We start from the raw sequence: 72,089 nt of genomic DNA, 5'->3' as shown, positions 1-72,089 counted from the left end.
TCCAGAGACGGCATTGTTAACTTCTACCGACCCTGGGCTCAGTACCAAGCTGGGTTTGGAGACGCATCAGGCGAGTACTGGCTGAGACTGGAGAACATGCATCTCCTCACCAATTTCAGAATGTATACGAGCTGAGGGCGGACATGGAGGACTTTGAGGGGAAACACAGCGTTTGCCCCCTCTAAAATGAGAAGCTGCATCTCAAAGGGCTAAATGACCTCTCCGTACATTCTGACCACATTATGAACATAGATGATCTACCTGTACAAACTCACAATGAATCACAATGCAATATGATGAGCTGTCAACCCCGCTCTGTCAGTGTTACAGGAATTCAGGCTCTCTGTGTTCACATTCCAAAGACAGAAGCTAGTTTCCAGTAAGGTAGTTAATTCAATATGATAACCATTGCAACAGGGCTGCCAGGTATTAACACCTTTGCACGCCACATGCCACACTTGCAATTCCACTCATTTTCCCCTCTCACTTCTTCATAATTAGTGTGGTTGCCCTGAGGGCAACCATACTATTGCTTTAGTGCCCTGTTTATTTTGTCGCGTTATACCTCCCACAGTTTTTGTCGCACGCACTCGAGCCATATGTCAAAACGACGGGCTACATCGGGAATCGTGTGCTTGTATTTTGCTAAGACATTTGTTGGATAATTTAATTGATATGAATTAATTGGTTAATAATTAAATTTCCCCATAGACATGAATGGGAAAATGCAAAAGTATTTTTTCCTCTGAGACCGTAAGGGCTATACTTACAAGACTTGGAGGAGAGATTCATAATAATTACTAAAATTAATTACCTTAGAAGTATACCGGTCGGCCTCATGGTGGCGCTATAACAGCCAACTTTACATTTTTGGGTATAACTCTTGAACCGTAGGTCGTAAAATCAAAATATTTTTTTCCATGGATTCCTTGGGTCATGACGCATCTTCCCATATAGGCCACGCCCATTTCAGTCTAGAACGAATTTGTAGCAAATTAGCATTTTCTTCAAAACACACTTTTTGCTCCTCCTCCTACAGATTTTGTCCAAATCTCACAGAAATCGGTACACATGATCTCGGGATCTATCCGATGAAAACAGCACAGTCAGAATTTCGATATTCCATATCGTTCGTCCGTAATCAGCTTCCAAATTTAGTGGGAGGGGCCTATTTTACAAAAAAATTCACAAATCACGAACGGAAAGTCCAATCCTCCCCAAATTTGAATCACATGTTTAGGATGGCCTAATCAACACAGAGCCAAAAGCAATTCCATTTCCATCCAGAGGGGGCGCTACAATTGCAAAAACAATTACCCGTTTGTTGCAAAAACACGATTTTGGGGGGGAAATCCCCTTTGAATGACTTACGCATGATCACAAAGGGTGACTTGACATTGTAATTGGCTGGCAAAATTACTGGGAGGGGCCTATACCCCTTTGTTGCAAAAACATGATTTTGGGGGGGAAATCCTCTTTGAATGACTTATGCATGATCACAAAGGATGACTTGACATTGTAATTGGCTGGTATAATTACTGGGAGGGGCCTATATCAGCCAACCTATCCGATTTCAACAGCACAGTCAGAATTTAGATCTTCTGTATCGTTCGGTCGTAATCGTCTTCCCAAGTTAGTGGGAGGGGCCTATTTTACAAAAAACACCACAATTCACGCACGGAATGTCCGATCCATCCCAAATTTGAATCACATGTCGAGGGTGGTTTCATCAACGCAGAGACAAAAGTGACGGGTGCGATGTGGGCAACCACACTTTGCAATTTCCCAGAATTGCCTCTTTCTAGTTGACATTATACCTTGCTAATCGGGGCCTGCCCTACTTGCATCGAGGGCAGGCATGCTTTCAAATGCCCCTGCAAACTATAGTCAGAGGCCTGGAATCCTATATGCTATATGGAGCCTATAAATGTTAGAGGTGATTCATTTTAATGCCTTATCAATCAATCAATGAATGCCTCTTCATCGTCTTGGGTCATGCTTCTGCAGCTACTATTGGAATGCATCAAATGATGGCATCTCTCTCTCTCTCTCTTTCTCTCTCTCTGTCTCTCTCTCGGCACTTAAATCTAAAAAAAGTTTGATATAAAGTGTGTGCGCGCGTTCGTGCGCGTGCGGGCTTCCGTGTGTGCATGTGTGTGTGTGTGTGTTTGTAAAGGACCCTCTCTAAAATGAGAAACTGCATCTCAAAGGGCTAAATGACCTCTCTGTACATGCTGACCTCATTCTGAAAATAGATGATCTACCTGTACAAACTCACAAGTCACAATGCAACATGATGAGCTGTCAATCATGGTTCCTGTCAGTCACTGTTACAGGAATCCTCTGTCGGTTCAGATTCCAAACACAGCAGAGAGTTTCCAGTAAGGAAGTTTTTTTAATTTTAATTTTAATTTTATTATAGTAAACATGTTGTGTTTCCATGGAACTTAAGCCAGGCATTAAGACCTTAGGCAGATTCTACAAATGCCTTCTGAACCGGTGCTTATCAAACCATTTCATGCCAAGGACCCCCAACATTGTATTTATTTGGACGCAGATCCCCCATCTGAAAATGCCTTGTGCAAGGGACCCGAGAAGATCTGTGTCAAAAATGTCTAAAAACATGAGATTTTTCAAACATGTTAAGAAACAGAAGATGTACAAGCTCACGGCATGGCACAAAGTGACACGCTGTAAGCTTGTACATCTGTCATTTTCTAATGGCCCAAAATCCCCAAATGACAATGACTTTTATCCAGGGTTATTGAGTTTTTTTTCTTTTTTCAACCAAGCTCGTATTAAAAACATGAATTCACATCATGAATAATCGACGTGCATAGCTTTGCATCTGTCCTAGACAAGTTATTCAGAACATAATAATAATAATAATAATAACTAGAAACAAAATTTCAATAAATTTTACTTTTTTTTGCAGCTCGCCACGTCTGTGCAGCATTTGAGCCACGGACCACCATTTGATGACATTTAGCCTCTCAGACCCTGTAATAATAATAATAATAATAATAAAACTTTATTTGTATAGCACCTTTCATGACATCAAATGCAGCTCAAAGTGCTTTACAGAACAATGGAGAATAAAAGAAAAGCAAGGCAACGACATTAAAAAACAAGCAGTAATGCAATACAGTGAGGACATGAATAACAAAAAATATAAGATCACTTAAAGGCAATGTTGTAGAAGTGGGTCTTGAGCTCAGCTTTAAAAATGTCTACAGAGGCTGCCTGACGAAGGTACAGAGGGAGGCCCGTAGAAGCAAAAAGCTGCTTCCCCGTATTTTTTAGTTGCCATTTTTTTAGGCAAAGCGAGCAGGCCAGCAGTGGAAGACCTTAGCGGGCGGTTTGGGACATATTTAGGCAGGCAGTCATGTAGGTAGGAAGGTGCGAGACCATTGAGGGCTTAATAGACAAGTAAAATAATTTTAAAATCAATCCTAAAAACAACCGGAAGCCAGTGCAGTGATGCCAAAACTGGAGTAATATGTTCTCTCATCTTAGTTCTAGTTAAAACTCTGGCTGCTGCATTTTGGACAAGTTGTAATCTGTCAGTTGTTTTCTTAGGCAGTCCTGAAAAAAGTGCATTGCAGTAATCAAGCCGAGAAAAAACAAAGGCGTGGATTAGCGTTTTTTGCATCGTCCAAGGACACATAGGCTCTGATTCGTGCAATATTTCTAAGGTGAAAAAAGGCAATCTTGGTAACATGATTAATGTGTGAATTAAAATTCAATTCGGAATCAATAATAACCCCCAGGTTCTTTACTGTACTGTTACGGTCTACAGTCAGGTTGCCAAGTCTGCTTAATATTGATTATTTCTGCTCACTAGAGCCGATTATGAGAACTTCTGTCTTGTCCTCATTTAGCTTGAGAAAGTTCTCACTCATCCAACATTTGATGCTAGACAGACAGGTAAGCAGCGGGTCTAAAGCACAGGGATCATCTGGAGCCACAGATAGATATAATTGGGTATCATCAGCATAGAAATGAAAATTTCTAATGGTCCATTTGGTTACATGTGCGCCAGGTCTCCTCATTGACTTTCAATGGGTTATTTTGTCTAAGTTTATTGCACATGACGTTGTCACCAACATGCTAACATGCTAATACTAACATGCTAAGATGTCTGAGCTGTAAGGGGTGGGGCTTAAGCAATTAAACAATTACAGCGTGCTCCTATTGGTGGTCTAAGTCAATGGAGATAGTTTCAAGACTGTAGCATGCTGAAAACAAAAGATATGGACGAGATGGGAGAATGTGGTTGAGAGGAAAGTGACCTGGGCAGAGCTTTGGAAAGCTGAGCCTCACTGCATCAAATTTCCCATCCAGGCAGTGCATGACGTGCATCCAAGCCCGTCAAACCTGCACACATGGGGCATAGCAGAGACACCACCAAGCGAGGAACCCTGGAACACATCCTCAGTTGCTGTACAAGGGCACTTGGAGATGGACGGTACAGGTGGAGGCATGACCAAGTCCTTAAGACCATTGCTGAAGCCATCAGCACAGGACTGGAGTGGGCAAAGCAGGTCCGACCCTCTAAGAAAACCATTGCCTTTGTCAGAGCTGGGGACAAGCCAACTCCTGTCAGAAGAACAACATCTGCAGGCATCCTGATGTCTGCAAGAGACTGGCAGTTGTTGGTGGATCTAACATCAGCTGAAGTTCCCCAGCCATATTGTAGTCACCACCCTGCGACCAGACATTGTCCTTGTGTCTGAGTCTACCAAGCAAGCAGTGCTGCTGGAGCTGACAGTCCCGTGGGAAGATCGCCTGGAAGAAGCCTTTGAAAGGAAACTTTCCAAGTATGCAGGACTGGTCAGTGACTGCCAGCAGGCTGGTTGGAGAGCAAAGTGTTTCCCTGTGGAGGTTGGATGCAGAGGTTTTGCAGCCCGGTCCTTGGCCAGAGCCTTCAGTAGCTTAGGCATCGAGGGAGAGAGAAAGAGGAGAGCCATCCGCAGTACCACCGATGTGGCAGAGAGAGCCTCAAGATGGCTGTGGCTCAAAAAAGGGGAGCCTTGGAGTCATGGTAGCTAGCTAGCCGTCTGGACACAAGCTGGGGTCTGATCAACCCTGGCTGGGTCACCTGGAGGACCCGAAAGACCCGAAACGCCCTAAGATTCCAGGAACATCAGGAGGATGTGTCCAGACTAGGCATCAGTAGATGTATGTACTGTACACAGTGGTCTAAGTCCATTGAGCAAGTTTCAAGACTGTAGCATGCTGCAAGCAAAAGTTAGAGCTGTGTAAAGGCCAGCCAATAGGAAGACAGGGTGTGTGTGTGTGTGTGTGTGTGTCCATTTGGTTTCGCTCAGGGGGGCGGCCCGGTTCCGGCGAGCCGCCCTGCGTCTGAAACGGTTGAGAAATGACAGAGTTACATGTTTCCCCGATTTTCTCCATTGACTTTCAATGTGTGTGTGTGCGTGCACATGCGTGCATGTGCACGCGTGTGAGAAAGGTGGTCAACTTGACCTTGAATCATGAAAGTATAATTTTCACCTGGTAGTCTATGCAAATGCAAACACTATTGAAAGTTAAAAGCACACAGACTATCTCAATGAGAGAAGTCGAATGCGATTTTTGTTTTAGCCGTGAGTGACCCGAGACATTGAGGTACGCTGTGTGCGTTCGTGGTATTGGTACGATAAAAAACAATTCCTCACTCAAATACAATATCGTCTATATCCACACAGACATTTTTAATACACATACATGCACATCTCACACACACACACACACACACACAACTATAGATTGTGTCATGATCCAAGGAGTTTAGGGGGAAAATGTTTGACGATGAGGGAACACACAATAGATTACACAATACCAGCCAAATAGATAGTATAGACTATAGAGTATTCACTACTTTGGAGTCTTGACAATATGCAGTAAGACGCCTGAGGGCGAGAAGCGAGGTCACGTGCATGCATCCGCCTCATTGACGGCGAGGGCGGGACCCCCTGGGCGTGTCCCTGGGGGTCTGGATGTTCCGGAGACCCCCACATGGTAACTCTGTCATTTCTCAAAGATGTTTTCCAAATATAATCAAAGTACAGTACAGAGCACACTAGCACAGTACACGATAATACAGTACAGAGCACAGTACAGTACAGTAACTATAACAATAAATGTAGGCCTATAGTTGCACCGCTCAGTTCACACAGGTGTGATTTTAATAGTTTGTTTAGAGCATGACGTAAATCGTTTACAAGACAAGTCTATGGACTTTAATGTTTGTTTAGGGCACTAAATGACAACCTTATAGACGTCATGTGCATGGCCGATATTAATTATCTTGTAACTACTTTTGTTTCATACGTAGAAGCCAAATATGAAAATCACACTTGTGTGAAGCTTGTGTAATACCAACTTGTGCCAAACGGGGGCGAGTGACACTTCTGTGAGTAACCTGTAGCACCTATAAGGCACTATAGCTATAGGTTTGACTGCTGGAGCTATGGGGAGTGCTTAAATGAGACTCAGACACGAGGAGGTTAAATGTTAAATGATTGCCGGCAGTTATATTGGAAAAAACAATGAACAAACAATATGGAAAACAAATAAATTGGTACCAACTCTTAAATAGCAATTGCTTGGCCACTTTCAATTCTCACAGTTCACTGTGTCTTTCTAATTTGGGTGCGCCCACTGCACCCTTCTAACTTGAATCGTAAGCTACTACGGTCATAACAACGAATGATGCCCTCATCTCTTCTTCGAGACCAAATATCAAAATTGTCATGCCCACATGACCCGTAGGAGGCGGTCTTACCGTATAAGTTATGTCCGGTGCGGCCGGCTCCGCCTCCAGCCTCGAACGCCTCATAACGTTCCGAGCGACAGGAGATAGTGACATCGTTCGGTCTCATAGATCCATAGTTATAGACATAACTTACGATCTATATCGACCCTCACTCTGACCGTCACTACGGTCATAACAACGGATGACTTATACCAACCGGGTCGCGAGGAACGGGATACTCAGCCCCATCACCATCTCGCTGGGCAGCTGCAAGCAGGACGGTGGATTCCACGTTCAGTCTGTAAAACCTCGCAAATGTGCAAGGCACAGTCCATGAAGCCGCTGCACAAATGTCCTCCATGGACACTCCTCTTAGTGCAGCCCAAGAAGTGGCCACCCCCCTTGTGGAGTGGGCCACCACATTCTCCAGGACCGGCTGGCCTAGATCAACATAGGCCGCCGAGATTGTGTCCACAAGCCAATGCGACAACCGCTGCTTGGACAAGGGAAGTCCCAACCTCCTGCCCCCATAGCAGACAAACAGCTGCGTGCCTGTGCCTCGTATGGCCTGTGTGCGATCCACATAAGCACGAAGTGCTCGGACTGGACACAACGTAGAAAGGCCCTCCACAGTTTCCTGGGGGCCCAGAGCAGCACGCAATGCCGTAATTTCCAGCACTCTGTTCACCATCTGCAGCGTAATTACCTTGGGTAGAAATTCCGGGTTAGGCCACAGCGACACCCCTGTGCCATCGGGTTTCCACCTCATGCAGTCTTGGCTGACTGACAAGGCCTGCAGCTCACTGACGCGTTTGGCAGAGGAAAGCGCCAAAAGAAGTGCCGTCTTACGAGAGAGGGATTTCAGATCGGACTGATCCATCGGCTCATACGGGGCTCCCATCAAGGACCGCAGTACCAGAGGGAGATCCCAAGCAGGGGCCCTCAAGGCCCGTCCGGGGCGTAGCCGCTTGACACCAGCCGTGAACTGAGTGACAAAACTATGCCTACCAACTGGTAGCCCATCAACCTCCTCATGCCGGAGCGAAATAGCGGCGGAATACACCCTGATGGTGCTGGCTGCTCTGCCAGCATCCAAGAGGGACTGGAGAAAACGTAAAACTAGGGATACGTTGCAGGTGACCGGATTCGCCTGCTGGGCAGCACACCAGGCAGAGAAGCACTTCCACTTGTGGTCGTAACAGGCCCGGGTGGAAGGCGCCCTGGCATTACGCATTGTGTCCTCGGCTTGGGGTGCCAAATCTGACCCTCTGCCTGGGACAAGAGGTCTGCTCTGGACGGCAGCGGCCATGGAGACCCCTGAACCAGCTGAAGGAGGTCTGGAAACCAATGTCTCCCTGGCCATTGGGGTGCAATCAACAGAATTCTGTAGCAACACCGCTCAACAACCGCCTCACCCGATGCAATACCTGAGGAATCAGGGGGGGTGGAGGGAAAGCGTACAACAAGCCGTCCGACCACTCTCCTGACAGAGCATCCAGGCCCAAGGGGCCCCCCTGACCCGTCAGGGAGAACCATAGCTCGCAGTGAGCATTCTCTCTCGAACAGGTCTGCTCGGGCCCGGCCGAAGCGGGTCCATATCTGCGAGACCACCTGTGGGTGAAGTCTCCACTCGCCGGAGAGGGGGCCGGACCTGGACAGAAGGTCTGCTACAGTGTTCACCACTCCCGGCACATAGATTGCCCTGAGGGAGAAACCGCTGAACGCTCTCCCGTGTCTGAGCACAGCGTTCAGTTCTGTCCAGCGTGTCCTGGAAGTCTGGATTGAACACATGGCCAGGCACAACTGCTTTCTCCCGCAGCTCCTTCTTGATGTTCTCAGGGAGACACATCTGAGCCAGCCAGACCTGACGACGAGCCAACATGGCTGGTGGCGCCAATGTCCCGTGTGAGCTGAGAATGAGCTAACACAGCGGCATCTACCAGGGACCGGGAATCTGTGTCCTCCGCCCCTATTGTCCTACTTAGCGCAGCCAAGAGGAGGACCAATGCATTCCCCGAGCGCGCTGCACGGGTTGCTGAATTATATGTGCGACACACCAGACGATCAGTCTTCTCGCACTGCTTACTGGGGCAACGTGGGACAGTGGTAACTCGGTCAGGGCCAAGATCGGTCAATGCGGCCATGCCGTGCTCGACCGGTGGCATGTCTCCCAAACCGGACTCGGGAGGATAAGCCATCTTTGCCAGGCCCCTGCACCCAGCATTAAATAGGGAGTCACTATCAGGCTTCCCCCAGTTAGTCATTAGCATCCCCGAATACCCCTCTGCTTCCGGAACAGTGGGGAACAGTGGGGGACAAGCGAGCCTGGGACACCGCACTGAAGACACACGCTGAAGAGGCGGACTTCGGGGCTGTAAGTGTCATACCCAATAGTTTAGCCGCTGATAACACATGCGAGCGACACCAGTGTCTCACTAGCAGCGACGTCCGGAGCGGACTCTGTGTAGAGCGCAGATCCGGTGCTGCCTGAGACTGAAGCGTGGTCCGACCGTGGACCGCTAAAAGTAAGGGAGCCAGACGCATGGATGGAAAGCACATCTGGGTCATCCTCCGGGCCAGGCACCCCCCTGAAGGGAGATGCCTGCGAGGACACAGTCTCATGCGACACTACAGTTGAGGAGCAATCAGCTTCAAACCTCCCCATCCGCTCACTGAGGGACTGAATAGCAGCCAAAATCTCCCTCTGAGTGGCGCCCTGCGTCTCCCCAACCTCCTGGGCGTGAGCAGAACGCTTAGGGGCCCGAGAGGTGTGCTCACGAGACCTCCTATAATCATGGTCACCTGAGTGACGCCGATGGCGTTTTCTAGAATGCCTGTCACTATGGCCAGGCACCGGTTCCTGGGCAGGGGGAGCTGACTCCCCCCCCAGCGCTGCACGCCGAGCCCTCTCGGCATAAGGCAAGTCGATGGCAGCAACACAGGGGTCCTCAACGTCCCGCCGCACATGGGCTCTGCCCAAACAAACGGGACATTCCCGGTGGCCATCACGGGGGTCCATGGCTGCCTGACAACAGCAGCAGACGTAGGAAGCCATAGTAGCTCGATTACCGCCCCACTCACAGTACGCGAACGCACCGAGGGATATGCAGGAAACCCCACCTGCTGCGAACAGCAGTATCAGGGGCCGCAATATACGAGTACACAACCCTACTCACCGTACGCGCACGTACTTGAGGGAACAGACGCAAAACCCAACCCGCTGCGAACAGTGTGGTAACAGGGTAATAATATGCAAACTCAAAACACCTACTCACTATACATCACGTATGAGAGGGGGTTAGGATAACAAAAACCACCCTGCCAGCTGCGGACAGCGTAGCACCAGGGGTAGCGAATAGCAGTAATTATGCACAAATGTATAATAGTATTTGATCAAAACATCCACTCACTCACTATACGCGAACGTATGAGGGGGAATAATTAGCATAACAAAAAACAACCCTGCCAGCTGTGGGTAGCAAATAGCCGTATGCAAAACTTTATATAACAATATTAATAAAAAAACGTCAACTCACTATACGCGCACGTATGAGAGGAACTACTTGTAACAAAAACAAACCCTGCCAGCTGCGGACAGCGTAGCACCAGGGGTAGTAAATAGCAGTAGCCTATGCACAAATAATAGCAATGTTAAACAAAAGTATACTCACTATACGCGAACGTATGAGAGGGAATAATCAGCAAAACGAAAAACAACCCTGCGGCTGCGGACAGCGTAGCACCAGGTGTAGCAAATAGCAGTATGCAGCAATGTATAACAAATTAACTCAGCCAAAAACGTCTCCTCACCATACACGCACGTATGAGAGGGAATAGCAGAATAGAGTGTAACCAAAACAAATCGCGCCTGCTGCGCACAGCGGTCTGAGGGACTCAATGACTGAAGCAATTAACAGCTTCCTCTCCCCTACTCACAATACACTCAGTATGGAGGGAGAACAAGTTACAAGCTACTAGAATTATACTAGTGTGGGTAACTACCTCGCATGCGAACCCACGCGGAATTGACAGGAATGCCACCAACTTGGATGGGACCTGTCACTTACCCCTGTGGCTGCGAACAGCGCAGCAAAGGGTACAAACAATAACAAAAAAATAAAGTCGCCGTATCACGGCCGTTCCACAACAAACGGAACTCTTAAGGTAGCCTAACTGAAGGGCAAAACCCTGTAGGCAAAACAATACAAGCATACAACAACAACAACATGTTACAATTAGCTTTAGCAAACAACACAGTAGGCTATAAAGTTACACAACACTGCAACCCACAGGGACGCAAGGCGCCTGCACCGAAGTGTACGGGTTTCCAAAGCAGTGAGTGTGGAAAAAGACTACTAGCGAAACCAAGCAGTCAGCATTAACAGTATAGATCTCAAAGATACGATACCATCTTACCTACCGTAGGTCTCATGAGGCGAGAGAGGCAAAGAAGCCAAAAACAAACCAGCGCTCGCTACTCTTTGCTACAAAGCGACTGGAAGGACGAGGTTTACAGACATACCAATAGTAGTCAATCATAATGATTAGGCCAGTTGCTGTATAGTGTATAGCCTATCCGATCAGCGATCACCAGGGAGCAGCGACAACACACACACACACACACACACACACAATAGCCTTCTATAATGCTGCGCACATATATTATATATATTTAAAAAAAATACCCAGCATAATTTTTGGGAAGGCTAAGCCTTCCTTAGCCTTACGCACCCGCCGCCTATGAGATGAGGGCATCATTCGTTGTTATGACCGTAGTGACGGTCAGAGTGAGGTCGATATAGATCCTCAGTTATCTCCTTTAAACCTTCAACTCAAGTTTTGTTTCTTTCCAGTTCAATCAAACAATCAAAATAGGACAATACAATTTACAAATATCCACCCGTTCAATACGTAAGGAATTGACCACTCAGTCACTGTTCTCCCAATTATGAACAAGGTAAGGTAAGTATGCAAAATCAGTATATGTGTTATGGTTCAGAGTTCCAAGGATAAACCATCCAGGTATATCAGTGTATGGCCCTCATTTATCAACCGTGCGTACGGCAAAATATGGGCGCACGCCGAAATTACCGACATTTTCGGCATTTAACATTTCCGGCAAAGCTTGAAATTGAACGTGACAACGTTCAAAACCCACGTCTGCTCGGCAGCTGTCGTACGCTTTGTCCTCACCTGTGTTTGTCGTAGAACAGCGGAGCAGCATTGTTTGACCAGCTGAGAGGCTGTCACAGGCATTTAAACATATGTTTTCACTCCTAAAATGTTAATATAAAACGGTATGTGTATGTAAAAAACAAAGAGAGATTTACAACTTTACAAGTAATTAAAATCGCGCAATTAAAAACAATATAACATGTTTACAATGTATTAGTTTGTGCTTAATCTAACAGTGCTTTACTGGCCTTGTTATGCGAGCGCACTTGTGAGATGATTTTGGAGCGCATGCGGTGATGCGGCATAATGTGATTATATTATTTAAAAAAAGGCATAAATGGACTGCATGCCTTTATTTCCAAGTGACAATGACAAGCATACAGCTTGCCTATTTGTAGTAAGTAGCCTACTAGCAGGCTATAGGCGTAAGGGGCTTAATCATTCACCATTTAAATAAGTGCTTAGACAGGTTTTGACAGTTTTGACAGTTCAGATCTGAACTGTCAAAATGCGAGATCATTTTCGGGGGTCGGGGGAGGACGGGACCGCGGCGTGCGTCGCCAACACATACCAGCACACATGCAAGCTTTCATCCATATGTTTATGATTCGTTCATCAATGATCAAATCACTACATAAACGTTGAGTATGACTGCCTTGACGACATGATAGCCTATCTCTCATGCAGGCATCACTGACACTCACCCACAGGACTTTAATATCACAGCAGTGCGCAGTCTCACGCCTTCGCCGTGCACTGCGCACAAATGGGTAAAATGAATATAGGCCAGCCCAAACGTATTCCATTCATGGCGATGCGATGTCGATGTGTCATGTAGATGCGTGCGTGCAAGGCAAGCGAGGTGAGAGGGAAACAGACAGGGTAGGCCTACAACTTTATTTAATTCATGCAGGTGTTCGTTGTTTATTTATTTAACAACACACCAGTTAGTTGGGCTTGCAAGTTGCGTGTGCGTGCAGCGTGTGTGCGTCTGTGTGTGTGTGTATGAGAGAGGGGGGTGACTTGAGGCGGGCAGAAAGGCACGGTAACCATGGTTTCCAGATCGTATAGCAGTGGTTCAGGTCGCAAAAACGAGGGCGAGGTTTGAGTTCTTAGGGCGTGCCAGATCAAATTCAGCCGTGACATTTATTAACGTGAGAACGAAATTAAGGAAGGATCAGCTGTTTGCGATCACTTTATAAATGCCGTGGCGACGTGGGTGTACTACGAAACCTGCACTCAAATCTGTGGCAGATTTTACACTCGATTGATAAATGAGGGCCTATGGGTGCCATTAAGGACTTCAAATAATATTACTAATCATATTACAGTTTTATGAGCTGGGGGCGTGTGGTATGTCATATTGCAATTTTGGGCATGTTAAGAAGCGCTTTTGACACCCCGTGGAGTGCGCAAAACGGCCTTGAATTAGTCATGGGTGTGTTTAGGGCGTTTTCTCCTTCCAGCCAATTATGCCATTCCCTTTAAAAGTCAGCTGATCACCTGCGGTCTGTGCAATGCTATTATGATGGCGGACATAGAAGACGTCCCAAACCGGCGGAGGGCTCTTCGGTTCTCTGCCGAAGAAGTTTGAGTGCTCGTGCATGAGGTCAAACAACGTCAGCAGGCCATTTACGGGACTCCTTCCCTGCCTCCCCGCCTCGACCACATAAAGCAGGCGTGGGCTGAGGTGCAGGCGGCCGTCTGTGCGTCCTCCGGAGTCACCCGCAGTGTGGCACAAATAAAAAAAAGGTTTGCCGATCCCCGGAGGGCGAGCAAACAGAAGGTATGTTGAGTACTTGAGTTGAATATTGACATTGACCAGAATGGCTTGGGGATTAATAGAGGTGGCTCTCCATGGCCTATTGCCTTATATTGAAATTGACAATAGATTATTCAATCCAAAGGTCGCCGCAAACCGACGGCAGCAGTCGGCCACGGGAGGAGGAACAGCTACGTTGGAGGTTCTCACACCAGCCGAGGACCTCGCCGCCTCTACCCTCTGCACCGAAAGCATAGAGGGGTTCGGTGGGGTTGAGGTCGGCGGGGTATCTGGTAATTAAATTTCCTTCCAATTCCACTTATTTGGGGTGGAACCGTGGAGAGCATTCTCCCAAATTAGCACCACCTGGTTTATGATGGCCGAGTGTATAGGCGCATGCATGCCACGCAATAAAATAAAAAAAAACAATTGGTCAAGATAATAACCACATGGACTGCAATGTTTGTCAGCTTCAACAAACTTGCAGCCAACTACCTGTCTAAATTCACGTGTAGTAAATTCTACACGTATATATGGTGGAAATGGCTATAGATATATTTTGAAATTAAATAATATCAAACGGGTTATTGGCTATAAGTCCAAAAAGAGTGGAAGGCATCAGTTTCTTTCGGGGTTTTTTAACAATTGGATTTCAGAAGATTCATGTGTTTTTTTTCTTTTCTTCGTGTGGTTATCTTATCCCAATTCCTAATTTTTTCGTTGTTTTCGCTGCCTTCAGTTTTAATTTGCATGGCCTATACACCAATGTAATGTGGGAGAATACACATCTCGGTAACATAGCATGGCTAATAAATAGTATAATAATAGCCAATCTCACAATGAGAAATCACATGTGGATCCTATGCATAGCCTATAGCTAACAACATTTACCCATTGGAAAGGAATGAGACACCATCACACAAATCTCCAAACTTAAATGTATTGCAACGAATGCAGTCAAACAATGCAGCTAATTTCATTCATAATATTAATTCCACAGATGGCTCCTCGGCCGCCTCCAACGTAGCTGCTGTATCCGACCAGGAGGAGGAGGTTGGTGGGTCGGAGTCTGAGCCAGAAGCGGGGGAAGAGCGAGAGGAGGAGGAGGTGGATCCGGGGGAAGGACCGTCGGGGAGTGTGCCTACGACAGAGGCCGCGAGTCGTCTCAGGCGGGGACCCCGTCGAGCACTGTCCAGGGACGAGGATCTCCCGTTCCTGGACATGCAGCTGGCGGGGTTCAAAATGCTTGAGAACACCCTGGGACGGCTCGCTGCCTCACATGAGCGGGCCACCGAAGCACTCGTGCGCAGCGCCAATGCCATGGAGCGCTGCGCTGTAACGTGGGAGCGGCTCGCTCATGCGGCATCGTTAAGGCACCCTCCTCCGACGGCCCAAGCCCCTCCACCTCCGCCCGCACCTCCAGCTCCACCATCGGCACCACCACCAGCACCGGAACCTCGCTCTTCCCCCAGCAGCAACACCAGAACGGCCCGTCGCCGTTATAGTTCTCCGACTCCTGGTCCTTCCCGTGGCCGAGGTCCACGCCTGCGTGGGCCGAGGCGGAAAAAATGATGAATGTTGACCTCATGCACGAGCACCCTTTTCTTTTTTCATGTTTATATTATTTAAGTTATTTATTTTTATACGTTTACAGCTAAAGCTGTCATTATTATTTGAAATAAATATTTCTAAATACAAGCTTACCCGTTTTCTGTGCGAGTGAAACTCAAGTTCAAATGTGTTCAAGGAAAGAACAGGTCATCTGGTTTAAGTTCAACTGCAGACAGGAAGACAAGGGAGACGTTAATAGTCTGGCAAAATGGAACAGCTTTCTGTGCATTTATTTTATTTCAGAATGAACACACCTCCGCAAGTGAATTGCAATTGCAAATCGAGAGAAGGGTCTCGGAGCTGTTTCCCGGCGAGGGCCTTGATTGTACGAAAAAAGTGTGCATGATTTCAGCAAATGTCCACAGTAGGCCTACTTCAAACTACAACGTGTTTCCAAACTTAAATGTCACTCTTATTCCCGAATTCCAAATAAAGTCACCTTAAACAAGCTATAACAACTTTTAATCTATTCAAAAAAAAATGTTGCCAAATATAAAAACGAAAAATTACAAAATTAGTGAATAAAAAGTGCAATAAAGACCTGAATGCTTGTTGAAGTTCCTCGATCAGCTCCTCTGCTCTGCAGGAATGAGTGTAGGCCTAAAGGGCCATATACGCACGGAATGCGTGCCAGTATGTGGCTACATACTGTGAGCTGGCGTCTCCCGTCTGAAATAAATCAAAATTACGATAGGCTAAGAAAAATAATTATTAATAATAATAATCTGTTTGTAGTTTGCTTACCAGGCAACTAACGGCGAGCGCGTCGCACCAGATCATCTGCCACCTGGTCCCTCGCTGCCTTTGCGTTTGCCCGCTGCACTATATTCTCAACCCCATCATTTGGAGCTGCAGGTACATGCAGCTCTGCTTGCTCTCTCCGGTAATGTTCCAACCACCTCTCCTCATCAAAGCCTTCTAGCACCAGTCTATGACGCAGGCATATGTTGTGCAACACACAGCATACGGCAAAGAAAGATGCTACTTTCTGAGGGGTGTATTGCAAGACCCCACCTGACCTGTCCAAGCAGCCGAATCGCTTTTTGAGCACGCCAAATGTTCGCTCGATTACCACACGTGCCCGTGAGTGTTTTCTATTAAAAGAAAACTCACGCACCGTTGTTGGCCCCTGATATGGCACCATCAGCCAGGTTTTTTGAGGATAACCATTGTCGCCTAACAACCACCCGTCAGGAGGGGGGTCCCTCCCGAAGATTGTAGGTATGACAGAGTTATCCATGATGAAGGTGTCATGGCTTGATCCAGGAAATTTTGCACATACACTTGTGATGTATTGAAATGCATCGCAAACTACCTGGACATTGATGGAATGGGTTCCCTTACGGTTCACATAGGCTACACTGTTCACATCCGGAGCCCGAATCTGGATGTGCGTGCAATCTATGGCACCCAGAACTCCAGAGAACCCATACTTCCTGTTTCACCCTATTTTGGCTTTCAGGTGTTGTGGGAAACGTGATGAACTCACGGGCGTGAGGAGGCTTTTAGTGACCGCATGTATAGCCAGACTTACGGAAGGTTGTGACATTCCTCCAAGTGAGCTGAGGTGACTTTGGAATGAACCACCAGCATAAAAATATAGTGCAACACTGACTTTAACAGCAACTGGCAAAGCAAAGGGACAGGTGACATCGGGCTCGATGTCGTTGCTGACCAAATGGCAAATGTTGGTTACTGCCTGACGGGAGAGGCGCAGCTCAGCTCTGCATTGCGTCTCTGTGAGATAATAACAATATAGGCCTATTTTTTTTTAAATAATATATATATATATATATATACACACACACACACATGTGCGCACACACAGCCTTCATGAAGTTGGATTACCAAATAACAGAAGAAAAAAGAAGAAGAAGGCTATGGCCTTATACCTGTCAATCCTAAGTAATTCCTTCGTTGTCTGTACTCTCTCTCAGAACGGCAGCGGCGTCTCTCGTAGGCCTACTCTCTGCCGAGTATATACTCCATTGTTCTCTCTCAGGCTGGACATGTGAGAGTGGTGGTATTTATACTGTGACCGTGATTGACTGACGTCAGGACGTGGAGTAGCGTGTGTGTTCATGTGTTCCCAAACTTCCCATGCACGTGCATTTGTGTACCAACTGCGCGCTCGTGTGAAATCAAACATTGCTCTTTGCGTTTATGAGGTGGTCAGACCCACGTCTAATCGTTATGCGCTGAGTGTTTTCAGGTCAAGGGGCTTAATAGCAAATTGCGCAAAGCGAAAATAATTAACATATGGACACTCCCACAATGCTAAAATATTCAGGAACGCCGTATGCCATATGTGTGTGCGTTCAACACGGGCCTATATGCCTTTCATAATACCATTGTGCGCAGAGCGAGGGCAATTTATGTATTACCCCATTGTAAAACGCATCTTCAAAATCTGGGCCTATGTGTCAAAGTTCCATTATGGTTTCCAAAACTGTAAGTATCAGAGTTCCAATTCCAGGGGAATGTATGTGCATGCGTGTGCGCGGAGGGAGAGAGGGGGGATTGGGATTACTGCAGCTGAGAGTGGGGGAGTCTGCAGATTAGGCCTACCACACCGTAGAGTGCAGTAGTCTGTCCAGTGGTCACCAGCGTATGGGGGAATACTCGCTGTCGCTCAATCTCTAGATCCTGGTGGGAAGCTCGCCATCTATTGGAATGGTCAACTGGAAAACGATCCAATCCAACAAAAAAAACGGACCCGTCATCAGACAGGGTCAGAGAAATCTAATCAGTATCAAAGTATCAACTGTCTGTTGATTAGTTTTTAACCATGAAATATGCATTACATGAACTTTTTTAAATGAAAACAAAATAAATACTGTATGCAACACTCTTTTAACTCATTTTTAACTTTTGTACATACTTTCTTTCAACATTATGTATTTTAAACATCTTCACATGAACATCAGTACACTTGTATGAAGTGCATCATGAAATGGATTACATCCATTTAGTAAACAAACAAACTTTGTTACTCTCAAAGTGTTCACTTGCAAAGTGCAAAAATAACAACAATATCCCTTAATTGAAATTAAATGAACCGTCTCACCGATTCTGTGTGAAACAGGCTGGGCACAAACAATGCAATGGCTGCCCCAGTGAATCCACAATGGTTTCTAGAAATAAACAATACCACTCATCAAAAACAAAAGTAACTCTTAAATAAACTCATAAGATGTGGTGAGTTACCTTGCTTCGCTGTGGTTTGTACTCATAAAACTCTTCTAGAATCACACTTTTCCTCTCTCTGTTCTGTGCTCTTCTCATGTGCTGTGCACTGCTGTTTGGCTGTCTTTCTGTCTCTAACCTCAACAGCTGAACTGACTCAGTTCAATTGGGCTTGATTAGTGCAGCACTGCAGGTAGAAGGTAATCACTGCTTCAACAGGTTGCTGTGTGGCTGGAACAGCATATCAGCCAGGCCTAAACTGACTGCTGATTGGTGGAACCACATGTCACTCTGTCTCTGATATCTAGTGATTTTTAGATACCTTTAACAAATCTCTGCACCACTCAGTGGTTAGGTTTTAGACAGGGTCACTAAACATAGTAACTTTAGATTTAGTTCTTAGGCAAAAGCACACATATAAGGCAACTGTAGCTTGTCTCTATATGTTAGGGTTATACTGTAATCCACTAAATCATGTGTGTTACACGCCTTTTTTGATTTGGGTTAACAAAAAGACACATATTAGAAACAGAAAGAGACCAGACATCAAATACAAACTAAAAATATCTTTAATTTTCAAAAGTGGTAAAACATAACAAGATAACCATGAATCAACAGTCAGAATTTGTTATAGTTTGCACAAAATATTAATGGGATATTCTCGTAAATTTAAACTAGAGAATGAAAATCAGTGTGTTTAAATGAGACAAGATGATGATGTGGATCATACATGGCCAACTGGCGGCCCGGGGGCCACATGCGGCCCTCACTTCACTTAATGCGGCCCGCAGGTTAATATCAGAATACTGATATATTATTGATTTCAGCTGTTACAATTCCAAACATGCAAATGTGACGGGCTTTTACTTCAGTCTAAATTAGTATCTTAATGAGTAGAATTAAAATGCTGTTGTCTTGTATTTTTATGTCCAATGTATTTGTATTTAGTTCATAAAGTTAACATGACTACAATTAAAGGCATTTGAAAGGTATCAAATAAAAATGTTACATTTGAGGATTGCAATTAATATATAAGAAAAGTCCTTCTGCACACATACAATGGACAGGTGCGTCACATAACTGGAACTGAGAAAAAGAATCCCGCAACATGCCTGAGCAGCCTGATGAAGGTCTGACAACCGAAACGTTGCTCAATAAATCTAAACTAAAGTGAAGACAGTGTGCGGGATTCTTTTTTCTCTACTTCTCAGGATCACAATAATTAAGAAATAGCAAAAAATTATTCAGGATTTCACTTCAAATATATAGCAAAAATAGCTTTTTTTTTTCTTTTTTTTTCTGCAGTGAGTGAGGAAATATATAGTGGCCCTCTCCTTCATCAAAGGTTCCCAGCCCTGATGTGGGACGGTTTGATTCAGTGATTCTACTCAGAGCCAACCACGTCCCAGTGAGCTCCGATGGAGGTTATCCCAGCGCTGTTGAAGCGTCCGCTGATCAGCACGAGCCGAGCGTCAGGGTGAACTGGGTAGAAGTTGAAGGAGTAGCCAGCGGGCTGGCCAGCTATCAACATGCGCCCTCTGTTGGTCACGAAATACAGCTGCACAAGAAACAGGAATGAAATGGTCAGCTCAGTATAATTATTGAAAGTTTAACTGGAATGTAGGCTCCATGGAGTGCTGCTGGTTGGTTCCCAATGGGAATGAATTGAGTGTGCAAAACTGTTAGGACCATTAGATTGTTTTCACCATGAAACTTCCCCAGTAGATTACTTCTTACACGAAGACAATGATTAATTGTATTACAAATTTTAAAATAGGAAAATATTAAAAAAATAGAAAAGATGAAAAAGCTACTACCGGTATATGGAAGGGTTATCTTATCATATATTAATATATTGTTCCTATAAACAATTTAATATAGGTATAGTTTTGCCCAATCAATTCATAATTAACGTTCCAATTTTGGAGCTCTGGCTCATGGACTAAGACCGGAAGGAAAAGGGGTCTCAGTGTCATGAAATAGATTGGGAAGGTTTATCCATACTGATATGTTTGGACTAGCTGTGCACTGTAGTGTACATCATTCACTTTCACTTTGACTTTTATTTCATTTTGTCTTCACAGTTTCAGTTTAGTTTTAATTGGTATTTAACCTGCTTTGCTAGTTTAATTTAGTTTTAGTTTTTAAAAGGTTAACTTTTAGTTTTTATTTATTTATTCGTTTTCGTGTTTTATTGTAATATGGGGTACTAGTCAAGGGTGAAATTCCAAAGGCTCAGAAAAGTAGTGAAAATAGCAGATCTATAAATGGTCGATATCATCTCACACTCACATCTGGACTGGAATGTGTCTGACCTGATAGATGTAGTGACTGGAATGTTTAGTTTTTAGGTTCTGACCTGATAGATGTAGTTACTGGAATACCATTTCCCAGAAATCTGAGTAATGAACTCGCCATCACGCAGCTCCATCTCTATTACACTGGCACCACCAGTGTTATGGCCGACATGCGCACTCCAGATGCCATCGTACTGAAACTGCAACCTGTGTGTGTGTGTGTGTGTGTGTGTGTGTGTGTGTGTGTGTGTGTGTGTGTGTGTGTGTGTGTGTGTGTGTGTGTGTGTGTGAGTGAGTGAGTGAGTGAGTGAGTGAGTGAGTGAGTGAGTGAGTGAGTGAGTGAGTGAGTGAGTGAGTGAGTGAGAGAGAGAGAGAGACAGAGTGATTGAAAGAAAACAGGTTTGAGGTTTGTTGCCAAATGCTGGAAGATTCTGTCAGCTTTCATTAAATAAAGGTACAGTATAAAACATGAAAGTATACATGCAGTTGCAGTTCAGGTTAAGAGAAAACATGACAACATTGAGCTGTATGTAAGATTTGGATCACAATGGAAATAAGTCCTCTGACTTTTTGTGCAATCCTGATAATTCTGTACTGCTCTCCTATGAACTGTATCATTCATGCATATATCAAATGAATCAAATCAAATAAAAAAATTGCGAGACACTTTTATTCATTACTGCTGTCAGAATCTGGAGGCCCGTTTCAAGACCAAATATGAGGCCCCCATATACCTATGACATAATTATTTTGTTGATACAGCCGTATTGATACAAATACTTTTACTGTTCAATATCACACACAGCCATTACTCTCGACAATTAGCAACAACACCACCTCTCCTCATCCTATCGTCCCTTCACAATTAAAGTTTCTCCCCTTTACCTCCCAATGCTGCACATTTTACCCAGGTTATTTACATAAAATAGGTGTAACTTAACATTATGGGAGAGAGCAAGGGCCAAGAGTGGCGGGGGTTGACTGACGCCTGACGTTCAGTTGGAGCTTGGAGGCCCCCCTGAGGGTGGAGGCCTGTTTCAATTTAAACATAACTAAGGCCTCCTATGACTGCTGTGTATGTGAGTGTCATTTAAATGACTAATATGTGATGCGCCAGGGAGAGACACATTTATTTTTAAGATTGGATACTAATTAACAGAGCCATCTAATAGAAGAGTTACGGTATAGAGGGGGCGTAAACCGAGCGCTCGAGCGCTGTTCATGCAGCCTGAACTGAGAGTTAATTGGAAATACATTGTTTTCAACGAGGGCGGCGCAAATAAGAGCTATTTTAAGCATGTGTGCAACATGACGACTGTTTTAAAGTATTGTACAGTAACAACTAAAGTCTCTTTAATGTTTATGTTGTAGGCCTACTATTACTACAAAATCTAAAATAAAGGGATTTAAGTTCATTAAAGCATGGGCTGTTGCCTGAGTCCAATGCATTTCTGCGTACTTCTGGTCCAGGACTTGCCGCCATTATTGGACTGGCCCCATGAAGTGAACGCAGTTTGCGTAACTCTGTCTATATCTAAGGCTCTGCTAATTAGATATTGCGTAACACGGACACCTAGATGTCGTGTCAGTCAACTCATCTGCACGCTCATCATTCCTGCAAGTGTCATCTTTGTTTCTTATCAACATACCAAAATAGTCACACACTAGTAGACACTAAAGGAACTTCAGGGCTGCTTCTTATCGATATATCTCTTCTATTTTTAACCTCCTTAGTCTGGGTATTGCCTGATTTACTGGATGAGACATGCAGAAAATAGCTAAACTACTGACAGAAATGCATTGCAGTGCTTGTAAATTGACTATTGTCACCAGCGAGACTGTTCAGCTTTCTGGCTTAATAATACAGGAAAATAATATGTTTCTACCGTTGACAATTGAACTGTACATATACAGTACCCTCTGAGGTAGCTGCTGTGGTTCTCCCAGATCCTGATGGCTGTGATCTGTCCCTCGATTCCCTCCGCCTTTGACTCGTAGGAGGTACCTGCCCCGTTACCCACTGCTAGAGAGTAGCTGTATGTCTCGTTGTCTGAGAGAGAGAGACAGAGAGAGAGAGAGAGAGAGAGAGACACAGAGAGAGAGAGAGAGAGAGAGAGAGAGAGAGAGAGAGAGAGAGAGAGAGAGAGAAAGACAGAGAGAAAGAAAGACAGAGACACAGACAGACATCACTAAAGTTATGCCATTGTACGTACATAAAATGTACACAAATGCATTCCTTAATCGTGTTTTACTTGAATCTGTTGCTTTTGTTTTTTCATTTCTGTTTTGACAGTAATGTATGCCAAGCTAGTTTGACTTTGAAATAATTGATACAAAGGATAGATTAATAACAATGCGCGCACACACACACACACGCACACGCACACGCACACACACGCACACACACGCACACGTACTCACGGGCCCATGCTGAAGACAGGAAAACAATCGCAATCACAAGCAGTGAACGGACAGCCATACTGATGCTGAGTTAATGACACTGGAAAGAGAAGATACAATTATTATAACGTTTGTTAAGTTTGGTATCTAGCAGATGCAATGATCAGACAGGTATGGACATAAGAAAAACTAAGCATCCAATCTTTCCTATGGTGCATGTACCTTCAAAATGGTTTGATTTAACTCAAATTGATTTTAATAAAAAGGGAAAAAAATAATATATATATATATATATATAATTTAGTGCCAAATGTACAGTACAGTCTACACTCAACTGAAATGTCAGTAAAACATGTCACGTCAATGACCGTCTCTGCAGCACGATAGTGCATGTGTGTGTGTGTGTGTGTGTGTGTGTGTGTGTGTGTGTGTGTGTGAGAGCAGGTTGTATAGGCTATACCTCGCTTCTTAATGTCATGTGAATGAACAGCTGTGACTATTTTGTCATTTTATTCTATTGTATTGTATTTCTATGTGTTCCCTGTATGCTTACCGGTGTGCAGCCTGTCCAGGTGAGAGGTCAAAGTCAGTCTGTCCTGCTCCTCAGTCTGTGATCCTAGTCAGACATCACTTGCGTTTATATATGCTCTCTTTATGGGTTGGTTCCTCATAGCTGTACCTGAAACAATGTGGGTGAGTTCCTCCTCCCTACAATTATCTGACGTATCTCAGATTTCCGAGCAACACTGGTCTTACTGGTGTTTATTATGGGGGGGGGCGGAGATTTCCCGTTAGGAAGAAACAGCGGACTGGTTTTTAATTAATAGGCTATTATTATGCTACTGAACAGGCCCGGCAATTCTAGCAGAAGGGCTGGGCAGTCATGGGGCCGGGGCTGAGCCGGGCCTGAGCCAAAATGATAAGAAAAAGTAATACAAAGAAGACATAGTAGCTTAATGTAAGTCGCTCTGGATCAAGAGCGTCTGCTAAATGCCTAAATTGTAAAATTGTAATTGTAACAAATATTTGGGCCGGTGAAGACCACAAATGCCATAGGCTGATTTTCTGTGCCAGTCTGTGCCTCATTTATTTAAAGGAAAATGTTAATTACTTCAGTGACATTAATAAAAGCTTTAACAAAGATACTGGTCTGCTGTTCAGATTCTTTGTTTTATAGCTGCTATATTTCGTTTAGAGATTTAGTGTTTTAGGTATAGCATTTATGATATTTGTCATCATATGCAAAGAGATCTGGGTACGAGAGCAGCCGATTCATTTCTGATGCTGCATGTGAAGGCCCTGTCTCTGGTACTCTGACCAGTAGTCCTGGTTTTGTCTTTGAACTGATTGCAACAAGACCGCAAGGACTTTTTTTGTGCTATCCCTTTTGGACTGATTGTATGCCTGTACTATGTTGCTGTTTTTACATTTATGTCTAATAAACAATTAAATCCATCAATCAATCAATCAATCAATCAATCAATTGTACTGGCCTTCCCACAAATTAAACAATATCTTTGTATGTTAAACAGTGTTGTATCCTATTCAACAATGTTGTACCCTATTCAGTCTTCTTGACGAGACTGCATGCTCTCACTCTGGTCTTACTGGAGTAGTTTTCTCAACATGATATATGATGAAATGAGGAGAGTATATTGAATTTGGGTTTGCCAGGGTTTTATGAACATCATCTCTCTGTTGAGCAACAGTTAGTATGTGTTGAAGGTCTTCTGCCGTGGGCTTTATACATTATAGGTCTTGTTTCGTGCCTTTTTCTAACTGTTTAGCAAAGATGATACAAAGATTTGGATCCAATATTCCATAACATTATCTATGTTGTGCATTGCGCACACTATTTTTAGGCTATAGGCTAGTATATGTGCAGTAACCATATGGAAAATAGACTTAATTAGTATCACATGTAATATTATTACAAGTGATACTAATTAAGTCTATTTTCCATTCTGGTGAAATAGTGTCAGGGCATGGTTCTGCTATTGTCAGTGTAGACTACTGGACAGGCAGTAGGCTCTGTTACACTAAAACCATTACACCAACATAGAATCTACAGCTTGGTAGACTACAACCAACACACCAACATAGAATCTACAGCTTGGTAGACTACAACCAACACACCAACATATAATCTACAGCTTGGTAGACTACAGATAACCAACACACCAACATAGAATCTACAGCTTGGTAGACTACAGATAACCAACACACCAACATATAATCTACAGCTTGGTAGACTACAACCGACACACCAACATAGAATCTACAGCTTGGTAGACTACAACCAACACACCAACATAGAATCTACAGCTTGGTAGACTACAGATAACCAACACACCAACATAGAATCTAAAGCTTGGTAGACTACAGATAACCAACACACCAACATAGAATCTAAAGCTTGGTAGACTACAGATAACCAACACACCAACATATAATCTACAGCTTGGAAGACTACAGATAACCAACACACCAACATAGAATCTACAGTTTGGTAGTTTTGGGGATTTGGCTATTGAAAGAAAGAAAGAAAGAAAGAAAGAAAGAAAGAAAGAAAGAAAGAAAGAAAGAAAGAAAGAAAGAAAGAAAGAAAGATCTACAAGCCTGTTGTCTGCTTGTGAATAATGTTGCGTATTAGACATCTAATTACAACTGTATAAAAAGGATAAAGGCTAAGAGCTAATAATAAGGCGTTGGCTAAATGTCCTTAAATGCCTGTGATGACGGGCAGTCGCTACACGCCTGCATGGAGAAGACAAAGCTTCCTTCCTGTATGCCTGAACTGAGACTGAACACTTTGTTCCAGTTCCAATTTAGTCTCCAAAGCTCAATGGAATGATCAGATTAAGATCAGTTAAGATCAGAAAGATCAGATTAATTCAGTGTGTAAGAAAACAAAGCCAAGAATATGCACTTAGATAGAAGACAAATATAAAGTGTACTATTAACAATATGAGCAGCCTTGACACTTTGAGGAATTCTCAAGGGAGTTTCAATCTAAACTCCCGTGCAAATTCATGCCAAAATGAATGAACCAAAAGCATATTGAACAGGTGTGTTCATATTCACTATTATGCATCAATATTGTATATGGTATTGTATTATTTGCCAATCAATACGCTTGTCAAAGCAGCCTGTCGGTGATCTGATGTGTACTGGGATGAACGTGGACATGAATAATTGCGGTGGTGTGAGTAGGTGCACGTGGGGTGTGTGTGCGTGCGATAGCCAATCACTCCAAGCCTACACCCGTTGTTGAGTGGAGCAGCTCTTAGGTCGCATTCATACCAGAGAGCTTTGCTGCGATTAAAACGAATCCTGCTGCGCATTGTCAGAAAGTGCGCTTCGTTTGGCAGGTGTGAAGGCTCATTCGAATCCTAATGCGCAGCAAATAACCGCATTTTACTCCGCCCAAAAACGTGGGTTTCGCTTCGCTTCGAATCGCACTTGACTACGATTCGGTGCAGGTGTGAATGCAATCCGCAGTAAATAAAGGAAATGAAACAAACATAATGTGGCGGGTGAGGAGCTGAACACAGTTGGAGACGGTTAAGGCATATTTTACGCAGCGCAAAGATGTCCCGTTACTGTGGATAGACGTGGTCGAATAAGGAGACTGAAGCCCTGATCGAAATGAGGACGTGTACATTAATCAATTGCTTAAGAAAACACATAAAAACACTGCAGTGTATTATAGCCTACATAATATTCTGTCTGTCTGTCTGTGCGTGCGTGCCGTAAACATGGAGTGCTGTCACTGTGTGCCGTGGGACTGGGGAGTTATATCAGTGCGCTCATGCAGCGCTGTGCCTCCATGCCCAAAAGAACAGTGTGTGGCGGCTGCGTGCGTAGAGAGAGAGAGAGAGAGGGGGGGGGGGGGTCCCAGACGGCACGACACATGCACGTTATGAGTGTAATTTTATCACCATAGATTTCACTGTGTAGGCTATAGTTTATGAATGGAACACATTGATAAAGGTCCCCTCTGCTGCGTTTCCAATTGCTGCGAATGACAGTGTGAAGGCAAACCCCAGCCAATTAAAAATGCAATAATCCCAATTCCCCGCCCATACGGATCTGAGTCTACCGAAGTATTAGGTGAGAATGTGACCTTATATGAGATGATCAGAGTAGCACCTGACATAGCCTACTATGCAAAGGATAGTTAAAACCCTGTAAAACCCAGATTACTACTTTTTACTACTTATCATGTAAAAAAGAAAATTGCAAATTTTATGCAAAAATAATAATAAACAAAATAATTATTAAAATAATAATAATAAATTAACTAGAAACAATAGAGGCATTTCCTTTCCACCTGCACCTTTCCTTTAATCCACCCAACACTGATCGACATATACGTCACCATCGAAAACCGATTAAATGCGATGAATTCTACAACAACGTCTCCACACAGAGTGGTGTGTGCTCCATCTACCGGGTAGATGGAGCACACAGTAGACCTTGACAGGAGTAGTGGTGGGGTAGAATCTACTACACCTGTTAAGGTCTACTGTGACATGGACACAGACGGAGGGAAGTGGACAGTCATCCAGAAACGGCACTGTTAACTTCTACAGACCCTGGGCTCAGTACCAAGCTGGGTTTGGAGACGCATCAGGCTATAGTACTGGCTGGGACTGGAGAACATGCATCTCCTCACCAATTTCAGAACGTATACGAGCTGAGGGTGGACATGGAGGACTTTGAGGGGAAACACAGCGTTTGCCCCCTCTAAAATGAGAAGCTGCATCTCAAAGGGCTAAATGACCTCTCTGTACATTCTGACCACATTTTGAACATAGATGATCTACCTGTACAAACTCACAATGCATCACAATGCAATATGATGAGCTGTCAACCCCGCTCTGATTAGATTTAGATTAGATTCAATTTATTGTCACTGCACATAGTATACAAATACTTTGACAATTAAATGAATAGTGGCGTCCAACCAGAGTGCAATACAGTAATGCAATAATGGGAATAAATACACTTGTTGTTGAATGTACAGAATGTACAGTATGTACAGTAATATATAATAAAGGAAATAAATAGAAAAATAGACAATGAAGTATAAATATAAATGAGAAGTATGTATTATATATACACACCCACCCACACAAGCCATAAGCCATAACATGCTAGTGTATGTATGGTGTGAGCATGAGAGTTCAGATGGGAAGGAGGAAGGGGGTATCATTGTTCAGTGTCATTGAAGAGGGGCAGAGTTCAGCAGGGAGACAGCAACAGGAAAGAAGCTGTTCCTGAGCCTACTAGTGCGGGAACCAATAGACCTATAGCGCCTCCCGGATGGAAGAAGGGTAAAGAGTCTGTGGTTTGGATGAGAGGGCTCTGTCAGTGTTACAGGTATTCAGGCTCTCTGTGTTCACATTCCAAAGACAGAAGCTAGTTTCCAGTAAGGAAGTTAATTAAATATAATAACCATTGCAACAGGGCTGCCAGGTATTAACACCTTTGCACGCCACATGCCACACTTGCAATTCCACATGCTCATTTTCCCCTCTCACTTCTTCATAATTGACATTATACCTTGCTAATCGGGGCCTGACCTACTTGCATCGAGGGCAGGCATGCTTTCAAATGCCCCCGCAAACTATAGTCAGAGGCCTGGAATCCTATATGCTATATGGAGCCTATATAAATGTTAGAGGTGATTCATTTTAATGCCTTATCAATCAATCAATCAATCAATGAATGCCTCTTCATCGTCTTGGGTCATGCTTCTGCAGCTACTATTGGAATGCATCAAATTATGGCATATCTATCTCTCTCTATCTATCTCTCTCTCTCTCTCTCTCTCTCTCTCTCTCTCTCTCTCTCTCTCTCTCTCTCTCTCTCTCTCTCTCTCTCTCTCTCTCTCTCTCTCTCGGCACTTAAATCTGAATAATGTTTGATATAAAGTGTGTGTGCGCACGTGTGTGCGCGGGCTTCCGTGTGTGTGTGCGTGCATGCATGCGTGTGTGTGTGTGTTTGTAAAATGAGAAGCTGCATCTCAAAGGGCTAAATGACTCTGTACATGCTGACCTCATTCTGAAAATAGATGATCTACCTGTACAAACTCACAAGTCACAATGCAACATGATAAGCTGTCAATCATGGTTCCTGTCAGTCACTGTTACAGGAATCATCTGTCGGTTCACATTCCAAACACAGCAGAGAGTTTCCAGTAAGAAAGTTTTTTTAATATATAGTAAACATGTTGTGTTTCCATGGAACTTAAGCCAGGCATTAAGACCTGAGGCAGATTCTACAAATGCCTTCTGAACCGGTGCTTATCAAACCATTTCATGCCAAGGACCCCCAACATTTTATTTATTTGGACGCAGATCCCCCATCTGAAAATGCCTTGTGCAAGGGACCCGAGAAGATCTGTGTCAAAAATGTCTAAAAAAATGTTTGAGATTTTTCAAACATGTTAAGAAACAGAAGATGTACAAGCTCACGGCACGGCACAAAGTGACACGCTTAAGCTTGTACATCTGTTATTTTCTAATAGCCCAAAATCCCCAAATGACAATGACTTTTATCCAGGGTTATTGAGTTAATGTGTTTTTTTTTCTTTCAACCAATCTCGTATTCAAAACATGCAGCATTTGAGCCACGGACCACCATTTGATGACATTTAGCCTCTCAGACCCTGTAAGGGTCAATTTGGTTACATGTGCACCTACGTTTGTTGCGCATTACGTTGTCACCAACATTCTAATGCTAACATGCTAATACTAACATGCTAAGATGTCTGAGCTGTAAGGGGTGGGGCTTAAGCAATTAAGCAATTACAGCATGCTCCTATTGGTGGTCTAAGTCCATGGAGCAGGTTTCAAGACTGTAGCATGCTGCAAACAAAATATATAGCTGTGTAAAGGCCAGCCAATAGGAAGACAGAGGGGCGGGGCTTAAGCAATTAAGCAATTACAGCGTGCTTCTATTGGTGGTCTAAGTCCATGGAGCAAGTTTCAAGACTGTAGGCGCATGCTGCAAACAAAAGATATAGCTGTGTAAAGGCCAGCCAATAGGAAGACAGAGGGGTGGGGCTTAAGCAATTAAGCAATTACAGCGTGCTCCTATTGGTGGTCTAAGTGCATGGAGAAAGTTTCAAGACTGTAGCATGTTGCAAACAAAAGTTATAGCTGTGTAAAGGCCAGCCAATAGGAATACAGAGGGGCGGGGCTTAAGCAATTAAGCCATTACAGCTTGTTCCTCTTAGTCTTGATGGTCTACGTCCATGTACCAAAGTTTGAGGCTGTAGCATGTTGTCAACAATAGTTAGAGATGTGTAAAGGCCAGCCAATAGGAAGACAGAGGGGCGGGGCTTAAGCAATTAAACAATTACAACGTGCTCCTAACAGTTTGGTGTGGAGGAGAAGAAAAGCTCTGGAACAGCTTACTCCATGAATAAAAGAGCGGTCGGGATTCATAACATCAGGCAGGAGATGAAAGCGCTGAAATCCCAGGACAAGGCGGCAGGACAAGAGGAACGCACTGGCCTTGCCCAACTAATGTGCATCCTACGGAAAATGGATGAGGTGAGAGCAGCAGTGGAGGAGACCAGAACCTGCAAGGCTGTGGGAATGAAGCAACAGGGAGCTTGGACGAGATGGGAGAATTGGGCAGAGCTTTGGAAAGCTGAGCCTCTGCACCGCATCACATTTCTCATCCAGGCAGTGTATGACGTGCTTCCAAGCCCATCAAACCTGCACACATGGGGCATAGCAGAGACACCAGCATGCCCACTGTGTTCCAAGCGAGGAACCCTGGAACACATCCTCAGTTGCTGTACAAGGGCACTTGGAGATGGACGGTACAGGTGGAGGCATGACCAAGTCCTTAAGACCATTGCTGAAGCCATAAGCACAGGACTGGAGTGGGCAAAGCAGGTCCGACCCTCTAAGAAAACCATTGCCTTTGTCAGAGATGGGGACAAGCCAACTCCTGTCAGAAGAACAACATCTGCAGGCATCCTGATGTCTGCAAGAGACTGGCAGTTGTTGGTGGATCTTGAACATCAGCTGAAGTTCCCCAGCCATATTGTAGTCACCACCCTGCGACCAGACATTGTCCTTGTGTCTGAGTCTACCAAGCAAGCAGTGCTGCTGGAGCTGACAGTCCCGGGGGAAAGATCGCCTGGAAGAAGCCTTTGAAAGGAAGCTCTCGAAATACACAGGACTGCAGTTAGCGACTGCCAGCAGGCTGGTTGGAGAGCAAGGTGTTTGTTTCCCTGTGGAGGTTGGATGCAGAGGTTTTGCAGCCCGGTCCTTGGCCAGAGCCTTCAGTAGCTTAGGCATCAAGGGAGAGAGAAAGAGGAGAGCCATCCGCAGTACCACAGATGCGGCAGAGAGAGCCTCAACATGGCTGTGGCTCAAAAGAGGGGAGCCATGGAGTCATGGTAGCTAGCTAGCCGTCTGGACACAAGCTGGGGTCTGATCAACCCTGGCTGGGTCACCTGGAGGAGGGCGTATGATGTTGAAAGACCCGAAATGCCCTAAGATTCCAGGAACATCACTGAGGATGTGTCCAGACTAGGCATCAGTAGATGTATGTACACAGTGGTCTAAGTCCATGGAGCAAGTTTCAAGACTGTAGCATGCTGCAAGTAAAAGTTAGAGCTGTGTAAAGGCCAGCCAATAGGAAGACAGGGTTTGTGTGTGTGTGTGTGTGTGTGTGTGTGTGTGTGTGTGTGTGTGTGTGTGTGTGTGTGTGTGTGTGTGTGTGTGTGTGTGTGTGTGTGTGTGTGTGTGTGTGTGTGTGTCCATTTGGTTTCGCTCAGGGGGGCGGCCCGGTTCCGGCGAGCCGCCCCACGTCTGAAATGGTTGAGAAGTGACAGAGTTACATGTTTCCCCGATTTTCTCCATTGACTTTCAATGTGTGTGTGGGTGAACATGTGTGCATGTGCGTGCATGTGCGTTCGTGTACACGTGTGTGAGAGGTGGTCAACTTGACCTTGAATCATTAACAAAGTAACATTTTCACCTGGGCTAGTCTATGCAAATGCAAACAGTATTGAAAATTAAAAGCACACTGACTATCTCAATGAGAGAACTTATGTCCGAACAAATTGCTCTATAGCAAAAAGTAAAAGTCGAATGCGATTTTTGTTTACGCCGTGAGTGACCCGAGACATTGAGGTACGCTGTGTGCGATCGTGGTATTGGTACGATAAAAAACGTGGTTATAAGAGCAGGTTAAGAATTGTGAAATGCTGACTCATTCAGGCAGTTAACATGGAGTTTTATGACACATTATGATGGTACACCTGTCGCTTTCAGGGCTGTAGTTCACGTACTGTATGATCTGCTCTATGGTTGTGACATTGGGTGAAAGAGGATGACTGTGGCTACAAAATTACCGAAACCCATGCGTGTAAAGTTACTATTTTGGCCGTGAGGACGATTTGTTCTGAGAATTTCGGTACAGTCTTCACAGTGGCTTCTCACTCTGACCCGGTCTCTCTCTGGGCGAGTCGAGATTATTGCTCAGACCACACACACTTTGAACTGCGTTAGCGGGCAAACCGTGCAACGTATTCTAATTCTGTCTGAACCGAAAAAGTCGATGGCCTTGTGTGCTGTTTGACGTTTAAATCATGTTTCTACGTAACAGTATGCCAGAGTAATGTGGCTCCAAATAACGTGTCATTTTCTGTTTTTCCACGCGTTTCCCCATTGACTTTGAATGGGGCATTTTTCGCGTAGTTTATTGCGAAGCACACCATTCCCGGCCGAGCCGCACGTTTTGATGTATATATTGTGGGGCTTTAACAATAATGAATGAAACATGTTCTAGACATTCTAATGATCATAAAAAAACATATATTCGTTATTTTACTTACTTTTATCAGGGTTAAAGGTCAAAGGTCATAGGTTCAAAATTGTTCAAAATTGAGTCCAGAGATTTTTAATTTGTGTGAATTTCAGCCTCTGTGGGGGGGTATTTATATGCAAATATCATGACCAATATTGCAATGAACATCAATTATGACGTTTAGGTGAAAAAATAACATAATAATAACTAGAACTGCACTCTGTCGATTGCATACTTGCTTGTTGCACACTAGTAGGCCATAAATGGCCAACTAGTGCGCAAGCAGAGCGCGCAAGTCCTTTCGACCGCTGTAAACTGTCAAATCTCAGTATCTCTGTGAAGGAACGTTTGAAATGTATAATTTTTAGATGTAACTATTTGCTACCTACCTACTTTATGCATATAAACACCTAGTATTATTAAGTATGATTCAAGTTTCTATCTATATAAGTTTGGGTGAAGAGCTAGTCATACATATACACACCACGTACTCTGGTCCCAGCAGATCAGGCACAACTTGCTATTCTATTTTTACTGATTATGTATATAGTATACGTATGACTAGCTCTAAATGATGACGTAAGAGATATGGTCATTTGTGGTCGCATATACTATATACGTATACATATACTATATAGAGTGTGTAGTTGTAAGTTGATTAGCGGTATACTGTGGTTACTTTGCGCCAAAAACCGTGACAGCTGTCCCGCCATTTGATGTTTATGCAAGAAAACAGCAAATCTGTGCCTGGTTTGCTGGGACCAAACGACCACAAATGACCATATTTCTTACGTCATCATTAAGAGCTAGTCATACATATACACACACCACATACTCTGGTCTCAGCAGATCAGGCACAATTTGCTATTTTATTTTTACTGATTATGTATATAGTATACGTATGACTAGCTGTAAATGATGACGTAAGAAATATATATAGTATATAGGCATATACTATATACGTATACATATACTATATAGTGTGTAGTTGTAAGTTGATTAGCGGTATACTGTGGTCAGTGGCGGAACAACATTGACCCGGGCCGGGGTGTGAGACAGCACGACCGGGCCTCACCGAACATGACTCTCGACAGCAACCCCCCCCCCCCCCCCCGATCGAAAAAAAAACAAAAACATTTAGGCAAACAGTTGCTGCTAATTTGAGCAGCCGTGCATGAACGAGAGAGGAGATAGAGGGAAAGGGTTATATTTTGCTATATATTATTGATCGCGTCTGTGTCTGTGACATTGCGCAGCAGTGCACACACACGAGAGAGAGAGAGAGAGACGTAGAGAGAGAGAGAGAGAGAGACGTAGAGAGAGAGAGACGTCGAGAGAGAGAGAGAGAGACGTAGAGAGAGAGAGACGTAGAGAGAGGGAGAGGTGCTGCGTGCGTGTTAAACAATAAATAGGCTACTACTCATCTTTGTGTTCTGTTTCACCTTCTGAGTGATCGCACACAGGGAAAAGAAACAAGAAGGGGTTTAGAATCGAAACAGTCCGTTGTGGAGAAAAGGAAGTTATCCACACATATGCACTCCTAAATCCTCACAGAGTGATTAGCCTACTAATGAGTGACAGGTGCTGCACTTTTGGAGCGTGGCTGAGGATGTCTGTTGGAGAGAGTGTGAGACAGACTCCACGGTGCTTGTACAGTCCAGCACAGTACATTCTCATCAGACATGATATTTTGCTAAAGTGTAGGCTATTATATAGGCTATATAAGCTCTGTATCTGGTTAATTGCGGGATTCGCGGGGGCCCGCTGGTTTTATCAGTCGTGAGTGACTCTGTAAAAAATCGTCAATCGGTCATCTGACAGCCCGGGCCCTCAGGAGGTCCGGGCCGGAGTGTGACCACCCCCCCTACACCCCCGGTAGCTCCGCCCCTGACTGTGGTTACTTTGCACCAAAAACTGTGACAGTGTCCCGCCATTTGATGTTTATGCAAGAAAACAGCAAATCTGTGCCTGGTTTGCTGGGACCAAACGACCACAAATGACCATATTTCTTACGTCATCATTAAGAGCTAGTCATACATATACACACCACGCACTCTGGTCCCAGCAGATCAGGCACAATTTGCTATTTTATTTTTACTGATTATGTATATAGTATACGTATGACTAGCTCTAAATGATGACGTAAGAAATATATATATATATATAGTATATAGGCATATACTATATACGTATACATATATACTCTATACTCTATACTGTATAAAGTGTGTAGTTGTAAGTTGATTAGCGGTATACTGTGGTTACTTTGCGCCAAAAACCGTGACAGCTGTCCCGCCATTTGATGTTTATGCAAGTAAACAGCAAATCTGTGCCTGGTTTGCTGGGACCAAATGACCACAAATTACCATATTTCTTACGTCATCATTAAGAGCTAGTCATATACACACCACGTACTCTGGTCCCAGCAGATCAGGCACAATTTGCTATTTTATTTTTACTGATTATGTATATAGTATATGTATGACTAGCTCTAAATGATGACGTAAGAAATATATAGTATATATATAGTATATAGGCATATACCATTTACGTATACATATATACTTTATACTCTATACTGTATAAAGTGTGTAGTTGTAAGTTGATTAGCGGTATACTGTGGTTACTTTGCGCCAAAAACTGTGACAGCTGTCCCGCCATTTGATGTTTATGCAAGAAAACAGCAAATCTGTGCCTGGTTTGCTGGGACCAAATGACCACAAATGACCATATTTCTTACGTCATCATTAAGAGCACAGAGTACACCACCTACTCTGGTCCCAGCAGATCAGGCACAATTTGCTATTTTATTTTTACTGATTATGTATATAGTATATGTATGACTAGCTCTAAATGATGACGTAAGAAATATATAGTATATATATAGTATATAGGCATATACCATTTACGTATACATATATACTTTATACTCTATACTGTATAAAGTGTGTAGTTGTAAGTTGATTAGCGGTATACTGTGGTTACTTTGCGCCAAAAACTGTGACAGCTGTCCCGCCATTTGATGTTTATGCAAGAAAACAGCAAATCTGTGCCTGGTTTGCTGGGACCAAATGACCACAAATGACCATATTTCTTACGTCATCATTAAGAGCACAGAGTACACCACGTACTCTGGTCCCAGCAGATCAGGCACAATTTGCTATTTTATTTTGACTGATTATGTATATAGTATATGTATGACTAGCTCTAAATGATGACGTAAGAAATATGGTCATTTGTGGTCATTTGGTCCCAGCAAAACAGGCACAGATTTGATGTTTTTCTGCATAAACATCGAATGGCGGGACAGCTGTCACGGCGGAAGAGACCGGGCGAAAACATTACTTGCGCGCTCTGCTTGTGCAAGTAATAATAATTAATGAATTAAAATATGTTGTAGTATTGCAACGCTGGGACCGGTTAATCAAGTACCACATTAATTAACCTTTAGCATACAGGCTAAAAGGTTCTAAGACTTGCTCAAATCTTCCAGAATAGCAGAACAAGCTCACAATGTATCGCGTCATGAGCTTGTACTGTAGATTGGCTATTTGTTATTTTCATAAAGCAACCACTACTAGCACACTGTACAGTACATCAGTGCTCATCAATCTGCAATTAGAAATACTCAATATACAAGCCTGGGTGTACTAGGGCGTTTCACGATAGGTGTAAAAACATAATCAATTACTATAATAACTGTACTGATATTACGCTAGTTCTCATTGTGATCCTGAAGTACAGTAGGACAGGTATTCAGGCCTACATGTACACCTTTGTGGTGAAATCAGGGAGTTCCCAGACAGTTTCAGTTGAAACTGGTCTAGAGCCTGCCTGATACTGATCATACCGCTCAAGACTTATCAGACACATGTGTTCAAGTACATCATCTTGGAATGCAAGAAAATTGAAGAATAATTATAATGGATTCTGACAGTCCAATGTTGGCAACCCTGGCTGTGAGCAGCAGCCTGTAGGCCTTGGTTTGTCTGTCTGTAAAGCCAAACAAAGACAAGCTCTACGTGGATAATGACTTATAATTTTAAAGTGAAACACTCTTAACTGAACACAACTTAAAGGACTTTTTTTTTCCAACCTAGGTTCATTTTTTAGGTTGTTATTGGAGAAAGTATTGGAGTGCTTTCTTTCGTTTTTGACAGGGGGCCGGGGGCATAGATCCTGTGATCTTTTGTGGTCAGATGTAATTTCTTGGGCTCTAGTAGGACTAAAGTAATTTAAAAAAGAATCGCTATAACATTTTGTAAAAAAATTAGGCCTGTCAAAGTTAACGCGTTATTAACTAGTTAACTTACAATCCTCTTAACGGCACTATTTTGTTTTGACGCGCGATTAACGCACTGAAGTTTGACAGAATGGTTGGGAGACGCATGTGAAATTGTGAATGCAGGCAGTCAGTGTTATTAATTAATTTGCTCCACAATGTGTTAGATCAGAATTGGGCATTGGGCAAAAGCAAAAAACGTTTTGGTTGACAAATATAGCAGTCAGTTGTAAAAGCTTGATGCTACACAGACCATGCTAATGCTAAAGCTAATGTTGACAGCATGACTGCGCATGCTTGCAGGAGAGAGAGAGAGGCAGGGAAGGGGGCCTCTCGTCTGGAAGTGTGTGTGTGTGTGTGTGTGTGTGTGTGTGTGTGTGTGTGTGTGTGTGTGTGTGTGTGTGTGTGTGTGTGTGTGTGTGTGTGTGTGTGTGTGTGAGAGAGAGAGAGAGACTGTGTGTGTGTGTGTTGAGTTGAGTTTATGATTTTGTTTCCGTCTTCCATGGCATTTTCAATAAAGCAAGCATTCTCCCATATTGATAAGAGTATTTCAAACTTGAAAGGAGTGGTTCTGAACCAGTGGTGCGGGGACCACCAGTGGTCCCTGAGGGGGTTCCAGGTGGCCCCCAGCTAAATGATGAGTTGGTAACCAAATGAACCCTTGTAAATCTTTAACTCTTGATAGTGTAAAATGAAAAGTGTGTCCATTTGGTTCAATTATACACTCAAGAGTTGAATAATTGTTGCAGCTGCAACAGCTGCATTAATCACTTAAGTTAATTTAAGTCTACACAATTAGAAAACTTAGAAAACATGTTATTTTGATCAACATGGCCTGTTATCTCTCGCAATGGTACCATTGGCCAACATCAATACAGTTCTTTAGTTTGGGTCTGGAAGGCTAAATGTCATTAAATGGTGGTTCCATGGCTCAAATGCAGAATAAATAAATACATATTTAGCCCCATGCTCGAATGCCCCCGCCCCCCTGTCAAAAACAGCTGAAATCCCTAAAACTAAAGCTAATGAAAAGAAATTCACAATCATCTTTTACTTTGTCTAATAACCTAAAACATGAACCTTGGTTGAAAAAATAAGACTAGACACAGTGGTCTATAATGTTGCAATAAGAACTGAATCTATCTTTATTTAAACTCATTAATCATGAATCTCCCACACACTTTACATATGACTTTTACTGTCTTCCACCTCTGCATTAACAACATCCCTATGGTCAAATACAGGAGTGGCATCAATCAAACAAAACGGTAACAATGATTATTATAATTTTTGTCTTTTACGATAGGAGTCGTCATCTTTTATATGATACAGAGCTTCCATGTGTTGTCTTAAATTAGATCTGGTTCTGAAGTATTTGTTGCAGGTGGTGCACAAGTATGGCCTGTCCCCGTTGTGAATCCTGAGGTGATCCTGCGTTGCCGGAAGGCTTTATCACACACATTGCATCTGAACTGCTTCTCTCCCTTGTCATGGCTCCTTGTGCAAGCAGAGATGGCAGCTGGATTGTGAACTTGTGACTCAATACCGCCCCCGTCTGGCGGATTCGGGTTACATCTGAAAGGCTCCTCCATGACCCACACTTCATGACCATAGGTGAGAGTAGGAACGAAGATTGCTCGGTAGACAGAGAGCTTTGCCTTCTGGCTTAACGCTCTTTTCGTGCGGTACAGTAACTGCAATACCGCCCCTGCCGCTTGATTCTCCGTCTGATCTCCTCCGTCCTCCCCTCACTCGTGAACAAGAACCCGAGATACTTAAACGCCTCATTCCCTACCCGGACTGCAAAATCTACCGGTTTGCTGCTGAGAACCAGATTTGAAGACACTGATCGTCATCCCAGCTGCTCGTCAACACTCGGCTGGGAACCTGTCCAGTGAGAGCTGAAGGTCTTGGACCGATGGTGCCATCAGGATCACATCATCTGCAAAAAGCAGTGAAGGAACCCTTAGCTCACCGAGCCGTATAACCTCTCCGCCACGACTTCGCCTCGAGATCCTGTCCATGAAAATCACAAACAGGATAGGTGACAAAGCGCAGCCCTGGCACATGCAGGCCAACCGAATCCGACTCACTCCCCTTGCACACGGACACAGCTCTCGCTTTGGGTGTACAGAGATTGGATGGCCCTCACCCCATACTCCCGCAGCACCTCTAACAGAACCTCCCGGGGGACCCGGTCATATGCCTTCTCCAAATCCGCAAAACACATGTAGACCGGATATGCATACTCCCAGACCTTCATGGTCAGTATAATGTCAGCATCAATGTATGTAAACATGTAAAAGCATTCATAGACATTAAAGGAGAATTCCATACTAAAAGGCTTTCTTACCTTTCTTTGTAGTTGTTATGTCCCCATCAAAGAGGTCCAGGTGTTATTTTGTGCAAAAGCTCCTTATTGGCTATTTCCCCTACCATAAGCCCTAAATGAATTGCATTGAATTGAATGGGATGTATGGGGTGTTGTGCTAATTTGCTTATTTCCATCTAAATAAGTAGTAAAGTGTGCCGCTTGGGTTATTATTTACATTATGAAGAGAGGATATATACAAAAAATATATAATTTTGAGCGATGGAAATAAGCGAATTAGCACAACACCCCATACATCCCATTAAATTCAATGCAATTCATTTAGGGTTTATGGTAGGGGAAATAGCCAATAAGGAGCTTTTGCACAAAATAACACCTGGACCTCTTTGATGGGGACGTAACAACTTCAAAGAAAGGTAAGAAAGCCTTTTAGTATGGAATTCTCCTTTAAAGGGTTACTTCAGATTTTTGGACTTAAAGGAAGGAAATACTTACCAAAGGTATTAATTGATTGCCTGCATGGTCTGGTTTTGGCGAATATTAAGTAGTTCTGATCATTTGGCGGGAGTCTGGGGGCCACTCATTAAAAATTAATAAATCCACATTTGTATTGTTGACCTATTTCTACCATATAGCGCACATTTCATTCAATTTTGACCCCTCTGTCACATGGAATCTTATTTTGTGTCCAGTATCACTACAGAAGCAGCGGAACAAACAATAGTTCCATGCGACACATGACGTCAAGCGGTGTTGTCACAGGAGCGTCGCATAATATGTGCAAATGCATTAAAAACCTTCATTAAACTCAGAGTGTAGTAACAGGGATCTTTAACAGATATCATTTGCCTCGTTAATTTTAACTATAGATTTAACTTTAAACCTGTTCCCTTAAAACGGAGATCTCTTTAACAACACGTCAACCATGGAAGACGAAATCCTCGCACTGGTCATCGACAATGGCACCGGCATGTGCAAGGCCGGCTTCGCCGGGGACGACAGCCCCCGCGCCGTCTTCCCCTCCATCGTGGGACGCCCCAAGCACAAGGGAGTGATGGTGAGCATGGCCCAGAAGGACAGCTACGTGGGCGAAGAGGCCCAGAACAAGAGAGGCATACTGACGCTGAAGTACCCCATAGAGCACGGCATCGTCACCAACTGGGACGACATGGAGAAGATATGGCACCACACATTCTACAACGAGCTGAGAGTGTCCCCCGAGGAGCACAGCGTCCTGCTCACGGAGGCCCCCCTGAACCCCAAAGCCAACAGAGAGAAGATGACCCAGATCATGTTCGACACGTTCAACACCCTCGGCATGTACGTGGCCATCCAGGCCGTGCTGTCCCTGTACGCCTCCGGCCGCACGACGGGCATCGTCATGGACTCCGGGGACGGCGTGACGCACACCGTGCCCATCTACGAGGGCCACGCCCTGTTCCACGCCATCCTGCGTCTGGACCTGGCCGGACGCGACCTCACGGGCTACCTCATGAAGCTCCTGACCGAGCGCGGCTACATCTTCACCACCACGGCCGAGAGGGAGATCGTGCGCGACATCAAGGAGAACCTGTGCTACGTGGCGCTCGACTTCCAGGAGGAGATGACCACGGCCGCCACCTCGTCCTCCGTGGAGAAGAGCTACGAGCTGCCCGACGGGCAGGTCATCACCATCGGCAACGAGAGGTTCCGGTGCCCGGAGGCCCTCTTCCAGCCCAACTTCCTCGGCATGGAGTCCTGCGGCATCCACGAGACCACCTACAAGAGCATCATCAAGTGCGACATCGACATCCGCAAGGACCTGTACGCCAACACAGTGCTCTCCGGAGGCAGCACCATGTTCCCTGGCATCGCCGACCGGATGCAGGAGGACATCAGGTCCCTGGCCCCGCCCACCATGAACATCAAGATCATCGCGCCGCCGGAGCGCAAGTTCTCCGTCTGGATCGGCGGCTCCATCCTGGCCTCCCTGTCCACCTTCCAGCAGATGTGGATCAGCAAGGCGGAGTACGAGGAGTCCGGCACCACCATCGTCCACCGCAAATGCTTCTAAAGGAGACTTTTAAAAACAATGACCTTCCTTGTCTCCGCGCAAAACCACGCGGAGCCTCGGCTAAACAAGTCATTGGGATTGGCGGTATAGTTACTTTTGACGCTTGACTTTAAAATAAAATAAATAAATAAAAAACTAGAAAGGTAAAGGGGATAGTAATGTTTTCAAGCGCATTAAAAAAAAATCTACAGTTGAGGGTATATGTTTTTTTGTTTTTGAGTCATTTCAAATGTTTAACTGCATTGTTCACACGTTTATAAATGTTGACTCCGTGACTTCTCACAGTTGTGGGCGCATACTGTAAACTGCATGGTTGTAAATTATCTCTCAAACTGCTGGACCGGTCGGTGTCATATCTATCTTGTGCAAGCTGACAGCAGGCGAAGGAAGTTGCTCCCAACATTTTTATTTTCATATATATTTTATTTTTTCTAAGTTTAAGTTCCACACTCAAGTTTTCGAAGGTCAATGGCTGTCGGATTGGACTGAAACATTAGCCAAACATGCAGTCATAGATTGGTCACATTAAGTATCATGATGCTTTATTCATTATAAACTTATTCGGTATCGGACCCTGTCTTGTTTGTACTTAGATGCAGACCTAGAACCTTTCTTAGGGCTTAAGCAGTAGATCACCCAAAAAATTACATTTTCTATCAATTGCACACCCCATGAAGCCTTGAATTCATGGGAGATTTTTGAGGGGTGCTAGCCCCTCCTATATGCCCAGCTTTGTGTGTTTGTGTGTACCCCAATAGCAATGATTTGATTGGCTGAGCATGCGATGTGACGTATGATGATGTATGTACGACTTCACAAGTGTGATTTTTTTTCTTTGCATTCCCGAGCCAATCATCTGATAACCGATTGACATAGTTAGAGATCAAGAGGATGGAGAAAATGGGAGTGGTTGCGCCCGTGAAGAGCCAACAGATTGGTGCACAGGGATGTTTGTTGTGCCTGTGAAGAGCCAACTGATTGGTGCACAGGGATGTTTGTTGTGCCTGTGAAGAGCCAACTGATTGGTGCACAGGGATGTTTGTTGTGTCCGTGAAGAGCCAACAGATTGGTGCACAGGGATGTTTGTTGTGCCCGTGAAGAGCCAACAGATTGGTGCACAGGGATGTTTGTTGTGTCCGTGAAGAGCCAACTGATTGGTGCACAGGGATGTCTGTTGTGCCCGTGAAGAGCCAACAGATTGGTGCACAGGGGTGTCTGTTGTGCCCGTGAAGAGCCAACTGATTGGTGCACAGGGATGTTTGTTGTGCCCGTGAAGAGCCAACTGATTGGTGCACAGGGATGTTTGTTGTGCCCGTGAAGAGCCAACAGATTGGTGCACAGCAGTGTTTGTTGTGCCCGTGAAGAGCCAACAGATTGGTGCACAGGGATGTTTGTTGTGCCCGTGAAGAGCCAACTGATTGGTGCACAGGGATGTTTGTTGTGCCCGTGAAGAGCCAACTGATTGGTGCACAGGGATGTTTGTTGTGTCCGTGAAGAGCCAACGGATTGGTGCACAGGGATGTTTGTTGTGTCCGTGAAGAGCCAACGGATTGGTGCACAGGGATGTTTGCAACGCCGGCCTCAGCCCAATGGAAAGAGCACAATCTGTGTTGATCTAACGGGACATGTTCACGTTCATGTCGTTCATGTTCAGGAACGCTCGCCCCCAAAACACGCTCGTCACCAGTTTTGAGGGGCGATATCTCCTCCTAATGTCCAGCTTTTGGGTGTGTGTAAACACTAAACATTAAATGGCATTGACAATGAATGGAGAATTTTGAGTGATTGTGTAAACACAAACATTGCGTAACACAAACATTGTAGACGAAGGTGAGGACGCAAATTCTTATTGGCCGTAATGAGATGATGTATGATGATGAATACGATGATAAGGAGGTAAGAGTGCCCCTCACTTCACACGGGTGTGATTTTTTTTCCCGGACCACTCGTGGTTCTTGATTTCTTGCTTTGCAGAGGATAAGGTTAGAAATAAGTACAAAAACTAAATCGTGGGATAAAAAGTTTGATTAAAAAATTAATAATAATACGTTTTACTGAGGTAAAGAATATGAAATGTGAAGTGTTGTAAATCTTCTATTTTCTCTACTAAAGTTAAATATTTTTTCTCGTTTTTTTGTCTCTTTCTCACGCCTTCCGTGAACTGCAAGTTTCCGACACGTTCAAAACCCAGTTTGATTGTTACCTAATCGTTTTTGTAACCCATTTTTTTCACCCATTGTCAATAAATTGTCGAATGTAATCCTAGTCCCTAGAGTCCCTCTGCCAACCTGGGGAAAGCAACGGACTGACCTCATGCTTCCTTCTATGCACGAGTCCAAGGATTCTTTTCACCTGACATGGTGGGAGTTGACATTCCTCAAAGAGAACCCTGAAAAGATAGATTTTTTTTTTTACTATTAATAATGTTAGTGCACAGATAACAAGAAGCAAACCAAAAACAAGTATGGGAACAAAAAGACAGGAACACAATAAACATGAAAAAATATGGGCATCATAGCATGAAAACAGCAAAAAAAACTGAAACGTCACTCCAGCAGACTTTTTTTTTCTCACACAGAAGGCCCGAACAGTTGAGCATGACAGTAGAGATCCACCAACATACAAGGGAGATACAGTAGGCATACAGTCTGAGGTTTTTTTCTTCTTTTTTTCCATAAATTAGTGCTATTGAACACCCTTTACGTCTGTGCGTTGTTTCGAAACCAATGGAAAGTATAAGTAGTAAAAAAACGCATTGGACCTCTTAACTCCTGTCTGCTAAAACAGCTAACTCCACCACCTCTCTCCTTTTCATGCAAGCAATTGACAATATCTAAAGTCACAGCATCAACTCTGATGAGGCAGTAATATTGCATTGTTTTAAAAAATAGATGAGGTTTTCTTAATTTCCTTAAAAATGTATATTTTTCATTCCCTGAAAAATGAACATTTAGGACTTATGAGGTTTCCTCCCGACAGCAACGACACGAGACCAAATGGCCAATGTTTCAACTTTAGTGACCGTGGCTGTAGATCTATATGGAACAGTGGTTCCATATAGATCTACAGCCACTGGCTGTAGATCTATATGGAACAGTGGTTCCATATTCCACATAAGGACCCCTATAATAACCATAAGTTCTGGCTGTGGCCTCCCACAGCAAAATGCCCTTACAAAGAACATGGTGTTCTTGTGTAGACATTGACATATTTATTTATTTTTTATTTTTTATTTGCACTTATCAAAAAGAACATTAAGGTTTTTAATACATGTGCGTGCGCGCGCACACACACAGTGTCAAAATATTACTTTAACACTAATATACTACTTATTACTTATTACTTAAAAAAAAAGGAACACTACTTATTACTCCCTGAGAAAAGTTATTATTACTTTACTTATTACTTTTTTCTCTCGCCTCCAGTAATTGCATAGTTTGTCCCGAAAAGTCTTACTTTGCATTTTCAACATTAGCAGTCCCCCCTCCCCTATTCTGCAGTGTTTATTTAACTCTAAAAAGTGTACTGTATAGTGTACACATGATGATGGGTCCATTTGTACACTCATTTGAATTAAATGAACACTAAGACTTCTACTGTGTATGAATTCATTAATTACAGTCTAAAGTGTTTGATATTTGATATATAGATTTTTTCGACGTGGAATATAGCTTCTTCCCTATGCACAACTTGTAGCGGACAATAATGTTCTTCTCGTCTCGATCGCGGACATACTAAAAAAATGTGAATACTTCCAAGTATTGAATGTTATAACGCTTTGTTGTGCCGGTGTTTCTGTCTCCTCCACCTCTAACGAGTTACACACACTAGTTTAGGTTGTTGTTCCGTGTTCCGAACCGTTTAAGGCCCTCCCTTCTGCATCCGATACTTCACACATACAGTACGTACCGACGAGTGTGCATCGTTTTGGTATCAACAGCCTGCAAAGCAACTTGACCCCTATCCAGTCTACAATAAACACTCAAACCCACAGTTCCACCAAGGCTCGTGAAAATAGTAATAATATTACTTTTGGAAAAAAGTAAATGTAATATTATTACTCAAAATGTGAAAGTAACTAGTTAAGTTACATATTACTGGAAAAAAGTAATAATATTACTGAAAGTAGTATATTACTTAAGTTACTTGACAACACTGCACACACACACGCACGCACACACACACGCACACGCACGCACACACACACACAGTCGATTGGGGCCTTTAAATCCCTATACTGTAGGCTACTTAAAGCCCATCTGTTCTCTCTTGTCTCCTGTCTCTGCATATTTTGTTCTGTGTCAATGGATTTTTTTCTTTGATTTTCTTTGTCTTTGGACCATGTTTGGTCAAATTTGGGCTGGTGTAAATGTGCTATAGCCTACAAATAATGTTTGATTTGATTTAGATTTGATTTGAAACTAATGCTGGCTTCACACAGTGAAGTGAACTCATTGAGCGCCTTGACAGTAGATTCCCCTGACCGCAGCCCATACCTGTGTCTCTATGACATGTAATACTGATGAATTCAGTACAAATGACCACAATAGAGCGCCGCAGTCCCTCCCTCTTTCAGAAAAACGAGTGGCCCAGGAAATGAAAACCCAATGCATTCTCCCATCGGCACTTCTTATTTAATTTATTTAAAGATGGTTACGCCGCGGACAAAGCCAACTCGGATCGTGACAAATCATGACAATGAACACAATGTTTTGGGCCGATCAAATCATTAGAAAGAAGAAAAGAAAGTCAGGAGACAACACTATTTGTTTTGTTTTTCGTCTTATAAATTATTTGATCGGCCCAAAACATTGTGTTCATTGTCATGATTTGTCACGATCCGAGTTGGCTTTGTCCGCGGCGTAACAGTCTTTAAATAAATTAAAAAATAAGTGCCGATGGGGGAATGCATTGGGTTTTCATTTCCTGGGCCACTCGTTTTTCTGAAAGGGGGAGGGACTGTGGCGCTCTATAGAAACTAGAACTGCACTCTGTCGAGTCCATACTTGCTTGTTGCACACTAGTAGGCCATGAATGGCCTACTAGTGCACAAGCAGAGCGCGCAAGTACTTTCGACCCCTACAAACTGTCAAATCTCAGTAATGACTACTTGTGCCTGATACGGCAGTGGTGCCAGATTACATACATGTATACATAGGAGCATTACCTTTAATCCTCCCAACACTAAAACATATCGTCATTACGTCACCATCGAAAACCAATTACACTTTGGCATTGGGTCCTTTAATCCACATCTTTATTACGTCATCATTGAGAGCTATATACCAGCTAGTTATATAAGTGCCGGGTGGATTAAAGGAACTGCCTCTATGTATATGTATATGTAATTTGTAAGTTGATTAGCGGTAAGCACATGCACATGCTGCTCACATCAATGTAGGCTCGCGCCCGTTGACTTTCTGTATCGTGGTTCCCTCGCTCGAGCAATGCGATCTACCCTTTTCACCACAACGCATTGGAACGGAGATCATCGTAAAGTCGTCTCTGTGTGTGTGTGTGTGTGTGTGTGTGTGTGTGTGTGTGTGTGTGTGTGTGTGTGTGTTTGCGTGCGTGCCGCGATGAGAGCACGTGCTGCTCATATCAAAGGCTTGCGCCCGTTGTCTTTCTGTATCGTGTGTGTGTGTGTGTGTAAACCTGACTGAGGCAGAGTCAGAGAAGGGAACGCAAGCAGCGCGAATAAGAGAAGGAAAATCATTTTGTCTGTTGTGTGATTGGCTTGTTGGTCAAGGTTGGTCAAGGAGAGGGACAGTACAACAAGGGAGATAGACATAACTTCTGACAGGAATGCACTAGAAACTTACTTTTTTTATCACATTCTCGCCGAGATATATTTTCGAGTTAATAAAAAAAAAAATATATATATATTTATAGACGGGAGTTGCACCACTTAGTTCACACTGGTGTGCTTTTTTTTCCATTTGCTGCTTTCTTGACAGGGGGGCCGGGGCATTGCTAAATTATTATTTTTCCAAATGTTATAGCGTTTTTATTTTTTATTTACTATAGTCCTACTAGACCCCAATAAATTACATCTGGCCACAAAAGATCACGGGATCTACTGAATGTGTCAAACTGACATATTGAACATATTGATGACACACAGTGTGGCTTCCCCCCAGTAGGCTACCTTCACATTCAGTGATCTTTTGTGGCCAGATGTAATTTCTTGGGATCTAGTAGGACTATAGTAAATAATAAAAAAATAAATCGCTATAAAATGTTGTAAAAATTCGAGCCCCATGCTCGAATGCCCCCGCCCCCCTGTCAAAAACAGCTAAAATCCCTAAAATGAAATAAAGCAGCAAATGAAAAAAAAAATAACACTCATCTTTTACTTTCTCTAATAACAACCTAAAACATGAACCTTGGTTGAAAAAAACTAAAGTTGTGCTTTAAGCAGTAGGAACGCAAATGGAACCATTAAATTTGATACCATTTGAGTAAAACGCAGTGGACGTGTTGCATTGCTCTGCTTTCAGGTGTTTCCTGAGCATCCCCAGACACTTCATTAAAACACAAACTAAATTAAAGTGGTCATTAGGCATGGCTATTTAGCAAATAATACAATTTCAGCTCCTCCAAAGACACGTTTGTGAAGTTACTGAAACAAACGCGCGCGCGCGCGCACGCACGCACACGCACACGCACACGCACACGCACACGCACACGCACACGCACACGCACACGCACACACACACACACACACACACACACACACACACCTTTCTTTCAGCTCATTCCAGTAAATTCCTTCAACTAGAGAAAGTTCCTTTCGGGCATTTGGCCCCATCATAAATCATAACTGAAAGCCCCCTCTATACCCCCCCCCCCCCCCCCCCCCCCTTCACCACCACCACCGAATAACTTGCATGACGTCAAACAGTGTCGTCACAAGATCCCTGGGCAGGTTATATAGGGATACACGTATTAGCCACTCTGATATTCTGATACTCTGATATTATCTCAGCTTTTGAGTTGCGTTGCACTGATATTTGAGCCGAACCACTTACATCGAAGCGAGAATCCTGCACTCCCGTCCTAGCCATGGAGGAAGAGATCCTCGCCCTCGTCGTGGACAATGGCTCGGGAATGTGCAAAGCTGGCTTTGCTGGAGAGAACGACCCACGCGCCGTCTTCCACTCCCTCATCGGTCGCCCGAGGCATCAGGGTGTGATGGTGGGCTTGGACCAGAAGGACAGCTATGTCGGGGACGAAGCTCAGAGCAAGAGAGGAATTCTAACGCTGAGTTACCCGATGGAGCACGGAATCGTCACCAACTGGGACGACATGGAAAAGATCTGGCACCACACGTTCTACAACGAGCTGAGAGTTTCCCCTGAGGACTACAGCATCTTGCTCACAGAGCCCCCCCTGAACCCCAAATCCAACAGAGAGAAGATGACACAGATCATGTTCGAGACCTTCAACACCCTCGCGATGTACATTGCCATCCAGGCAGTGCTGTCCCTGTACGCCTCTGGCCGTAACACGGGCATCGTCATGGACTCCGGGGACGGCGTGACGCACACCGTGCCCATCTACGACGGATACGCCCTTCCACACGCCATCCTGCGTCTGGACCTGGCCGGACGCGACCTCACGGACTACCTGATGAAGCTCATGACCGAGCGTGGCTACTCCTTCACCACCACGGCCGAGAGGGAGATCGTGCGCGACGTCAAGGAAAAGCTGTGCTACGTCGCGCTGGACTTTGAGCAGGAGATGAGAACCGCCGAATACTCCTCCTGCGTGGAGAAGAGCTACGAGCTGCCCGACGGGCAGATCATCACCATCGGCAACGAGAGGTTCCGGTGCCCGGAGGCCCTCTTCATGCCCGCCGTCCTCGGCATGGAGTCCTCCGGCATCCACGAGACCACCTACAGCAGCATCATGAAGTGCGACATCGACATCCGCAAGGACCTGTACGCCAACACGGTGCTGTCCGGAGGCACCACCATGTTCCACGGCATCGCCGACCGGATGCAGAAGGAGATCACGACGCTGGCCCCGTCCACCATGAAGATCAAGATCGTCGCCCGGCCAGAGCGCAAGCACTCGGTGTGGATCGGAGGCTCCATCCTGGCCTCCCTGTCCACCTTCCAGGAGAAGTGGATCAGCAAGGAGGAATACGACGAGGCCGGCCCGGGCATCGTCCACCGCAAATGTTTCTGAACAGAACCCTTCCTCTTTTTTCTCCTGACCAACTAGCGGCCTGCACAAGAGAGGTGTGTATGTGTGTGTGTGAGGGAATAGCAGCCAGGAGAATGAGGCTGTTCCGGTCACGGCCACAGACACCGGGAGCCAACGCGGGCATTGATTATGAGGGTGTTCCATGGCAATGTACATAGATGTGTACTAAAGAAGCAGGGCACTAAAGAGGAGGGGACAGAAAGTACTCGCAGGTAGCCAGCTGTGTGGAGCATTGAGATGAGTGGGAACACCTCCAGAGGGCTTGTCTGAAGACGTCCTAGTTACATTTGTATGGTTGTGGCCTCCTGGGGGGAATGCAGAGCCATTTCCCATTTTCATGTGCACAATGCTAGTAGGGCAAGGGAGTAAAATCCTTGAATAACTTTTGCATGTTGTGATTTTTGTTGTTGTTTTTGTGATTTTTTTGTGTTCCTCACTTAGGATATATTCTTAAGTCTGGAAGTCAGAATGGTGATGCTTTGTCTGCTACCAAGGACAATGACGACAAATGCAATCGTTGTGCATATTCCTCAAAAAGAGCCCTGAAGGAGGAGACCATAAGTGCAATTTGTGTTCCTGGCCATCCCCCAGGAAGCAGCCAGGAACACCTGGTTCTATGGGTCGTGTGTTCACGGGCCCCGATCGGCTCCAGAAAGAGATTTAGCTGCAGACTGCTATTGTAGTTATTTTTTTGTCATTTTTTTGTTATCACACAAAAAAAAGCAGCAGACATCAACCAGATTACCTAACAAACCAGGGAGACATGCATATGAACTGAAAATTGCAAATTTACATTTGTATAGAAGGTACTGTAGGAACTGCAATCCTTTCTTTATTGATCCCATGAGTGATAATTATTAGTTGTCATAGCAGCACCGCTATGATATAATGACATCTATTATGTACGGGCAGTCAACACTATAGGGATGCATACGACCGATGTATTCGGTTGGTCGGAGTTGGAATGATAAGCTGTAGCATGAGAGAGACCAAACGGGCTAGCGTAGATTTTTTTCAAAAACACAAATAGGCTATATAACACAGGCATGTGCAGAGGGGTGCTTGAGAACCTGCCCCTTTCCACCTCGTTTTTTTTGTCGTTTTATAGTTTTTTGTTAGCTTGTTTTTTTGTTACCCTAATCAAGAACGTTTCGTCAAAATAGGGTTACATTTTCACATCTCCCTCCTTTTGCGTTCATTGCTTCATTGGCTTCCAACTAATCTTGCAAACCACTGGACCGAGCGGTGCTACAGTAGATCTTCTGTGCAAACTGTCAGCCCAGTAGGCTTCATCAGAAGTAGGCCTAGAAATACATTTGTTCAATTGTTTTATACTCGTGCTGATAACGGGAATAAACAGGGTTCTGATCAGGCTGAAATCTTGTACAGTATTCGAGTCATAGATATGTCATAATCTATACTCAGAATAAGGTCGCGAATACAAGCGGCCGAAATTAGTTTTCTTCTACGGGTGGCTGGCATCTCCCTTAGAGATAGGGTGAGGAGTTCAGTCACACGAGAGACTCGGGAGTAGAGTCGCTGCTTCTTCGCCTGGAAAGGAGCCAGTTTAGGTGGTTCGGGCATCTGGTTAGGATGCCTCTCGGGCACCTCCCTATAGGGAGGTCCTCGAGGCACGTACCACTGGGAGGAGACCCCGGGTTAGACCAAGGCACAGTTGGAGGAAATACATCGACTCACTGGCCTTGGAATTTCTCGGAAACCCCCAGAGCAACTAATGTTGCTCTGGAGAGGGAAGTCTGGAGCTCTCTGGTGGAGCTGTTGCCCCCGCGACCCGACTACGGATAAGCGGTTGAAGATGGATGGATGGATGGATAACTGATGTAACAGATGACTGAAATCATACTGTAGATGGCTGAGGTCACAGGCTGGTCAAAATGAAGCCCGGGATCCTGACATAGTTATCAACGTTGATCCCGAGATCCACGTGATTAGGTTTTCCGAAAGACTATTGGACTGGAAAGAAGACGGATCGAAACCTGAAGGTAGTAGTAGCAACATCATGGATGTTAACTGCCATTAAACCTCAAAGAACGAAGAAGACGACACCATGGTAGCCTATATCCACCGTAAGAGTGGTGACGTTTGTGGACCTAACACCTGGAAGCACGTTAGCATACTGCTCTTCCTGGTTCTCTCTAAGTCTATGGCTTTTGAAATGACGTCATATGGCAGCCAAGTCTATGGGCTTCTTAATGTTTGTTTAGAGCACTAAACTGAATGGCAGCCAAGTCTATGGACTTTTTTACACAAACATTGACCACGTGAGATGTCATTGATGACTGTGGCCGATATAAATACGGCGGGGAGCCCCTCAATTCGGACGAGTGCGATTTATTGCGAACGCAGTGAGCCACTTACTATGACAGCAAGGGCTGAATGTCTGTCTGTGTGTCTGTCTGTCCCGCTGTTACACCACCCGCCCGCCACCAGAGGGCGCAGCTGTAGCACACACACACACACAGGGGGCAGCTGTAGCACACACACACACACACACACACACACACAACCACACACACACGAGCTGCGTTCGCTTCCCGCGTTTGCGCGTCTTACCTGTTGAATACGGTGGCTAAAATGAAACTACAGATGTTGTCAGAGACATTACACGTCATCGCGCCAAACACACAAACATCCTCGGTGCCGTTCTCTCTCTCCTCTCTCTCTCCCCTTCTATTCCTCCCATTATGGCCAGTTTACCTTTTCAGTATATCGGTGCATGCTTCAAGTCTTACACCCAGCCCAGTTGATATGCTCATCTTAAGCGAGATCTCATCTGATATCGTTATTCAAATTGCAAATGGTCACCGGAGGTATATACTCTCCATACCAGTCAGAGCAATACATAAGTTGGCGAAGATTGGCTTCTAGCTTGATATCTATAGCACTGCGCAAAAAGCATGGAGTATATTCCAGCAAAGACCCGTTAAATTTACCAACAAACTCCAGTAAACTCCCGAAATGTATACCATCACCCCCGTATATTACTGTATATCACTGTATATGCCCGCTAAATTTAAGGTTTACGGGCACATCTAGTGCCCATAATTGCCCGCTAATCCCTTTTTTCACGCAGTGTAGGGCCCTATCTCGAGGCGACGCCTTACCCCTTATGCCAAAATGTTTTAAACATGTTTGAAGGGCCTTATAGCCCCTCCAACGTCTGGCTTTCAGACATGACGTCATGTGGCAGCCAATTCTATATGGACTTTTAATGTTTGTTCAAGCAGTGATGTCATGTGGCAGCCACGGTGGGCGCCCACATGTGTGTTTTTCACAATTTTGAAAAACATACATATAAATTGTATCGACAAGCTCATGTGTTGATGTAGATCGGCTATTTTCACTATGAAAGCTTCGTTAGAAAACAGTAACAACATATCCGAAAGGTTTAGGCCTGAGGGGTAAGGTGGCAAGAATTTCATAGAAGCTTTTTAACTGTTTGGGAGGAAGGTGTCATTGTCTTCCTAACAGACAGATAGACAGATATATAGACAGATAGGACTCTGCATTCTCTCAATGCAGAGTCCATTCACACAGAGAGAAACAGCTGTAGGGAAGTTGTTCATGTCTCTTTAATAATCCTGCTGTTTAACCACTCATGCCCTCACGTCCCCATGTTGGGCGTGTCATTATTACAGGCAAAGATATTCAAATGTTTTTCTAAAATATCCAAACATTTGTTTACATTTTTGAAAAACGACGTGCGTCACTATTTTCACCGCACGGAGCTGTCCCACAAAGTATAAAATGGGGCTTAAAAGTGGTTAATTACCTGTGGTCTTCACTCTTCATCATCATCATCATCATCTGTCAGCAACAATTTATGTAACAGTGATTATAGCAGCTAAACACATCACAAAAATGAGCTGTAAAAGAAACTACTTACTGTACTGTATCCTGAGCTAACATAAGAACAACGTATAACTGCTGCAATGCACATCATTATGTGCGTCTCATTGCTGTTTAAAGTTAAAAAAACACATGAGCACTGGACACGACGACCAAGCACTGTGTCGTCAGACCATCTCAAAGGCTGATTCTCTGGGAGGGTTCGTCCTGTTGTGCTCAGCGATACGACTCTCCATGACCGGACGGAAATGACGGATCAGGCCCTGCAGACACGCCACGGGTGTTGGGAAAAAGATTATTATTACATACTACACATCCATAATTATTATTAGAAAAGCAGTAAGTAGTAGTAGTATTACTTAGTAGTCTGTTGCAATTTCAATTTAGGCATTTACAGCAGACGCTTATTATCCAGAGCGACTTAAACTAAGTAATCACTTTGTAAACTAGGGTCGCAGTTAAACCGATAGCATCAGTCTAACTAGGATCAGGGGCGGCGGTGGCTCAGGGGTAGAGTGGCTGGATGGGAACCGCAAGGTTGCCAGTTTGAAGTACCTGGGCTCCCCCCAGAGATATGTGTCGAAGTGTCCTGGAGCAATAAATAAACGTATAATAAACTGGTACTATCAAAAATAATGTGTACATTGAACAAATTGCAAACAATGAACCTATCAGAAAATAAGATGTAAACTAACTACTCCTTTAACCACCACAAAGTAGCACTGAAGAACTGCTAAATGACACAAAATATTTGTGTGTGTGTGTGTGTGTGCGCCGTGCAGTGTTGATTTCGTCGACTAAAACTAAGACGAAAAATGTTGGTCGACTACCTTTTTCCACTGACGAAAACTAAATGGAAACTAAATAAAAATTAAGCTATGATGACTAAAACTACAGTAAGACTAAATATAATGACAATATCGTCAATAAATAAAAACTAGACTAAACTGTTAGGAAGGGACTAGTGGACAAGAGATCCAGTATAAGTAACTCATTTTACACTTGGTTGCATGCTGAAAATAGCAGATCTACAAGCTCACAACACGTCGCGTTGTGAACTTGTAGATCAGCTATTTTCAGCAAGTGTGAAAATAGTCGTTACGACGGCATCAAGGTGCGACAAAATACATTTAGTCGACTAAATCAACTGTAGATTTAGTCGACTAAAACCTTATGACATTTAGTCAGACATTTAGTTGAAAACTAGACACTAAAACATTCCGTGTTACTAAAATGTGAAAACTGAAAATGAAAACTATTCAATAGACTACGACTAAAACAAAAAATTGAAATCTGCGGACAAAAACAGGCAGTAAACAGCGTGTTCACCTGGACGGGCCACGCCGCGCCGTCTCCCAGAGCGCAGATGGTGTGTCCTTCGATCTGCTTGCTGAGCTCCCAGATGAGATCGATCTCCCCCACGGCCGCCTGTCCCCTGACGAACCTCCACATTATCGTGTTCATCCACTCCACACCTGAGGACGCATGATATGAGCTTGTAGATCGGCTTTATATATACTTTATATTTGTGCGTCATTGAATGTGTCGATGAATTGAGTATACTGTATGAAGGACCGCGACGGAAACAAGCTAATAGGGCATAGCAGTGGGTGTGCTTATCTGGTTTCACTGAAAAATCAGCCATTCATTTTTTCCCATAGAGATTTACAATCAATTATTTATATAAATTATTTTAAGCCTAGAATCAAGCCATCCAGGATGCGGGTGAATCATGACCAAAACACCTTTGATTCTGTGAGAAAAAACAAAACAAAAAAGCTAAACTAAGGGTATTTATTAAATGTAGTATGCACATCAACTTACTACAGTAAGCCTATTTTGTTAATTAGCATACGTTTATCATCATCATCATCATCATCATCATAATAAATATTCAATTGTTTATTTTCACAGAATCAAAGGTTTTATGGTCATGATTCACCAGGATCCTGGATGGCTTGATTATAGGCTTAAAATATATGTTTTAATCTCTATGGGAAAGATGAATGGCCGATTTTTCAGTGGAACCAGAAAACCACACCCACTGCTATGCCCTATATGGGGCACAAACCAACTATGTCCGTGAATATTTTGGACATACAGTAGCTGGTTTCTACCCGACTGCAGAGATATGCAATACTTGAATTAATGTTATACTGTGTTATAATCTGATCCCCATGGCTGTGTACTTGATGTATTGTGTACTGCCTGAACTGTAGCATACTTTATAGTTAGGCTACAAGAGACATCTCAGACAGCAAGGTCAGCCTTGCTGCAGTTAACGGTTATTATGTCTCAAGTGTTGTCACGCGTCATATGAGCTTGTATAGATCGAGCTTGTAGATCGCCTTTACTGTAAAACAATACACTCCTTGGGCTATAAACGGCCATAATAGCTACTTACGTCTATGGCCGTTTTAGCCTAAGGAGTGTATTTTGTGCAAAACAAATGCTTGGAATGGGTTCAGAATCATGAAAACCCACTAGTTGGTGTTCTATCGAGCAGTCTTGGAAAGCCTGGTCAGGTTTGGCATCACAGTTTGGTTCGGTAATCTCTCCAAATTGTTCAGATTGGTGCAGACTGCAGGGAAGATCATAGGGGTAAGACAACTCCCCTCTCTGCAGTCTATTTATGAGCAGGCTACATTAAAACAGGCCCAAAACATTGTCAGTGATGTTACCCATGTTTTAAATGGCGAGTTTGTACTTCTGCCCTCTGGGACAAGATACAAAGAACAAAAGTGGAAGTACATCAGATTAAAAAAATCGTTTGTATCAGCATCAACTAAAATGCTGAACGAAGCTCTGAAACAGCGGTAACTCCGTGAGGCTAGATTACCCACATCATGTGTGCAATTGTGTAATGTTGTGTCTTCCTCTGTAATGTATTTTTGTTGTCATTGATGTTTTATGTGTGGCTGTAGCTGGGGTGAAAGCCCAAGACAAATTTCCCTTGTGGACAATAAAGTTTACCTTGACCTTGACTAGTTTGACATGTCACATGCTACATAAAGCATGATGACATTTAGATTTTCGTTTCCTTATAGGTTGTTAATGGTATGGTCAGATATTATGCCAATTATGAAAATTGCTCAACATATGCAAGTTAGCATCCGGTAGTTTCTACATGCTGAGGACCCATACTAAACATTTCTAACATACAACGTTGGTGTACTCAACATGTCCGGGTTCACATTCTGGCTACTAGACTATTATTATGAAAAATGCACAATAAAAATATTGACTTGTGCCGTATATATATATACACAGTGTGTTTCCTCACCCTCCCTGCAGGGGGTGCACTGGCCACAGCTCTCGTGCTTGTAGAACTCCACCAGACGGGCGATGCATCGGATCACGTCTGACTTGAGACACAAATGCACAGCGTTGTTAAAGGTAGCCGGCGAAGCACTCGTTTCCTACGTCACTCGGGGCATCGCACCCCTCGCGCCCTTTTTCCATACGGTTGTCATGTTTTTGAGTGGTGCAACCACTCCAAGGAACAGCAATATCCGTGATGTTCACCTATGTGTTCACCTATGTGTTGGTTAATGAGCACCAGTTTGAGTACCAGTAGGGGCACTGTTTGCCAGAAACAGAGAGAGAGAGACAGTGCTGCACTGTTGCCTGCTAATGAGAGAGAGAGAGAGAGAAGAGAGAGAGAGAGAGAGGAGGGGGGGGGGGGGGGAGAGAGAGGGGAGTTGCACCACTCGGTTCACAAGGGTGTGATTTTTCCTTTTACTTTATACCGGATGTGAACAAGTCTTAGTGCTTTTTTTCTGGTTTTATCCTCGTAGCAGTTTTTGTATTGACCTATGTACAAATGGCAATCAAGCTTGTTTGTTAAATGTACGCTATATACAATCCTGTATGCGGTAGGCTATAATGTCTGTAGTTATGAATGCCTGTAGTTACAGTATGTACATAGCCTCAGCGGGATTCAGCGTTTTAGCCAAAGCGATGTAATTAAGCATAATAATAACAATGTAATTTGAAAATGTATCTCTCTTCAACAAAAGGGAGCCAGCGGCTGGCTTTTTCCCCATTGCGGTCCTTTTCATAATTCAGTGTTTAGCCAAAGCGATCATAGTAATAGTAATCATTAATATTTTCATATGTGTGTGTGTGTGTGTGTGTGTGTGTGTGTGTGTGTGTGTGTTGTGTGTGTGTGTGTGTGTGTGTGTGTTGGCACTAAACATACGCAGAAGAACTGGGAGGCGGAGGCGCGAGGGGTGCGCTGCCCGGAGTACATAAAAAATGTAAAGGGTCAAGAGGTGTTGTTTACCGACGTATCCATGACGATGATGGCCGCCGTGCCCAGGGCCGTCTCCGCGCGCACCAGGTCGTCAAAGTCCATCAGCACGTCGTCACACACGTGCCGAGGGATGATGGGCGTGGACGAGCCCCCCGGAATAACTCCCAATAGGTTGTCCCAGCCGCCCCTCACTCCTCCTGCACCAATCACAGTAGAGGGGGAAGGAACGTAGATGTTGGAGCCAGTTTTATGTTTTCTTTATTTGTTCACTTCTTCCATAATGTTTTCATTTTCATATATCAGATAGGCTATTGTCAATTTAGTGAGCCCCTTTGCACTTCCTGTATAATTTCTCCCCTTCAAAGTAAAAGCTCCCCTGCAGTGATTGTGGAACAGTTATTTGTAACGTATATTTTGAAAGGTTCACTGGGAGCCAGGAAGTGCCGTTGCTTGTTTAAGGTCACTTGACATGCATTTTGAGAACAATGGAAAATGTTTGGTGAGGCTGGGAAGGCATACAGTTTTGGACCTTACTCACTTATTGCTTACTTATTATTTCATGTTTTGTTTGGAGATATTTGGAGATAATAAATATTCTTCAGTTGAACTACAATTCCTCTCTGCACCTTTTTTCTGTTGGATATGGAGTACGAGTCAAAACACCCCAGGGCCCTCACCATGTGGAGTTAGAGGTTTGGATTGTCGAATGCCTCTACAGTAGATGATGACTCCATTTTTTGACTCATTAATTTGATCCCCCTCCTTTAACTCCTACAGATGTATAGTAATATTGCAATAGCATACTCTACGATACAGATGCACTAGTAATATTGCAATAAAGAGTCGCAGTCTCGAGAGACCCGGAAAATAATTCCCCGTTCATTTTCCTCATAGACTTTTCAAAAAGTATTTATTTAAAGACGTTTACGCCACGGACAAATCTAACTTGAGTTGTGACAAATCATGACCATAAACACAATGTTTTGGGCCGATCAAATAATTAGAAAGAAGGAAAAAAAAGGCAGGATACAACACTTTTAGTTTGGTCATGATTTGTCACAACTCGAGTTGGCTTTGTCCGCGCGCGTAAACGTCTTTAAATAAATGTACTTTTTGAAAAGTCTGTGAGGAAAATGAACGGGGGATTATTTTCCCGGTCTCTCGTCGTCATGAAAGGGGGCGGCCAGGACTGCGACGCTCTACAGCATACTCTACCTGTCTACCATACAGATCCGTTTGTACTATAGCTATACTATATTAACATACCGGTACTCTTAATACAGATATACTATAGTTGTATTGTAATAACTACAGGTATCCCACTCCCGGGGAGTGACAGACAACAACACATTTCAAAGTTTGTGTCAGTCCAGTGTATGACCTGCATGCCTGTCGATGAGCTCTCGCAGGGAGATGGACATCTCCTCCTCCACCGTGCACGGCGTGTTGACATGGCCCGAGATGTTGAACAGCTTGGTCCCGGAGTTCCTCTCTCTGCCCAAGCCCACGAACCAGGCGCCGCCCCGCCGACAGATGGCGGGCGCCACGGCCACCGTCTCCACGTTGGACACCGTCGTCGGACACCCGAAGACCCCTGAGGAAATAAAAAGGGTCACGCCCAGGTTCAGCAAGGTTATAATAGTTTTTTTTTTTTTCATTATAGTTTAGTTTTAGTTAGTTTTGACATTTTTTTCTTTCTTATTCAGTTAGTTTTAGTTCATTTTTAGAGTGGGTTTGCTAGTTTTTATTTATTTTTATTTTATTTATTTTGGTGAGAATGCTTAGTTTTAGTTTAGTTATAGTTTAGTTTTAGTTTTTTTTCGTACTTTGGTTCATTTGTGGGTTAGGATTAGCGTGGCTACATGCTGCCGTACGGTGCTGAAAACTGCAGTAAAACTTGTTGGAGAAATGAGGAAATTAATCTAATGAATTTAGAAGGATTATATTATAAATATCCGAAAGGCATATACATATTGATAAAAAACTAAAACTAAGGGTATTTTGTCTATAATTTCAGTTAGTTTTGAGGACACACAATACAGTTTCAGTTTAGTTATCGTTTTGTTATTTATTTTTAGTTTTTATTAGTTTCAGTTAACTAAAATGTTCTAGTTTTTGTTTTTTAGTTAGTTTTAGTTAACTATTATAACCTTGGCAGGTTGTCCATTTGAGTATTTAGCCCCTCCTATGTCCAGCTTTGAGGAACGTTGTCCCGTTTGTTTGGTGTTTGTGCGAACACAAACATTGAATGTCGTTGACAATGAATGGCCGGTTTTGAGTGTTTGTGTATCCATTTTGACCTGGGAACGATTCTACAAAATGTCTTCTAAATCCTTCTGAAAAACCCTATGTTTCTATGTCAGACGTTCTCAAACATTTTCATGTCAAGGACCCCCGAGATTATATGTAATTGGCCGCCGACCCCCAACTGAAAATATGTTGTTCCAGGGACCTCCCCCAGAAGCAAAGATTTGAGTTAAAAACTTTGGCTCTGAAAGAATATGTATATCTGCGCCACATTTTCATGATTTTTCAAAAATAGCAGACCTACAAGCTCATAGCTATGAGCTTGTAGATCTGCTATTTTTCAATAGCTAAAGTATAACATAATGCTTAAAACGCCCAAAATGGGTTAACACAAACACTGTGTAAACGACCAAAGTGAGGACGTAAATTGTGATAGGCCGGAATGAGATGATGTTTGATGAACAGAGCGCCCCTCACTCAACCGAACGGTTATTGAATCACTAAAAGGGGCTGTGACATTCTTTTGTGTTTTATAGCTCCATCTTCTGATGATGAATCATTGCTATCAGTGTTTATGCAAATGTCAACTATAACTCTCTGTCCAGCTCGTCAATAGACAGAAAATATATTTCCAGGTCAGGATGCCTGCATGGCGGTCGGCATTCCCTTAACCACGTAAGCCCTATTGAAAACGCCATACTGCCATGTTGTTTTTGAGGGGCGCTAGCCCCTCCTATACACAGCTTTTTTCCCCAACTCGTTGCACAGCCTAACACACATACACATGCATAGGCCAGGGAGGAGGGCTTGTACAGTACAGTACAGTACAGTACAGTACAGTACAGTACAGTACAGTACAGTACAGTACAGTACAGTACAGTACAGTACAGTACAGTACAGTACAGTACAGTACAGTACAGTTGGGTCTGATATTTCTTCTCCATATTATGACTTGTTTTTGATGAGTTCACATAACTATACAAAATAACATCATATGAAAGCATATAATATAATTCCTGCTTTCATACAACCATATAGTGCATCGCACGCCGAGAATAGCAGATTTACAAGACTGCGATGTGCATCATGTGCAGGTTATACTCAACCCCAGCGTTGAAGTACACTAGTATACAGTACAATGACATCATCATGCCAGTGTTGATTTCGTAGTAGTCGACGAAAAATGTTCGTCGACTACCTTTTTCCACTGACGAAAACTCAATGGAAACTAAATATGAACTAATCTATTTTGTCAACAAATAAAAACTAGACTAAAATGGGACTAGCGGACAAGAGATCCAGTATAAGTCATTTTACAATTGGTTGCATGCTGAAAATAGCAGATCTACAAGCTTGTAGATCGACTATTTTCAGCAGGTGTAAAAACAATCATTGCGACGGCATCAAGACCCACCAAAATGCATTTTAGTCGACTAATGAACTGTAGATTTAGTCGACTAAAAATGATATAGTCGACTAAAACATAGACTAAAACTAAAACATTCCGGGTGTCTAAAAGTTTTGACTAAAACTAAATGAAAACTATTCAAGAGACCGTGACTACAACTCAAATCAAAAAGTTGCTAGCCAAAAAACAACACTGCGTCAGACATTATACCGATGTCGGCGGGGAAGGGCGGTTTGAGGCGGGGCTTCCCCTGCTTCCCCTCGATGGACTCGATGAGGGCCGTCTCCTCGCCGCAGATGTACGCCCCGGCGCCTCTCACCACGAACACGTCGAAGTCGTAGCCCGAGCCGCACGCGTTCCTGCCGATCAGCTTGGCTCTGTACGCCTCGTCGATCGCCACCTGGCAGAGCGACGGACGGACGGACGTGGCGTTATAGAAACATTTCACCCATTTTTCAACTTTCTAATATATTTTTTATCCCACGATTTTGTAACCCATTTTTCACCCCTGTGTCAATCATCTAATGTGATCCTGGGCTCTACACACCCTCCGCCAACCTAGTCCCCATATATGGGGGACAAGGGGAGAGCAACGGACTTTAACTCATGCTTCCTTCCATGCCTGAGTGTCCAAGTTGTTCCTTTACACCTGACAGGGGGGAGTTTCCCTGGTTGGACGTATAGCGCGTGGAAGGAACACGATTTTTCAACTTTGGCCCTATACTGTTCGCACAGGATTAAAAACACAAACGTCCTCCGTGATAATAAGAAGTGACCTGTGGTCCCTGTAATTCTGTGCGAATTAGGGCTTTTGTCTTCAAATCGTTGCTGTCTGGCAAAAACCTCTTATCTCCAATCATATTTATCAATTTGTGTTTTTTGACTATTGTCGCAAATTAATTAATGCCCTACTTAATTGATCATACTACAGTCTCCTAGCGGATAGACTCCGTTGGTCGTTGCCAGACATCAAACTTTGATTGGCTTAATTAGGAATGCAACCAAAAACAAAACTCCACGAACTCAAAGCTTTATGGTGAAATGGTATAGTGTGCGTGCGTGAGTGCATCCATGTGCGCGTATAGTGATTGTATTGAATTGTTCCACTTTTTGCTTTGGAAATGTAGGCTAAACGTATGTTTTCTCATGCCAATAAAGCCTGTTGAATTTATATGAATTGAACATTGCGTATGTATATATACCTGTAAGTTGGAGGACTCGTTGTAAAACTCTCCTCTGATATAGATGTAGGCGGCGCGGGCTCCCATGGCCGCGCCGGCCACCAGGCAGCCTTCGAGGAGTTTGTGAGGGTCGTGGCGCATGATCTCTCTGTCCTTACAGGTTCCTGGCTCGCCCTCGTCGGCGTTGACCACCAGGTACTTAGGCCTGGAACAAACAGCACATCCACCACTTATTTGGGCTTTTGAAACTAATTACGTCATACAGTATGTGGCCAAGTCTATGGACTTTTTTCCCCTTTTTTTTTATCCCACAATTTTGGAACCCATTGTTCACCCCTGTGTCAATTATCTAATGTGATCCTGGGCTCTACACACCCTCCGCCAACCTGGGGAGAGCAACGGACTTGAACTCATGCTTCCTTCATGCCTGATTGTCCAAGTTGCTCCTTTACACCTGACAGGGGGGAGTTTCCCTGGTTGGACGTAGTGCGTGGAAGGAACACGTTATTCCAACCAGTTCCTTTCCCTTCCAGCAGGCGCCCTGGCTAGCCAGGGGGAGGCAGTTTATAGTGACCAGGATTACTGCATGTTTTTTGTGAGGTTACCTACCCTAGGGGACACGGGGAGAACATGCAAACTCCACACAGAAAGGCCCTTTCACCAACCCCGCCTTCGGGTATGGGCACTGATGACGCGGAGGAGGAAACACGCCACCAGCGCCCACAGGGCCCCGAGCGGGAATCGAACCCAGGACCTTCTAGCTGTGAGGCGACAGCACTACCAACTGTGCCACCGTGCCCCTACAAAGACTGTTACTGTGGACGACACACTGATAAAGCATTACACTTGGGTCCACCATTTTCAATTCATCAGAACATATACGTACAAATACACTTCTATATAAAAGATGGTGGACCCAAGTGTAATGCTTTATCAGTGTCCACAGTAACAGTCTTTGTATTGAGTTGTGCTTTCATGTGAAATGTGCCCATTCTGGTACAAACTGTTGATAAATACTTCAATCAAACTTCACCTCAAAGTCCCCTTCACTGAGACCTATGAATGATTCCACTTCACCTCCACTCTGCCTGGACATGAACTGAACCCAGGAGGGAGGGAGGGGAGGGAGGGAGATATTGTATATCCATATATGGAGATCTGTCTGCCTGTGTCACTTTTATGCCCATAAAATGGACATGTTGACATGCCCATATATGGAGATCTCTGTATCTGTCAGTCCTTGTCCCTTTTATGCCCATATATGGAAATTGCTGATGTCACCGGTATATGGGCGTGTCATTGGGATCTCCTTCATGCATTTAGACCGATTCCTCAAATGTCTTCTAAATGATGAAAATGTTTCTGTGTCAGTGGTTCTCAAACATTTTCATGTCAAGGACCCCCATAAATATATGTCATTGGCCGCCGACCACCACCTGAACATATGTTGTCCCCCAGCAGCAAAAATTTGAGTTAAAAAAATGTTCGCTCTGAACCTTAGAATACTGTATATTCACAGATTTGCGCCACATTTTCAAAGATTTTTCAAAAAAAATAGCAGATCTTACAAGCTCGTAGCGCGACACTCAAGCTTGAAGATCTACTATTTTTCAATAGCTACAGTATGACATATAATGCTTAAAACACCAAGAGGGGTTGCCTTCCAGAATGGATTGAAATGGTTATGGTTGAGTCATGGTGACACGATGTGGTCCTCCCACTGCCGCCACCGGCCAGGTTATTGTCCAGGTCACTGTGACATGATTGACATCAGTGTGACATTGTCTACAGTATATCCATCCATAAAAGCAGCCTGGACGGCACACTCGAATTTGTGAGTGAGCGCATAATACGCTTCCAGCAGCTTCGAGAAAGCATCCATTCTCTTCCGTCCCAGAGTGTCCCAGAATAATGCCTTCATCTGCCCTCACGTCGATGCTCCTCCTGCTCTTCGGCGTCGCGGCCTCTGTCCCTCTCCCGCTCCAGGAGAGCATGGGCTCAGTGACCGGCCTGTACGGAGAGACCATCGTGGTGCCGTGTCCGTACCACCTCCCACCGGGGGACAGCCTGAGAAGGGTGGCGTGGAAGTACATGAATGACGACGGCCATTCGACATGGCTTTTGTTTGGGAAGCTGAGCTACGCCGACGCGGGCAGCTACGCGTGCGAGGTCTCCTCGGCCGGCCTGACGTGTCGCCGGTCCTTTGACCTGGTGGTTGAAGGCTCGCCCGCGATCACCGGCTGGCAGCTGGCGACCACCTATGTCCTGACGGTGCTGCTGGTCCTGGTGGTGGTGATACGGCTGCTGGTCCTGGCCTACTGGCTACTGTCACTTAATTCAGAAGGCAGGTGAACATGAAATAACTTAAAACAGACTGAAACAGGTGACAGGATACAATGACTCAACAAACACTGACTGGGGAACAAGACTGATATACACATGAGGGTTGATTACAAAATGAGACACAGCTGAAGCAAACAAACATAGAACCATGAAAACTAGACCAGGGAACAAAACATAGACCTAGACTGTACTATAAATGACAAAAGTCTGTGACTGTGACAGTACTTCCCCCTCAAGGGACGGCTCTTGACGTCCCACAATGTCCATGAAGAAGGGGGACTTGGACAGTGGAGGGGGCAGGCTTGAGAGCACAGGTAGACAGGAGGGCAGGCAGGGAAAGGGGCTAAAACCCCCCAGAGCGTTCTTCCACTGCAGTGCTGGGACAAGGATGGGGCATAGAGAGTAGGTCCAAAGAGCAGGGAAAGGGGCTGAACACTGGACACTGCCCCGTCCAAACGGACCCTAATATTATCCTTCCCAACAGCCCCCACCTCGGACAGCAACCACAATGTATACAGCTCTATCACGTGTCATCATGAATGTGTGCAATGATAGTCAACGGACCAGCGCGTTCATGTGTTTGGCCCAGCGCTGCAATACCAAATTTGGCCACTATGTCCATTTCGCGTCAGGGTTTCCTCCAGAGGCCTCACCCATCGCCCCCTGGTGGGGTGGGGCGCTGATGTGGTTAAGGAGGTCGATTTACTGTCACTCTCTCCCTGTTTCCCGTCTCTTTACTGTCCTATATTTAAAAAAGAAAAATCCAAAAATATAGAATAAAAATTACCAGGGGCGCTCTTATTATACATCATCTCATACCGGGCCAAACACAATTTGCGTCCTCACTTTTGTCTTCAATGTTTGTGTTTACACAAACTCGGAAAGCTGGGCATAGCGCCCCTCATAAAAAAGGGACAAAAATATATAATACAATAAAGAGGGAAAAAAGTGATTTGTGTGTGGACGGTGGGTGGAGCCTTTACAATCTCCATTATATGAAGACCACCTTAAACTAGATTAGATTAAACTAGGTCTGAAATTTTTGTTCAATTACATCTGGCACTCGGTCTACACTGTAAAAAGTATTAGTTTAATTACTTGCAAAAGCAGAGCGAGCAAGTATTGTGGTCGTGCTGGTACGAATGAACGTGTATGCTTGGTAGGTATTGATGGTGATGTAATTAAGATATGTACAGTATCACTGGCTTTTGACGCAATAAAGGTCAGATTTCAGATTACATACATGTATACATAGAGACATTATACCTTTAATTCACCCGACACTGAAACATATCCTAATTAAGTCACCATCGACAGCCAAGTTATAACCCGACATTGAAACATATCTTAATTACGTCTCCATCCACATCAGTATATATTTATATACCTACCAAGCATACACACAAAAAAGCCAGCCAACCACAGTATAGTACTTACAAATTACAACTTATAACTTACATGTATGTATACGTTACCTGTTACCCAACCAATGTTGAAACATATCGTAAGTACGTCACCATTGACAGCCAGTTATAACCCAACTTCCGTATTTAATTGCAATGTTTTACAGAGAGGCTGAGATTTGAAAGTTCGTAGCGGTTCGACCGTACTTGCGCGCTCTGTTTGCGCACTAGTAGGCCATATAACTATAGCCTGGCTCCAGCCCTGAATCGCTAGCCACGCCCAATAAGAAGATATGTTCTGGCGATTTAGGTCTGGAGTCTCTCCCGACAACGGTGTCAGCCTACGTTCGGAAATCCGAACGTAGCCAAGTAGGAGTGTTCATTTGTTCAGTGTTTTAAAAAAGCAACATACAGACACAATACACAGATACCCAGGTTAAGAAAGTACAGTACTTAAATGCATAATATTATTGTTATTATTATTACCTGCCATCGCAGGGTTTGTTCATGAAGCTCCATTTCATGCCAGTGGGGAAGCCGGCCCCTCCCCTCCCCCGCAGCCCAGAAACCTTCACTTCATTTATGATCCAATCTGAACCTTTCAGGATGATCTCCTTGGTCTTATACCAGTCTCCTCGCTTCAGTGCCCCCTTCAGCCTGGTTGGAGGAGGAGCAGGGAGAGACATCATAACATCAAAAACACACACAAAAGATAAAATGCATTCCCATAATAACACAGAAACAGTGAAAATGTCAAGATTCGTGTCAGATCCTGTGTCTAGATGAGCTTTGACACGATCTAAATGTCTCAATAGAAGAGCGGGGAGACAAAATACAACCACCCCATATAAAGTTACGTTGTATTATACAGATGTATGTATACAGATACAGTATACAGATACTGTAAATTGTAATTATATTCAGAGAGTACTGTTTCTTTGCTTCATTGTAAACTTGTTCGACAGTAGTACAGTATAGTGAATTGATGTCTCTTACTTCCAGTCATGACGTCCATATAAGTTAGTAAAGATTCGGTCCTGGTCACTCAGAGGACCAAACTTGGTCTTCTTTGGTTTCTCCTGGAGACAGACAGAACACCCGAGTTATGGACTACTAGTCTTCTACTACTACTACTACTAGCATTACATAATACTGTATTTATGCCTAACCTAGCCATTTACGGTATAACTTTAAGGCCACCATAATGCTCCTGGATAAATGTCCCTGTCAGAATGTCGAGAAGTTGTGCTACAGTATTCGTGGCTGTCAGGAGGAAACCACCTAACTTCATTTTTGCATAAATCAGTGCTATTGAACACCCTTTAAGATTGCGTGTTGTTTTGAAAATGTTGAACCAATGGAAAGTAGTAAAACGCTTTGCACAAAACCTCTTAACTCCATTGGACCCTCAAACAGTCTGCTAAAGCAACTAACTCCCCACTCTCATGCAAGTAGTTAACAATATCAACACAAACTTTGATGAGGCAGTATTGCTTTGTTTTCAAAATATAGTAAGGTTTTCTTCATTTCCTGATTTATTTTTTCATTTCCTGAAAAATGAACATTTTGGAGTTAGGGGGTTTCTTCCCGACAGCAGAGATATGGTAGAAACAGGTCAACAATAAAAATGACACTAGTTTTGTCGATTCATGTATTTTTAATGTGTGGCCTCCACCAAATGACCGGAACTACTTAAAGATGGAGTGCCACAATTTTTGTATTTTTCCAGTTTTTCATGTGTCTATAAGGTGACAGTACTTCATTAGACACCCTGGAGTTGTTTTTATGTGCAATGGTGTATTAACTTTGTATTTAGGGTTTCTTCCTGGAGGCTGAACCCTTGACAGTCAAACGGGCCAATGAAGTAAACAGTAATATAGTGACACCACACTATCAGCCCCTCCCCTAACCCCTCTCCCTTTATCATACAACTACAGCTTCAGTTCAGGTGGATCACCACCCATCACCACCCACCAGGCAATCCAGGCATACATAATGAACTGGTGGGCGTGTCCACATAAAAGCATGATTTTAACAAATACTGTACACTTTTTGGAAAAAGTTCTCCCCCCCCCCCTTATATTGTAATAATACCTGATGATCATGTTTTAGGGTGGAAAAAAATGGTGGCACTCCATCTTTAATATTCACTAAAACCAGACCTCCCACCATGGGACTCATGCAATCAATTTGCAAACACTATATTAATGGCAAATATTTCCTACATCTTTAAGTCCAACAATCTGAATTAACCGTTTAATCCAAACAAAAGTGTCAAGGTCAACCAGCACTGTTTAACACCTAATCAAAACAAATAATTCAGCTGCTCTGTTCTCCCAGAGCGCTAGCAAACTCGGTGGCTAGTTTCTTGGGACATTTGTGGTGGTAGCCTGACCAGTTTGGTTTGGGAAGTCTGGAGCCTAGTTTTAAGGGCCTTTGTGGTGCTGTGGTACCAGGAGGTGCATGCATAGTCAAAGAAACCTTGTACGAGGGCTCCATTCACCTCAACCATCTGTTCTCTCCCCTCCAGGTAGGATTGCATCCAGCTGAGCTCACTGATGTGCTATCGAAACCAATTGCTTTTAGCTTGTTAACCAGTATGGAGTGGTTCACGCCATGTGATGTGTTAATGTGTCAAAAGCCTTTTGAGGTCCAGCATGACCATGCCGCAGTATTTGCCAGCATCCACCTCATGTTTGATGTGGTCGCTCAAATAGAGAAGGCATGTGTCAGTGGAGTGGGATGTTCTGAAGCCAGATTGGAACTCGTACATTAATTTATTAGTGGCAAGATAGGCTACTTTTCAACCTGTGCATACACTATTCTTTCCATCACTTTCAATTTGGAGCTTAGAATAGGAATAGGGCGGTAGTTGGCAGGGTCTAATTTACTCCCTTTCTTGTGCAAGCAAGGGGGTTACTTTGGCCAGTTTGACATGTCCATGTTTGATGGAGAGGTTTACTATGTGGGTGATGATTGGAGCTATAGAGATGGCTGAGTCTCTGAGAAATTTGGAGGGAATATTGTCATGGCCAGTGGCCTTGTGGGGTTGGAGTGCACTCCATTTCTTAAGTATGCTACCTCATCAGTTGACAGTTGTTATACCATAACTAGTTTAAAATCGTCATTACAAACACTTTCTGGTTTCTGTAGAAGGTTTTAATGTGCTCTACACCAAAGTTGCTGTTCCTTGGAGTGGTTGCATGCTCCACTCAAAAACATAAAATAAATAATTGAAACCAGTGTTGGGCAAGTTATAAGCTACATGTAGGCAGCTGACCCAACACTGCAAACATATTTAAATACAGTACAGTGTGCTATTGTAGCCTATATGTGGAAGAAGGTGAAGAACAGTTAAGACCTATACCTGTTTTGCTGCGGTGCTGTAGCTCGAGGCAAGGGTGCGAGGGAGGACACACGGACGCGTCACAACTGAGCGCACACCTGCGCCGAGAAGCACACGGCCCAGTAACATCCTGCAGCAGGAAGACGTAAATACAACAGGTGTGCAACATCAAAAGCAACATAATTAGAAACACCTGCTGCAGGTCAGGAAGACATTGCATTGTTTTTTAATCACTCCACAACTAGGTTGTGTGACATAGGCTACATACGAAAATAGCAGAGCTACAAGCATGCGATGCAGTGTGAGCTTGTAGGTCTGCTATTTTCAGGTCAGAGCAAATTATATAAGGTTATTCGTTTAAACACAACTATACAGTTTAGCTTTGTTTACCTGCAGGGTGGTTGGACGAGAGACATCACACGAATAAAATGAGAATACTACTTAATAATATAGGGATTCTGCCGCGTGGAAGCGTGTCAGTGAGGCTGTGGGAGATGCGTCAACTTAATTGAATTAAAAGTAATCAGATTAACTTCAACGTCACTCACTCACTCACCACCATCACCAGCTCACTGCCAAGGTGCTTATTTGTGCCTGGTTTATTTCTGTAAGGCACGCACTGCTTAATCTTTCTATAGCTAATAGTCTATCCTATGCTATATGACAGAATCAGTGCTAAACACACACGTGTGTGTGTGTGTGTGTGTGTGTGTGTGTGTGTGTGAGAGAGAGAGAGAGATAGAGAGAGCTTAGCATTTGACACCAAGGGTACATTTGTCAACTAATTATTAACAGGGCTGCCATATTTCAGAAAATGTCAAGAGTGAGACTCTAGTGTCTTAATGTGACTTTTTTTAATGTCAATTTGGCCCATTTTAACGTTGATATTTAACCTTAACACTGATGTCTTCACCTCCATGCCAGCTGCTCTCCCTGCACTGACAGCCTCCTCATGCTTAACGTAGAAATGAAAAAAATATCTACCTATCTATCTATGCTCCTCAGACCCAGCCAGCCAGCAAGCCACACACATAGTACTCAGACCCAGCCAGCCAGCCACACACATAGTGCTCAGACCCAGCCAGCCAGCCAGCAAGCCACACACATAGTGCTCAGACCCAGCCAGCCAGCAAGCCACACACATAGTGCTCAGACCCAGCCCGCCAGCAAGCCACACACATAGTGCTCAGACCCAGCCAGCCACACACATAGCTCCGTAAGGGAGTGGTTGCACCACTCAAAAAATCTTCAAAAAACTGAAGAGGCTACTGGAGATTGGAGAACCTGATTTGGACATGATCTGATGCAGGACAATGTCACTATGACAGAAAGAGAAGATGGGTCTGGCCACATTCATTCACCCCATAATCTCAGTGGAAATTGGGGAATATGTCAGAAAACTGGAATGTGGGAAAATTCCTTATGTTTACATTTTCTTAGTTCAAACACATCTGTGGGCTCTCTCTCTCTATGAACAGAAACAAGTTGCGATGCGGCCCCTCCCCCTTCACTTCACACACACACACACACACACACACACACACACACACACACACACACACACACACGACTTTGTCCCTATAATGTGCACGGGCTATGGCACCGTTCCACTTCCTCATATAAGAGACGCCACACACCAGTATAGAAGAGAGATAGTCACAGGTCACTTACTCACTTGTTGTAACTTGTGGGGGCTATATTGTCTTCCATGAAAAATATTTCGAAGCGATGTTAAACTCTGCATGGCTCATTTCCATGCGTCACACAGTCAGGGACCCTGCTGACGATTTGGTCCACTGTTTACCCTCCTGCATATATCAGCGCTGAATGCAGATCGGCTATTTTACCGTTTGTGAGGACGCACACATGAGCGTGCGTTATTACGCGGCGGAGCCGCAGAGAAAATTGTTATTTATCATTATAATGCGTGTGAAATGGCATGTGTGGCGTGGTGCGTGGTAAAGGGTTAAATTGCGTGACTGTCACACTCAAAGGGTGAGACATGGCAGCTCTGTTATTAAATAGGTTATCCTACTGTCACTGTTTTGATAAGAATCCAATAATACCACAAACGCCAGACAAGATACATATTTTCTTTATTTGTTTTCTTTACATTATCGGAAACAAATT

At 44.0% G+C, this 72,089-nt stretch overlaps 3 protein-coding genes and 1 long non-coding RNA gene across 4 annotated transcripts; 2 read left to right on the top strand and 2 right to left on the bottom strand.

The window, feature by feature from the left end:
• Positions 1–19,920: 19,920 nt before the first annotated feature.
• LOC310856364 lies at positions 19,921–23,801 on the bottom strand. Its single transcript, XR_014569076.1, has 5 exons — positions 23,742–23,801; positions 23,210–23,288; positions 22,706–22,838; positions 20,851–20,995; positions 19,921–20,049 (listed from the first exon to the last, which is right to left on the bottom strand). It is a non-coding gene; the product is annotated as an uncharacterized lncRNA (long non-coding RNA).
• A 16,766-nt stretch (positions 23,802–40,567) lies between these two features.
• On the top strand, positions 40,568–41,695 carry LOC310855539 (actin, cytoplasmic 1-like; the record flags this gene model as incomplete). The annotated part of the gene is made up of 1 exon (XM_083760584.1): positions 40,568–41,695. One exon carries the CDS (start codon positions 40,568–40,570, stop codon positions 41,693–41,695), a length of 1,128 nt encoding a protein of 375 aa, XP_083616710.1.
• A 7,065-nt stretch (positions 41,696–48,760) lies between these two features.
• Positions 48,761–49,888, top strand: LOC310856465 (actin, cytoplasmic 3-like; the record flags this gene model as incomplete). The annotated part of the gene is made up of 1 exon (XM_083761929.1): positions 48,761–49,888. The coding sequence occupies one exon, from the start codon at positions 48,761–48,763 to the stop codon at positions 49,886–49,888; it is 1,128 nt and encodes a 375-aa protein (XP_083618055.1).
• Positions 49,889–53,943: 4,055 nt separating this feature from the next.
• Positions 53,944–70,088, bottom strand: LOC310856581 (NADH dehydrogenase [ubiquinone] flavoprotein 1, mitochondrial-like; the record flags this gene model as incomplete). Its single annotated transcript, XM_083762053.1, has 10 exons — positions 53,944–54,039; positions 55,106–55,251; positions 57,060–57,141; positions 58,062–58,228; positions 59,413–59,625; positions 61,897–62,086; positions 62,889–63,072; positions 67,100–67,270; positions 67,610–67,692; positions 69,981–70,088. The coding sequence occupies 10 exons, from the start codon at positions 70,086–70,088 to the stop codon at positions 53,944–53,946; spliced, it is 1,440 nt and encodes a 479-aa protein (XP_083618179.1).
• Positions 70,089–72,089: the final 2,001 nt, after the last annotated feature.

The sequence above is a fragment of the Protomyctophum parallelum genome (genome assembly GCF_964188405.1).
Source record: "Protomyctophum parallelum genome assembly, chromosome: 3".
NCBI classification, from domain to species: Eukaryota; Metazoa; Chordata; class Actinopteri; order Myctophiformes; family Myctophidae; genus Protomyctophum; species Protomyctophum parallelum.
This window is presented reverse-complemented; position numbering and strand designations above follow the sequence as displayed.